A 72,089-nucleotide genomic window follows, 5' to 3' on the forward strand; every position below is an offset into this window, starting at 1 on the left:
GGCCGATCTCTCCGCGCGCGTCTTCGATAATAATCGAAGTCCTCGCCGTGGGCGTAACAATATATATATATATATATACAGGGTCTACCAAAAGTGTGGAAACCCCTAAATATCTCGGAAAATATACGTTTTACAGAAAAGTGTTTCCAACAAAAGTTGTAGGGTTTAAGAAGATCTATATACTGATTCTATCAGTTTGACCTTGGATGGCGTCGTCAAGGTCAGGTCAAGGTCACATTGACTTTTTTAAATGACACCCCCTACATTTGATTGCATATTCTTATAGCTTAATTCAAGAGCTTTCCAAAACACTATAATAATGTTCATTTTTATTAAGTACTTTGCGAGTTATGAGGGTTGAATGATAGAGTAGCGCCGGTATTAACATTATCCAAGGTGTACTACATGGAGGTTACTCGCTCGGATTTGCATCTGTTGTGTGTGTGATCCAGCTAACTAAGGCAAGATCGGTCGTGGATCCAGTCAGCAAAAGCAAAGACCCAACCAAATTACAATCGAGCATTTAAAGACCTGGAAAGCAATCGACATAGTAAACAGTAAATAAATTTGTGGATGCTCATTTATCATAATAATTGTTCGAAATGTGTGCGTGTGCGTGCGTGCGGTGCGTGTATACAGAGATCAGGTTAGGTTGCACCAAACGATTGCAAATGTGTTTCAATGTGTTAAAGTAAATGCTGAAAGTGGCTGCCATTTACTTCCTGACAATATGCTAATCTTTGGTAGAATGTAGAAATGACTTTACGATTCGTTTCAAAAGGTATCAAAGCCATTTCATCCCTTATTCGCTGTATCAATTCGTGAATGGTTTTAGGTTTTGTTCTGTAAACCTTACTCTTCAGATATCCCCATAGATAATAATCAAGAGGAGTTAGATCTGGTGACCGAGGTGGCCAATCCTCTCCTCCCTCATTTCCGTTCCTTCTTCCTATCCACCGTAGCGGAAAAGTCTCATTTAAAATACGACGTGGTCCTGCACCAAAATGAGCAGGAGCTCCATCATGCTGAAACCATATTTCTTGGAAATTATTTGGAAAAGTATTCTGTATGGCTGGAATTATTTGATCAACAAGTAATCTCTCATACCTTTGAGCGTTCAAATATTCTTCAAAAAAAAACGGCCCTATTAAATAGCCATCTATTATTCCGCACCATACATTTATTTTTTGTGGATGTTGTGTGTGAGTTTCCCGCACCCAATTCGGATTCTCATCTGACCAGAAACGAAAATTTTGATTATTAACTTCTCCCGTTAAGGTAAAAGTTGCCTCGTCTGTGAAAACAATTTGATAAGGGAAGATGGGCCGGACATCTATTAGTGCCATCATTCTTTCACAGAAATGTATACGACGCTCCTCATCTCCGTTTTGCAATTCTTGAACGTATTGCAATTTATATGGATGGAACTTGTTCTTCTTTAAAATTCTCCAAACCGACATGGGAGCAATATCGTGAGTTTGGGCGACTCTCTGAACACTAGAATTGGGATCTTCAATAAATGTCTGCAGAACATCAAGTTGTTTTTCTTCGTTAGTTGCAGACAATGGTCTTCCTGACTTAGAGCGATTTCTTACGCTACCAGTTTGTCTAAAACGTTCTATTGTTTTTAACACAGTGGACTTATTAATTCGACGGTTCGGATACGTGTCATTAAATAATCGAACGACATCAGAGAACGATCTTTCGTTATCACCCCATCCACGCATCATGAGGATAGTGATTCTTTCACGTTCCGACAAGTCGCCAGCCATTTTTAAAACGTTTAATTTTAATTAATCGTACGTTGTATTTGGACGATAACAATTAATTTCTGCTTGCTCAAAGCTGAAGTTAGAAGGTGCTCGTTCTTTGATAGCTTTATACATTCTTAGTTGAATTTTAAATGCGAGTTAGACTGCATGTAGTGCGTCACATAGCGGTAAATGAAGGAACTAACGAGACGTTTCATACACGTTTTATGGAGCAATTTTTTGGCAATTTGACTTCAGCGAAATATGAGGATATGTTGAGGAATCGATCTTGCCTTAGTTAGCTGGATCACACACACAACAGATGCAAATCCGAGCGAGTAACCTCCATGTAGTACACCTTGGATAATGTACTTGGATAATACCGGCGCTACTCTATCATTCAACCCTCATAACTCGCAAAGTACTTAATAAAAATGAACATTATTATAGTGTTTTGGAAAGCTCTTGAATTAAGCTATAAGAATATGCAATGAAATGTAGGGGGTGTCATTTAAAAAAGTCAATGTGACCTTGACCTGACCTTGACGACGCCATCCAAGGTCAAACTGATAGAATCAGTATATAGATCTTCTTAAACCCTACAACTTTTGTTGGAAACACTTTTCTGTAAAACGTATATTTTCCGAGATATTTAGGGGTTTCCACACTTTTGGTAGACCCTGTATAAGTACTTCACCGACTTAATACTTGAAACAATTTCAACATTAATGTGACAATTAAAAATCGTTAATAATATTGGACAATAAGGAACAACAAATCGATTATCTACTACAAATCCTTCAGATTTCTCATACGAAATGTTAGTATCTCTTCGACGATATTGTGGATAACCATTTTCATCCATAGTTGTTTCCTCATGAAAGGATTTTGGAAAATGCTTTGAACATTTTCCGTTTACCACACACCAATCACCACATGGTCCATGAATCATATTTTTCATGACAATTTCATGCAAATTTCTATCAATAGCAGGATTCGGAATTTCAGCGGAAATATATTTATCAATAGTTTCCGAATTAGTAATTTTACAATATTGTTTTAAAGTTATTAACATATGCACATGTGGCAAACCACGTTTCTGAAATTCGATTACATAAACAAATGCTTTTACCTCACCGAAAAATTCTTGTCGAATAATCAAATCTATCAAATAATTTTTTTTTACATCAAAAACTCTGGCGCAAATGTCAGGTCTATCAGCAGGTTGTTGATTTGGAAGCAAATTTTCTTTAATTTCAAACCAATTTGGATTACAGGTCATTGTAATGAAAACATCTGGTTTACCATATTTGCGAACAATAGCCATCGCAGCCATCTTGATAATTTTGCATCATATTTCGAGGTGAACCAATAAATGTCGATGGAAGTATCATTACTCGTCCAACACGCATTAGCATCAGTCGCTTTTTTTTTCTAAATAATCGATCAGTCTCTGATACTTTTCCATTCTCAACTGTTTTTGATTTTCTTTACACCAATTAATTCTATCTTTTTCTATTTTTACATAGTTGTCAACAAGCCATTGTTGAAATAATCGTTTATACATTAAAAAAATATTGATATTGTCACGTATAGCCATTCGATATTGAATGTACATAGATCTATTATAGTTACACGTTTTCCATTAATTTGTTTAATATTATCGTGCCAACCTTGCGTGCCATGTGGATAATACATAGGATAACTCCAAGGTTCAACGTTTGGATTCATTGTACTAACATATTTTAAAGTTTTATCACATTTGTTTCTAATTATAACATAACAATCAGGAATATCTCCATCTGCGGTAGTTGAAAAAATTGCAGCAACTTCGTTAATTCTTTGAACATTATATCTTCCGCGATCAATACCTATTTTCTTATTTAAGAAATTTTTAAATTAGGTACATTTAAACCTAAATTTTCTTGATTACGAACTTCTTCGTGCATCATTTCATATGACTGAGCAAATATATTATTGCTGCGAATAATATTATCTAACGTATGCAATAACTCTTCATCGAGATTTGTATTTGCATTTAAACGGTATTATATAGCTTCGTTAGCGTCAAGTATAAAAAGCTGTCCATAACTTGATTGTTCTTTTGTAGCAGGATATAATGCAGTTAATTTGGTAATAAATTTGACCTTGAATTTTGAAACAATAAGGTCCTCGTCTTTGTGCTTTGAAATTAACCAAGTTAGCATTAAAAGATGCAAAAGAAAATGCACTATTGTAACCTCGTACATTTGTTAAAAACTCTTTGGATTTTTTATGATTTCCAGAAAATAATTGTTGTAATTTATCAGGAAGTGGTGGTAGAGGCTCTAACATAACTTTGCCATGACTACAACAATCGTTAAATGAATTACCTTTATTGTGAACTTTTTCAGCCTGAAAATGCTTTGCTTTACAATATTGGCATTCTACATTCATTTTTCCTATATAATGTTGATTTAAATTATGGCAGTCTATGTTTTGAAATCCTTTATATTTAGTTCTATAATTTTGCTTACTTCTTTTGTTTAAATTTGTATTATTGTGTGTTTGTAATAATTGCTCATCATTATTTCCGCATAAATTTTCATTAGATGGTCCAGCTATACTATTCGCTACATTTTCTTTTTACATATTTCTTTTCCATAAATTTGTAATATTATGTGTTTGCAATATTTGCCCATTATTAATTCTGGACAAATTATTATTAGATGGCCCACACACAAAAGTATTATTTGCAATATTTTTTTTCTTTCTTTCATAGTATTTTTGTTGATTTAAAGCCTTTCGTTCTCTTTTCAATCGCTGAAATTCTTCCTCTTCCTCTGGAGTACGAATAACTTTTCGATTACCCATAATTGATTAACTTAATTTTTCTGTTAAAAATTAAATTTTACTTTTATTCAGTGTAAAATGTATACAAGATGGAGAAAAAGAGACCAAATAAATTGAAATATTAAAATGTACCAAATATAAATATTAAAATCAAAGTTTTTGTTTATAACATAAATGTTATTAATTCGTTGTTAATAAATTAAACAACAAAATACGCCACGCGTCGTAGGTACCGCCGGGCCACGTGTCGTAGGTACCGTCGAGAATGGACTTGGCACGTCGCGAACCGCGCGGAGGCCGTAGGTGCCGCCCGACCGCTCTCTTGTAGGTACCGCCGGGCCACGTGTCGTAGGTACCGTCCAGAACGGACTTGGCACGTCGCGAGCCGCGCGGAGGCCGTAGGTGCCGCTCGACCGCTCTCTTGTAGGTACCGCCCAGCCACGTGTCATAGGTACCGCCGAGAACGAACTTAGTGCGTCCAGAACAGCGCGAAGGCCGTAGGTGCCGCTCGACCGCTCTCTTGTAGATACCGCCCGGCCACGCCTCGTAGGTATCGCTGAGAACGGACTTGGCGTATCGCGAGACGCGCGGAGGCCGTAGGTGCCGCCCGATCGCTCTCTCGTAGGTACCGCCCAGCCTCGCGTCGTAGGTACCGCCGAGAACGGACTTAGTTCGTCGCGAGCCGCGCGAAGGCCGTAGGTGCCGCCCGACCGCTCACTCGTAGGTACCGCCCAGCCACGCATCGTAGGTACCGCCGAGAACGGACTTAGTGCGTCGCGAGCCGCGCGAAGGCCGTAGGTGCAGCCCGACCGCTCTCTCGTAGGTACCGCCTTGCCACGCGTCGTAGGTACCGCGCGGCTACGCGTCGTAGGTACTGCCGAGAACGGACGTGGCGCGCCGCGAGCCGTGCGGAGGCCGTAGGTGCCGCCCAACCGTTCTCCCGTAGATACCGCTCAGCCTCGCGTCGTAGGTACCGCCGAGAACGGACTTAGTGCGTCGCTATCCGCGCGAAGGCCGTAGGTGCCGGCCGACCGCTCTCTCGTAGGTACCGCCCGGACACGCGTCGTAGGTAACGCCGAGAACGGACTTTGTGCGTCGCGAGCCCCGCGGAGGCCGTAGGTGCAGCCCGACCGCTCTCTCGTAGGTACCGCCTTGCCACGCGTCGTAGGTACCGCCGGGCCACGCGTCATAGATACCGCCGAGAACGGACTTGGCGCGTCGCGAGCCGCGCAGGGGCCGTAGGTGACGCCCGACCGCTCTCTCGTAGGTACCGCCCGGTCACGCGTCGTAGGTACCGCCGAGAACGGACTTGGTGAGACGCGAGCAGCGCGGATGCCGTAGGTGTCGGCCGACCGCTCTCATGTTGGTAACGCCCTGCCACACTTCGTAGGTAACGCCGAGAACGGACTTTGTGAGTTGCGAGCCCCACGGAAACCGTAGGTACCGCCCGACCGCTCTCTCGTAGGTACAGCCCGACCATGAGTCGTAGGTACCGTCTGGCCACGCGTCGCAGATACCGCCGAGAACGGACTTAGTGCGTCGGGAGCAGCGCGGAAGCCGTATGTGCCGTCCGACCGCTCTCTCGTAGGTACCGCCTGCCACGCATCGTAGGTACCGTCGAGAACGGACATGGTGCGTAGCTAACCGCGCGGAGGCCGTAGGTGCCGTCCGACCGCTCTCTCGTATGTACCGCCCGGCCACGCGTCGTGGGTACCGCCGAGAACGGACTTAGTGCGTCACGAGCCGCGCGAAGGCCGAAGGTGCCGCCCGACCGCTCTCTCGTAGATACCGTTCAGCCACGTGTCGTAGATACTGCCCGGCCACGCGTCGTAGGTACCGCCGAGAACAGACCTAGTGCGTCGGGAGACGCACGGCGGCCGTAGGTGCCGCCCGACCGCTCTCTCGTAGGTACCGTTCAGCCACGCGTCGTAGTACTGCCCGGCCACGCGTCGTAGGTACCGCCGAGAACAGCCTTAGTTTGTTGCGAGCCGCGCGAAGGCCGTAGGAGCCGCCCGACCACTCTCTTGTAGGCTCTTAATCCAAATAACGCACGCCTATGCGACGTACTAACGTGAATTAAACGCTTATTTTCAAGATAGCATGCGATGATGCGAACGACTGAACTAACTAGAAATGAATGCTTTTAATCCGAATAAAGCACGCCTATACGACGTACAAACTAGAATTAAACGCTTTTTTTCAAAATACCATACGATGATGCGAACTACTGAACTAACTAGAAATGAATGCTTTTAATCCGAATAACGAACGCCTATACGACGTAATAACGTCAAATAAACGCTTTTTTTCAAGATAGCATGCCGGTGATGCGAACTACTGAAATACATAGAAATGAATGCTTTTAATCCGAATAACGAACGCCTATACGACGTACTAACGTGAATTAAACGCTTTTTTCCAAGATAGCATGCGATGATGCAAATTACTGAACTAACTAGAAATGAATGCTTTTAATCCGATTAACGTACGCCTATACGACGTACTAACGCGAATTAACGCTTTTTTTCAAATAGCATGCGATGATGCGAACTACTGAACTAACTAGAAATGAATGCTTTTAATCCGAATAACGAACGCCTATACGACGTACTAAAGTGAATTAAATGCTTTTTTTCAAGATGGCATGTGATGATGCGAACTACTGAACTAACTAGAAATGAATGCTTTTAATCCGTTTAACGCACGCCTATATGACGTACTAACGTGAATTAAACGCTTTTTTTCAAGATAGATGCGATGATGCGAACTACTGAACTAACTAGAAATGAATGCTTTTAATCCGAATAACGCACGCCTATATGACGTACTAACGTGAATTAAACGCTTTTTTCCAAGATAGCATGCGATGATGCGAATTACTGAACTAACTAGAAATGAATGCTTTTAATCCGAATAACGCACGCCTATACAACTTACAATCTAGAATAAACGCTTTTTTTCAAGATAGCATGCGATGATGCAAACTACTGAACTAACTAGAAATGAATGCTTTTAATCCGAATAACGCACGCCTATACGACGTAATAACGTCAAATAAACGCTTTTTTTCAAGATAGCATGCGGTGATGCGAACTACTGAAATACATAGAAATGATGCTTTTAATCCGAATAACGAACGCCTATACGACGTACTAACGTGAATTAAACGCTTTTTCCAAGATAGCATGCGATGATGCAAATTACTGAACTAACTAGAAATGAATGCTTTTAATCCGATTAACGTACGCCTATACGACGTACTAACGCGAATTAAACGCTTTTTTTCAAAATAGCATGCGATGATGCGAACTACTGAACTAACTAGAAATGAATGCTTTTAATCCGAATAACGAACGCCTATACGACGTACTAAAGTGAATTAAATGCTTTTTTTCAGATGGCATGTGATGATGCGAACTACTGAACTAACTAGAAATGAATGCTTTTAATCCGTTTAACGCACGCCTATATGACGTACTAACGTGAATTAAACGCTTTTTTTCAAGATAGCATGCGATGATGCGAACTACTGAACTAACTAGAAATGATGCTTTTAATCCGAATAACGCACGCCTATATGACGTACTAACGTGAATTAAACGCTTTTTTCCAAGATAGCATGCGATGATGCGATTACTGAACTAACTAGAAATGAATGCTTTTAATCCGAATAACGCACGCCTATACAACTTACAATCTAGAATTAAACGCTTTTTTTCAAGATAGCATGCGATGATGCAAACTACTGAATAACTAGAAATGAATGCTTTTAATCCGAATAACGCACGCCTATACAACTTACAATCTAGAATTAAACGCTTTTTTTCAAGATAGCATGCGATGATGCGAACGACTGAACTAACTAGAATGAATGCTTTTAATCCGAATAAAGCACGCCTATACGACGTACAACTAGATTAAACGCTTTTTTTCAAAATACCATACGATGATGCGAACTACTGAACTAACTAGAAATGAATGCTTTTAATCCGATTAACGTACGCCTATACGACGTACTAACGCGAATTAAACGCTTTTTTTCAAAATAGCATGCGATGATGCGAACTACTGAACTAACTAGAAATGAATGCTTTTAAATCCGAATAAGAACGCCTATACGACGTACTAAGTGAATTAAACGCTTTTTTCCAAGATAGCATGCGATGATGCAAATTACTGAACTAATTAGAAATGAATGCTTTTAATCCGATTAACGTACGCCTATACGACGTACTAACGCGAATTAAACGCTTTTTTTCAAAATAGCATGCGATGATGCGAACTAATGAACTAACTAGAAATGAATGCTTTTAATCCGAATAACGAACGCCTATACGACGTACTAAGAGTGAATTAAATGCTTTTTTTCAAGATAGCATGCGATGATGCGAACTACTGAACTAACTAGAAATGAATGCTTTTAATCCGAATAACGCACGCCTATCGACGTACTAAGTGAATTAAACGTTTTTTCAATATAGCATGCGATGATGCGAATTACTGAACTAACTAGAAATGAATGCTTTTAATCCGAATAACGCACGCCTATACAACTTACAATAGAATTAAACGCTTTTTTCAAATAATAGCATGCGATGATGCGAACTACTGAACTAACTAGAAATGAATGCTTTTATCGAATAACGCACGCCTATAACGTACAAATCTAGAATTTAAACGCTTTTTTTCAAGATAGCATGCGATGATGCGAACTACTGAACTAAGTGGAAAGAATGCTTTTAATGATTAACGCACGCCTATGCGACTATAACGTGAATTAAACGCTTTTTTTCAAGATAGCATGAGATGATGCGAACTACGAACTAACTAGTATGAATGCTTTTAATCCGAATAACGCACGCCTATACGACGTACTAATGCAGAATTAAACGCTTTTTTATCAAGATAGCATGCGATGATGCGAACTATGAACTAAGTAGAAAAAATGTTTTAATCGAAATAACGCACGCCTATTCGACGTCTAACGTGAATTAAACGCTAGTAGTGAAACTATGTCAGTTCTAACTCTGGTCCTCTCAGGAGGGGTGTGGCGCGAGGGAAATCGCGGTGCGGGGAGAGTGACGGTCACGCGCGGGTAGGAGGAACCGCGGCGCGCGGAGGGTGACGTCACCGCGGAGAAGGGGGATCCACGGCGCGATCGATGTATGAGGGGGTTCCGCGCGGTGAAGGGGGATCCGCGGCGCGAGCGGATTGGCGAGGGGTCCGCGCAGTGAAGGGGGATAGCGGGAAGAAGACGGTGGTGGTCAAGGACAGCGGCTACGTATGAGAAAAGGACAGTGCAAGTGTGTGTGAAGAGGACAGTGCTACGAGTGCGACAAGGATGGCGTTACGTGGGAGAGGACGACCCGCAAAGGTAAGTGAACAACGAGTATATTCTAAGCGAAAGAAGAGAACGATAGCGCAAGAACAATGCGAGGTGAGAGAGAACGCATATGAAAGAGAGAACGATAGGCCAAGACGACGTGTACAAGAGAGAGAACGATATATGCGAGACTTACAATTAGTGGCGCGCGCGAAAAGAAGAATGATAAACCGCGAAGACTTACAACTAGCGCGTGCGAGAGAGAGAAGATACCGCGAAGACACACGTGCGAGAAGAGACGATAATATCCGTGAGACTTACAACTAGCGCAAGAGAGACGCAAGGATGGGGACGCGAGGAGAGGCACGTAAATAATTAGATTTTTTTCTCAATTAAAATTAATAAAATTATTTTAAATGTGTAGTTTTTTTGTCTCTAGAGAGATTGCTTATTCTAATCGCGAGAGAAAAGAGATAGATTACAACTAGCGCGAAGACTTACCAACTAGCGCGTGCCAAAAGAGAAACGATATCGCGATAACTAGCGCAAAAGGAGAGACGCAAGGGATGGGGACCTGCATGGAGAGGCGCGTAAATAATTATCATATTTTTTTTTTAGAATATAAAATATATAAAGTTTATTAAAAATGTGTATGTGTTAATACAATTGTGGTGTGGTGGTGTGTGTGTGTGTATGTCTTAAATTAAAATTAATAAATAATAAATATAATATAAATTAATAATAAATATAAATAAAATAATAAATAATATAAAAAATAATTTTGGGGTGCGGGGGGGGGGTGGAGAGGCCAGGGGGCCGGGTGAGGGGCCGCTCCTGTAACAGAAAAAAAAATAAAGTATATATATATAATTAAATTTATAAAAAATACTTACATCTGTGCTCCCCATTCTGTACACCATTGGATGCCCGAATCTCCCCGGGCATCCAAATCTCCTCCTTCATATAGGGCTCTTCCCCGAAGAGGCCGCTTAGTTTGAATACGTCCTCCTCATCTGGGGACTCTCCGGGGCGTCACCCCACATAAGAGAGGCTCGTTTCTTCCTCCACCGCCGCTCCGCCCGCACCCATTGCCGGTGCTCTATATTTACAAAGCCGGGTATCCGGACTTCAGATAGGGACTAGAATAAAAAATATAAGTATTATGTCAATAGATGTACAATTTTTTATAAATTATTCACAAAATCAATACTCACATTCCAATGAAACGCCAGCTTAACAGCAGGACGCACAGCATGTCTGAAAACGCCCTGCTTCCACCCCGGGCAATTTTCCATGATATACTCCATGATGGTTTTTTTTTTTAAAATGAAATGCCATTCTTGTACTCGCGCATCTCTGAAACTTTCTGAGGAGGCACGAAGTCCCGGCACGAAGGTTTTATAATAGAGATGTCGCATTATCACCTATGCCAAAAACGCGTCATAAAACAAAAGTACACCCGGTCCCATGCAACTCAGCGCGGTAGATATATTAAATTATATCGCGACCTTTGCGAGCAGACAAACTTCTCGGTAACGAAACTTTAGAATGGGACGTATCCATTTATCGCTTTTGCCAAAAACTGTCGTAAGACAAAACTATTCATCTTCCCATGCAAGTTAGCACGATATAATGTAATGCATCAACCGATCAAACGAAAACGAACGGTAATGAACGACCGTCAAACAGTAATGGACGCTTCTTGAACGGAAACGAACGGTAATGAACGCTCTTTGAACGGAAATGAACGATCGTCGAACGCTCGTCGAACAGTAATCGAACGCTCTTTGAACGAAAAACGAACGGTAATCGAACGNTAAATTGTTATAACTTGTTGCTCCTTTAACATTCAATAAAAGATACGTAAATGGAATAACTCGAATTTCAAGTTGGACTAACTGAGTACATGCGTCCATGCAAATTAAATTTACACGACGTTTTTCCCAACGACTAATTTTTTTTCTATCACAGAATTACTTTTTTGAATACGTAATATAAAGGTATATTCTGGTAACATATATTGGCGTGCATCAATATCTCTTTATTTAATTCAAAATAGTCCCTAACATGTTATACGCTTCTAAAACAGATTGTAATTCTTGTTCATTTAAATGGTAGAGATAATTACATTTTGTTATTTGGTAAATGTTACAGGTAAACAAATAATAGCATGGACTTTTCTTCTTGAATGTTTATTACAATGCGCCAATAAGCTTCAACTGGTCCTACATAACGTGCTTCGATAAAATCCTTGATTTCGTCATGTACGATTTTTATATTTATTCACATCTTCTTCTATGATTACAGATGCTGCATCGTGACCTTTATAAATATATTTATATAAGTACTTCACCGACTTAATACTTGAAACCAATTTCAACATTAATGTGACAATTAAAAATCGTTAATAATATTGGACAATAAGGAACAACAAATCGATTATCTATTACAAATTCTTCAGATTTCTCATACGAAATGTTAGTATCTCTTCGACGCTATTGTGGATAAACCATTTTCATCCATAGTTGTTTTCCTCATGAAAGGATTTTGGAAAATGCTTTGAACATTTTCCGTTTACCACACACCAATCACCACATGGTCCATGAATCATATTTTTCATGACAATTTCATGCAAATTTTTATCAATAGCAGGATTCGGAATTTCAGCGGAAATATACTTATCAACAGTTCCGAATTAATAATTTTACAATATTGTTTTAAAGTTATTAACATATGCACATGTGGCAAACCACGTTTCTGAAATTCGATTACATAAACAAATGCTTTTACCTCACCAAAAAATTCTTGTCGAATAATCAAATCTATCAAATAATTTTTTTTACATCAAAAACTCTGGCGCAAATATCAGGTCTATCAGCAGGTTGTTGATTGGAAAGCTTTCTTTAATTTCAAGCCAATTTGGATTACAGGTCATTGTAATGAAAACATCTGGTTTACCATATTTGCGAACAATAGCCATCGCATCTTGATAATTTTTGCATCATATTTCGAGGTGAACCAATAAATGTCGATGGAAGTATCATTACTCGTCCAACACGAGCATTAGCATCAGTCGCTTTTTTTTTCTAAATAATCGATCAGTCCCTGATACTTTTCCATTCTCAACTGTTTTTGATTTTCTTTACACCAATTAATTCTATCTTTTCTATTTTTACATAGTTGTCAACAAGCCATTGTTGAAATAATCGTTTACCCATTAAAAAAATATTGATATTGTCACGTATAGCCATTCGATATTGAATGTACATAGATCTAGTTACACGTTTTCCATTAATTTGTTTAATATTATCGTGCCAACCTTGCGTGCCATGTGGATAATACATGGGATAAATCCAAGGTTCAACGTTTGGATTCATTGTACTAATATATTTTAAAGTTTTATCACATTTGTTTCTAATTGTAACATAACAATCAGGAATATCTCCATCTGCGGTAGTTGAAAAAATGCAGCAACTTCGTTAATTCTTTGAACATTATATCTTCCGCGATCAATACCTATTTTCTTATTTAAGAATGCCATTGTTAAATTAGGTACATTTAAACCTAAATTTTCTTGATTACGAACTTCTTCGTGCATCATTTCATATGACTGAGCAAATATATTATTGCTGCGAATAATATTATCTAACGTATGCAATAACTCTTCATCGAGATTTGTATTTGCATTTAAACGGTATTCTGTAGCTTCGTTAGCGTCAAGTATAAAAAGCTGTCCATAACTTGATTGTTCTTTTGTAGCAGGATATAATGCAGTGTTAATTTGGTAATAAATTTGACCTTGAATTTTGAAACAATAAGGTCCTCGTCTTTGTGCTTCGAAATTAACCAAGTTAGCATTAAAAGATGCAAAAGAAAATGCACTATTGTAACCTCGTAGATTTGTTAAAAACTCTTTGGATTTTTGATGATTTCCAGAAAATAATTGTTGTAATTTATCAGGAAGTGGTGGTAGAGGCTCTAACATAACTTTGCCATGACTACAACAATCGTTGAATGAATTACCTTTATTGTGAACTTTTTCAGCCTGAAAATGCTTTGCTTTACAATATTGGCATTCTACATTCATTTTTCCTATATAATGTTGATTTAAATTATGGCAGTCTATGTTTTGAAATCCTTTATATTTAGCTCTATAATTTTGCTTACTTTTTTTGTTTAAATCTGTATTATTGTGTGTTTGTAATAATTGCTCATCATTATTTCTGCATAAATTTTCATTAGATGGTCCAGCTATACTATTCGCTACATTTCCTTTTTGCATATTTCTTTTGCATAAATCTGTAATATTATGTGTTTGCAATAATTGTCTATTATCAGTTTTGAACAAATTATCATTGGATGACCCAGCTATGTTATTTGCTATATTTTCTTTTTGCTTATATCTTTTGTGTAAATCTATTTTATTTTGTGTTTGCAATAATTGTTTATTATTAATTCTGGATAAATTTTCATTAGATGGTCCAACTATACTATTCACTACATTTTCGTTTTGCATATTTCTTTTCCATAAATTTGTAATATTATGTGTTTGCAATATTTGTCCATTATTAGTTCTGGACAAATTATTATTAGATAGCCCACACACAATAGTATTATTTGCAATATTTTTTTTCTTTCTTTCATAGTATTTTTGTTGATTTAAAGCCTTTCGTTCTCTTTTCAATCGCTGAAATTCTTCCTCTTCTTCTGGAGTACGAATAACTTTTCGTTTACCCATAATTGATTAACTTAATTTTTCTGTTAAAAATTAAATTTTACTTTTATTCAGTGTAAAATGTACACAAGATGGAGAAAAAGAGACTAAATAAAATTGAAATATTAAAATGTACCAAATATAAATATTAAAAACAAAGTTTTTTGTTTATAACATAAATGTTATTAATTTGTAGTTAATAAATTAAACAACAAAATACTATATAATGTTAAATTTTATAAATAGAAATAACAATAATAACTTTTACAAAATTGAATGTATGGTATATTACAAAAACTAATTACTTTAACACACTTTCTTAAATTATAACTGTGAATATGACTATCATATAAGATTTAAGTTTAATGATAAATAATTATAAAACGATAATAAATATATAACGTTCAAATACAATCTAATCTTATATAAAACATATAGTTTTATATTGATAATAATATATAAGTGAATTTATATAAATTGAATGTTAATTTATTAAAAGCGACAAATCTTAAAATAACAAAGTTGATTTAAAATGTCAAATTTTTAATTATATTAATGACAAATATTAAAATGTAACTTTTTAATTGTAATGTCAAATATAAATGTCAAATAATTTTATCTAATGTTCAACAACTATGTCAAATTATCAAATAATCTTCTTGAGTAACTGGTAAATCTGAAATCAAATATTTTATTATATTTTTTTAGTAAATAGTACACACACACACACATATGTAACATAGGTATATAATTAGTTTATTTTTTTATTATTATTAAGAATATAAAGTTTTTTTATTAAAAATGTGAAAATATGTATATTACATATATACCTTCTATGCAACACTTCTTTTTTTTTTTCCTTTTTTATTTTTTTGTCTCTATATTGATTCTTTCTTTATCTTTTTCTTCTTTCTCTTCTCTTCTCTTTTTACCTTTTTTATTTTTTTCTTTTTTTCCTTCTTTCTTCTTTATGTTTATCTTAATTTTCTCTCCTTTTTCTTCTTTTTTATTTTTCTTTAACTTTCCTTCTCCATTTATTCTTTAAATAAAAATTTATGAAATTAATACATATGTATAATAAAAATCATAATAATAAGAATATACGCGCGCGTGCACGCGCGCGCGCGCGCGCACACACACACACACACACACACACACACCTCTTTTGACTCTTCTTCTTCTTACTCCCTTTTAATTCTCCTTCTCTTTCTCTCTCTCTATCTCTGTTTGTCTCTCTTACTCTCACTACACAATTCTTTTTCTTGTCAATTCTTCTGCAATTATTATTTTATACTCTTAAATAGATTAATATTGTACATATATTACGCAAAAAATTAGGGAATCACTTTAAAACTTGTAAATTTGTTGATTTTTGAAAAGCTATCTCAATTTCAGGAGGTCGTAGGACGGTATTCCAAAGCGCATTTTAAAAAGTGAAGTATCAACTTTAAAGCGTGTGAGATCGCATTGCTCGTCTGATCGAATTGTATTACGTGGTCGCATTTTAAAGGGGAAGATGCCCACTTTAAAGCCAATGTAGTGGCATATTTTATCCCATTTCTGCTTTCTCCGTGCATGATTATAAAATCATGAAATTTTTGAAATTTTTTTTATGGTCTTACTTTGGACCTCAGACGTGATACAATTCGATGAGGCGCGACCTTACACACCTTAAAGTTGACACCTTAAAGTTGACACTAAAGAGAGACACCCTTTAAAATGCGCTTTGGAACACCATTGTACGACCTCCCGAAGCTGAAATATAAAATTTTTTAAATGTCGATAAAATTTATAAGTTTTAAAGTGATCTCCTAATTTTTTTGCTATATATACGAACATAACAATTATAAATAGCAGAATATTTAAAAATTATTTACATATTTACATATAATATTAAAATTTATTTACAATTTATGCATACTTCTTTTTATTCGCTTCTTATTCTTCTTCTGCTTTGTTCTCTATCGTTTTCTTTTTCTTCTTTCTTTCTTTTTTTTATATTTTATATCTATTATTTTCTATAAATTGTTAAAATAAATTCGTGTTACAATCTATTTAAATTTGTTTGACAGTTTAACAGTTTAACAACATGAATCTGCACAGACAATTAGCATTGCAAAAAGAGGTTTCAACTTTCAATACTTCGAGATATTCGAGTTTCAAGTATCGATATCAATTAAACATTTAACTTTTTTAGAGACTCAGTGTTCATGAATATTAGAACTTTCTTGATCCCAAAAATGTTTAACCAATCAACTTGCAATTTTTATGGAAAAGCAATAATCTTAAACCTGATTTATGCAGGTCGTAACTGGTAAATATCGTAAACTGTAAGAAATTGACTAATCAAAATTAAGGATGAGAAGAATAATCGACTATAATTGGTTAATTTCTTATAGTTTACGGCATAAATTACCAGTTACGGTCTGCATAAATCAAGCTTTATTAGTTACGCATTTCTTGAACCGAGAACTCGGACTAAGTTCTGTATCGTGGACATAGAACATTTTTAAGGCATTTGTATATAAAAATGTTTTAATCTTTAATCATAATCTTTGACTATACACGACCAATCATAGTGCATCGTAAGGCAAGCGAAATTATTACTACGTACTGTGATTGGTCAATTTCTTTGCGTTTCCTTTGGACGCGCTCAAAGCATTTTATCTTTGTTGCTCATTATATATTAAAGAAAGATATCATGATGCTGAGCGTCGCGAAAAGGAAGCTAGGATGTCACTATTCGTTATTTGTTGACATTCGTCAGTCCGTTGTCACAGTATAGTAGCCCAACTTTGGTAATTTCAGCATGGGTAAAAATGAATTGCACATGCGCGGATTTGGTAGGGAACCAATCACGGCAGTGACCTTCTGTTTCGCTTGCTCTCTCTTTATCTCTTTTTAACCTATTATACACCTTAACCTATTATACACACACTATACAGGACGAGACATCTGACATTGGGACATACACTATACTGGGTGATTTATTTGAAATATACAATTTCAGATCAGTCACTCAAAGATGCCGACAGAGAGTTGCATTACTGTACCGTGAGACCGTTACCGGCCTTGAACCGATGCGGACATGTTTTACGTGTGTGTCCTTCGAACAAGAATTTTTGAGTTTAACTTCTTACGAGGACTTTAGCCGTAGACAAAATTTAAATCAGTTGTTGGCCTGAATATATTGATCGTTGTTCAGATCAATTACGGCCATAAAAAATGAAAAAAAATATACTGTGCCATTGTCGACCTCTTATGAGGACGGACGTAATAGCAAATCAGGTTATTTTTAATTATTCCGTACACATACACACATGCACACCCACAATTTTTAATTTAAATACATTAATTTTACTTAAGAGACTTTTTATTTTAATAAAATATCTTTCTCACATATAGGAAAATAGCAGGTTACGTGATTTTAAATTTTCAATGAAATTATTTCGAAAAGAATGATCAGTGACAAGAAATAGGATTTCTTTAATTTTTTCTTGCAACGATGAAGCCACGGTATGCAAATAATTGCTTGGAATAAGTGATTTGGCCATTAATAAATAAGACAGAACAGGTAATAAAAAAAAAATATATATATATGTGTGTGTGTGGGGGTGTGTGTGTGTGTGTGTGTGTGTGTGTGTGTGTGTGTGTGTGTGTGTGTGTGTGTGTGTGTGTATATATATATATATATATATATATACAATTACTATAAATGTATTAAATATTAATAAATAATTTAATATTAATCTTTTATTGTTTATCATAACAAAAATATATATAATAGATAAAAATAAATATAATAAATAATAACAATAAATAATAAAGGTAAATAATAATATTGATGTCTATATCTAGATGTCCATATCAATTTTAGCTTCTTCAAAATCAGAATATTTCTAATAATTTTAATTCGAAGTTAATATAATTAAAATAAGCAGTTTTATATACATATATAGTGCAAATAATAAAAAGATACTAAAACTTATTAATTTAAGTTCTATTAACACAATATGTATCGCATACTAAATTATAAATTGTTACTTCGCACAAACACACATACACACACACATACACACAATTTTTAATTTATTGTTAGATGCAATAATTTTACTCAACAGGCTTTTTATTTTAATAAAATATATTTCTCACATAAGTATAGGAAATATATCTCTCACATAAATATAATAAAATATATCACATAAGTATAGGATTTTAAGTTCTACAAATTGGTCCAGTACAACAAGAAGAAATTTAAAAGATATGTGTAATTATTAATTTTAATGCATTGGTTACATTAAAGTGCATTTGTTTTTAATATTAAAAATATTATAAATATATTTTTAATATTATATTAAAAAAGTATCATTTTAACAATATATTTCAGACAAGAAATATAATAAAAAATAATAAAAAGATATTCCTATTATAATATACATACATATGTAGAAACTATAAAAAAGAATAGAAAATATAAGGAAAAATGTATATCAAGAATATTTTTTATAAATATTTAAAAATTAAATATATTTATATATTATGTATATTTAAGTTAATACTATTTTTCTCTTTTTTCTACATTATCGATAAAATACACTATATATATTATATAATATTGATAATTTTATAATTAATAAAAATAAATATATTTAATAAATAAAATAACTATAATTAATAAAAATAAATAATTTATAATAAAATAAAAAAATTATTCCTTAAGGATATTACTCAAGAATGTAAAATTTCAAAAGTTTAATTTTCAATTCATATGTTGAAGTATTTCTATAACTGAGTGTACATGTATCCTTAAAAATCCATTAATTTTTATTTGTTTTAACTTTCTTTTTTTTCAGTAATGCAAATGAAGATCAGAAAAGCAAATGTTTCTTATTTTGTTTTATATCAGAATCTTTTTGCTAAAAGCGAATGCTATAGTAACCTACAAATAATAGAAGTGCATCTGGTTGTACTTTTATAAAACAAAATATAAATACGAAATTACAATATTTACTATATTTTGGTGTTTTATTTGTCTAATACAACAAAATTGTAAAATAAAATTTCAAACATGGACAGTGATTCAGACATTTATTATGATTTGTGTGATATTCCTACGTTATATGTCTCACCGAGGGAACTTTTTGAAGTTATGCTACCTAATGATGGCACAATGTAAGTATTATCACAATAAATTGTTTTTTTTAATTTTTAACTTCATATTTATAAATTTGTTCTCATAAAGTTAATATTATTATTATATTTGTAAAATTATAATAATTATGAATGAAGAATTTATAATAAAATAAGTTATTGCGCAATGTCATATAATTAAGCTGATATATAAAAAACACATTAAAAGTTTTATTTAATTTTTTATTAATTTCTTATGTTTTAATACAAATATGTAATATTAATTATAATATATATATATTATAAATACAAATAATATTATAACAAATATAAAGTGTTAATTATTTTTATATATATTTTCAGATGTTTTATCGCTATGGTGGAAAGAGTCGATGGCAAAATTACTGTAAAAACTAAAAACGGTAATGTTGAACGTTGCCGAGTGCTTTTAACAAATAATATTGACTGGAAAGTTCAACTTACTATATGGGGCGATAATATAAATAGAGTAATACATAACTTCCAAACATCATTCGTAAGTTTTTGTCATAAAATTAAAATTATGTTTTATTATAAATATTTACTATAAATTAAAATACAAATTATGATAATAATGTTTTACTTTAATTTGTTATTGAATAAAAAGTAAAAGTATTAATTGTTATAGAATTTAATTTTATTTTTGTAAAATAATTTATAAAAATTTTTTAAAATTGTTAATTTTAATAATAAAAAAATATTTAATTACTTTAAAGGCCAAAACACATTTGCATTTTGGTTGAATACTTTATGTAGTTACTTTTGGAACAATCAATTTTCTTATGCATATGTGTTATATGTTATGCAAAAGTATGTACTCTAGTTCTAATTCATCTACACAATTTTTTTTATTTTATCCAAGTCTAATTTAGAATGACATTTTTTATAATTATTTAATAATCAGGCATATATATAAACCACAATGGAAATTAAAGTTAGAGAATTGCGAAAGAAAAGCTTCTTCTTTAATTTCCACTTTGTTTTATATTCATGATGTCTAGTTATTAAGTTATGAATAAAAAAATCTTACTTTTAACCTTGAATTAAACAGGCGATTTAATTATTTTAAGTAATATAAAACTATTTTTTCAATAAAATATTTAAAAAACAACATACAATATTTTACAAAAATGTTTTTATTATTATTATAGGTAATACATATATCCGGAGCTTTTTCTCAGCCTCGTCATTCTATAAGTTTGAGAAATGTGATAATGGATTTAACACTAAAAGATTATACAATCGTAAATGTTATAGGAAAAATTCGAAATTCGGAGGAAATGCAATCTTATACATTAATTGATATTCAAAATATTTTAAATTCTCCAACGAAGTATGGTAAGTATAATTTTTTTTAAAAAGATGTACTATGTAAATGTAAAGTTTAATTTGACACATTTCTATTAAAACAAATTTATTAATTAAATAGAATACGTATACAAATAAATGTCAAGAATAGAACTGAAGAAGTATTTTAATTTTTATCAAAATAATTAGATGTATATCCTTTTTCTTATTTAATTTTTATTCTAATTATAGTGACTTTGGAAGCTTTCTTAAAACACGATTTTATTGAAGATACATTTGGAGAAATTACTTATATTTCATCAGTAGGAATCGGAAAATTTAGGGGTTTGAAATGCGATGTAAAGATCGTAATGTTTTAAATAAATTTAGAGTAAAAACAAAGCTTCAAATATCTGGAATTTTGAAAATTGATAGAATGCCAAATTTTTTGCTTGTTGAGAATGTATCAGATATAAAAATCATACCAGGTACTATTACCGATGAAGAACTTTCGAAGGCAGTATTTCTTCCGAAAAGGAAAAGAAAATCCGAAAATGACATTATGGTATATTCTTTTATTCTATTTTCTTTCTTCTTCTTTTTTATCTTTGATTGTTTACTTATTCATTTTATTTCATTTTGAATATTTCCGCAAATTTAACAGTAAAATATTTATTAACTATTAGTTAAAATTATAATTTAATTTTAAAATTAACATTAATGTATCTATACATGCATTTAAGTTTTATTCTCAATTTTTTATTTAATAACTTTTCTTTTAACTTTTCCTTTTAAATCTTATTTTTCAACAAGTTACACATTAGTTTTGAATTATATATTATATAATAAAGTACACAAACAAGATAAAAGTACATATAAAATAAAGTACACAAACAAAAAAAATATAACATACTTCTATTTTAAAAAAAATTAAATTATTAATTTTAATATTTTATTTATAGGAGTAATCCAAACATGAAAAGTAATCTTACAGCAATTTTATAGGAGTAATCTATTTTACAAGGTAAACATATATTTTTATAATATATAATATAATTGATATATTATATAAATATATTATATTAATATATTATATAATTGAATATTTAGTTAAAATTATTTAATGAAATGTAGTATGTCTTTTTTATATGCAAATTGCACTTTTGTTTTAATGTAATTCCTAATTTTTGTGTTAATAATTCTAGCTATCGATTTTAATTATTTTTCAATGCAATGAAATGTTTTGTTGAAAATTAAATTCCTTATAACTTTTGATTGTTTCATTGATTCAACTTTTTATATAAATCTTTAAACATATGTAACAACAATTTGTTTTTGTTAAATTCCTATCTAAATATCTTAAACGTAGATACTAAACATCCTTATAAATTAAAATATTTTAATGTTTCTCTTTTAGAAACAAACTTTTTCAATCTAAATAAACGAAATTAAAATTTAATGATTCAAAAAATGTACATAATCTTTGCAATCTTGCTTTTTAATTAATATAAATATTATCACATTTTGCAGAATTAAAATTGAATTTCCAATCCTTTTTTTACGATACATTCTTCAGAATCCATTAATATATATTTGCTTTAACTTTTTTTTCCATAAAAAACAAAATTTCTTTTTTGTTTTATATCTTTTGTTTTCTAAACAAAAACATATAAATGTAGTAACCTACAAATAATACGAGATATTAGTTGTGCTCATAAAAAGTTTAAATTAATATACAAAAGTTAACATCAAAGTTTAATTATTGCATATTAATCATATTGTTGCAGTAATTGAGATAAAAAACAATTATTTGCATAATTAATAAAATAAAATACGAAAATAAAAATGACTTCAACACAGGAAAAAAAGACATTGCAAAAAACGAGAACATGATCTTAAAGGAAATTACCGATTCAAATTTATTTACACACAAGGAAATTTTAGAGGATATTGTTGAAAACGATACAACTTTGTAAGTAAACAACTTTTTATTTTATTAATAATCACATAATTATAAAGAATAAGTATATATTATATAAAATCGATTGAAACTATAAAGCACATACATACATTTGATACAAATTTTATAATTTATAATGATATAATTTATTTATAAAAAAATCGTTTTAGATATTGCTTAAGAAAATTACGCGTCAAAATCAGAGTTGAATAATTTCATATTTGCACGTACACGCGCACAAATATACACGATTTTTAATTTAGATACATTAATTTTACTCAAATAAGCTTTGTATTTTAAATATTATAAAATATGTTTTTCATTTTACAGTGAAATAACAGGTTATGTGAGTTCAATCTTTCAAATAAAATCATATGAGAAGAATGACAAGAAATGGGATCTTTTTAACTTTATTTTAAGTACCGGCGGAACCACTATACAAGTCACTGCTTGGAATAATTTGGCTTTTAAATATGCGAGCTTAATAACTAAAACAGAACGGGTAAGATATTTATTTATACACACACACACACACACACACACACACACACACACACACACACAAATATATATATATACATATATAATTACTATAAATCTCTACTTAATATTAATAATTTATTATTAATTCTTTATTATTTATTCAACAATAAAAATAAATATAACAAATAATAACGATAAATAAGATAGATATACATGTTAACAACAATGAGTTTATTGATTGTATGAACTTCTTCGTTAGAGTCAGAATTCTTTTAATAATTTTAATTTGAAATTACAATAATTAAAATTAATCTTAGCACTTCTTTTTAGATGTATTGTATATATTTAATTGATACCAAAATTTAGCAATTTATATTTCGTTAGCGCTTTATCGCACATACTAAATTGATATCGATAGTATGTTTTTAATTCTAGTCAAATTACTTTTACGATTTCAATGAAAAGTAAATAGATAAATAAAAATATAAAAAAAATAATTTTATATGTTATTATATAACACTTAGATAGAAAAGTCTTAGTTTGGTAATAAATGCCATAATATGATTTTGCAAAATGCACATTTTTTCTTAAAAAGAATTTTTTAATTATAAGTTAATAAATATTTTAGATAATTTTAAAGAAAATTATTTCGAAATAATTTTACAATAATATACAATGTACAGAAAGTCTGAGACCATCCGTACACCTCTTTTATCTCAGAAACAAAGCATTTTAGAGAAAAATGTTTCAGACAAAAGTTGTATGATTTCGAGGGGAACATAAGATGGTTTAACCTTGGATAATCTTTTGAAGGCCATGTATATTACAAGATATTTTGTATTTTATGTTAAAAATAATGCAATTTTGAAGCCTTATAATCGAAAATCATTAAATGAAAAAAATATTTTATCATAGTATTTTGAAAAGCTCTCTCGAAATAAGCTGCAAGAATATGCAATCAAAAATAGAGTGTTCCATTTAAAAAAATGACCATATAAAATCATGACCATATATGACTTACAAACAACTATGCAAGATCAAATCAATGACACCTTATATATCCCTAGAAATCATCCAATTTTTATCTGAAACATTTTTCTATAAAATGCTCTATTTCCGAGATAAAATCTTCCAATTTCTTTTTCGAAATTTTCATTTAAGAATACTCTAATAATAATTGTATAATTTTATGCTGTAACAATTTTCACAACTGCAAACTTAGTTTCTAAAATGTATTCACCAAAAATAATGTGCTAAGATAATTCTTGCTAATACTGTAATTATATTATTTTAGGTGTTAATTTTAAGTAGATTACTACATATTACAATAATTAAATTTAAAATGGTTTCAAATTTTAAAATTCTAATATGATATATTATATCTTATATTTTAAAATTACTAAAATTTTTTTACATGTTTTTTTATCTGGATGAAAAAAAAAATAAAAAAGATATAAATAAACAATAAAGAAAAAATATGTGAGAAGTACAAAGTTTTTGACAAAAGCCATATTTATGCAAAAATTTATGAAAATTTAACAATAATATCAATAATATCATTTTAGTAAATAATCAAGAGTATATAGTATTAACTTTAATAACATTATCACATATCAATTTTTCCAAGATTATTATAATAATTTAAAAAATTTACTGAATTACAGGTTTATACTTTCCAAAATGTAGTACCTAAAATTCCTGTAAAAAAAGAGTTTTTACATAATGCATCTTTTCCGTTTGAATTGCTAATTCGAACTTGTACCATTGTCATACCATTGGGAATTTATAAAATTCCACGCCAAATTGAAGAAATTTCATTAATACAAATGCGTCATGCTAGAGCAAAGAATGGTGTAATAATAGGTAATAATAATAATAATAATAGGTAATAATAATAATAATAATAATAATAATAATAATAATAATAATAATAATAATAATAATAACAATAATAATAATAACATAATAGATAATTTGCTATTAAAGAAATTACAAATTATCCAAATTAATTATTAAAATATTTTACTGTATTTGCAGAAATGATACATTATATTAAAATGGTTTTTAAAAAACCATTAAATAATAATTTTTATATTGGAGCAATCACAGATGGTTATTACACACTATGTGTTTTAATAACAAACGACGGAGAATTTAAAGATGAATTTACTTATGGTTCAAAAATCAAAATAACAGGAAGAATGCGAATATCTGAAGACAAACCCCCATATCTTTCAATTTCTTCAATAAACAATGTTAAATTATTTAACGAAGAAAAGATGCCATTTTTAAAAACTTTAGACGGATATCATCCAATTCCTTAAAAAACATTCGGTAAGTTAATTTTCTTAAGAAAGTTGTTTATTAATGTAAACTTTTTTAAGAAAGTTGTTTATTAATGTAAATGAAATAAAATAGGTTAATTTACTAATCTTAATTTTATATATTAAAAATAAAATATTAAACTTTTTGTTAAAACATAAAATTTAAATTAATTGCAGGTTTTTTTGAACAAATTAAAATATATACTCTATATGATAATTTTAATAAAATATTAAATTTTTTTAATATAAAACTCAAATTATTACAGGTTTGTTTGTTTTTATAAATTAAAATAGATACTCTATATATTTATCAAAAATACAAAACAATGCTGACACTCTTGAACAGAAGTGCCGCATGCCTTAATAATGTGTTCAGCATGCTTGATGGCGTATAATATGACGTATAATATGGCGTATAATATTACAATATAGAATACTCCTGTAAGATTACAATATAATTATTACTGTGTTTTATCTATGTTAGAAAAATCTATGTTATAATATAGAATACTGCTGTAAGATTACAATATAATTATTACTGCGTTTTATCTATTTTATCTATGTTAGAAAAATTTATGTTCTTACTGTTTATATTATGCAATAAATGTCATCATGTTCGTATAAATACAGTTAAATTTATACTGCGTTTTATCTATGTTAAAAGAATCTATATTATAATATAATTATTATTGCGTTTTATCTATGTTAGAAAAATCTATATTATAATATAGAATACTGCTGTAAGATTACAATATAATTATCTATGTTAAAAAATTTATACTTTTTGCAATAAAATGTTTGTATAAATGCAGTTAAATTTATAGAATTTGCAATTATAATCTGTTTTTTACTCTAAAATATTATATTTTACACGCAATAAAGTTTATATAAGCACAAGTTGTATTTATTTATAAAATTTACACACCCACATACATAGATGCATACAAACATACATACAAACCGCATATATTTTTTCTCTGTTCCTTTATCTTTTCATATTATTTTCTATTCTCTAGTATTATTTCTCCCTCAATAATTTTTATTCAAATTACTTTTTTCTTTAAAATAATTTATAGCACAACATAATTACTAAAAAAATTCATTTGCTACTTTTTTGAACTGTCAAATGAGTGCCACCTGATTCGCAATCCGTACCAGATTTACATCGTCACATCGCGAAATCGAGACGGCCAATCACAAACGGAATAAAGCGACAACAATGCAAACGCCAATTCACGATCCCACAGCAATTTTTAAAGAGGACTAGATCGTCGCGCGCGCTTCGCGCGCGCCAATGCGGTTTTCTTATTTTATTATTTTACGGCATATAATTTATATATTATTGCAAAACTGAAACTTATCTATTTTAACATATTATTATATTTTATTGTATTGTTATATACAGGGTGTACCACCTGGAAGTGGCCATCCCCTTTTATCTTTTAAACTAAAAGAGATAGACCATAACAAATATATATGAAATTAAATGGCTTTAACTGAACTTTATTGTGAGCATAGTGGTTGAGTACAAAATTTATCTGTATTAAAGAACGGAGAGATATGTATAATTTTTTATAATAATGTAGATATTTTGATATAATAAAAGTTGTAGCGCTGTTTGAAACGAATATAACGATATATGATTTAATGTAAATATTTTACATATTATACGAGATTTTCCGGCTTGAAATATCGCAGGCGACGTCCACCATTTCATTTTCGGCCCTGCGATATAGCTAACTTCTGACTGAGTATCATGATGAAATGACAACATGACATATGTCAACCTCTAATGCACGAGTCAGAAGTTGACTATATCGCAGGGCCGAAAATGAAATTGTGGCCCGCGATATTTCAAGTCTTTTTTAGTTTAAAAGATAAAAGAGGGTGACTACTTTTAGGTGGTACACCCTGTATATCAAGAACAAGCAAATATTCTTATTAATATTATGATTCACATCTGTTTCATCATAAATGATAATTTTATTCTTCTATTATCATTATTTGTTATTATCTTAAATATAATTTTTATAAATTACAATTGTAAATTTGAGAACTAAAGTATTTTTATGTATTATTTATGTCATGAGCATAAATAAATATTCTTATCAATATTATGATTTACACCTTACTATTATTTTACATGTTAAATTCTTTAGCTAAAATTTAATATTTTTTTAATAAAAAATTAATTTTTTTACATTCTTATTTTAATCGTAACATGCATATATATATATATATATATATATATATATATGCATGTTACGATATATATATGTATATATATATGCACATATAAAGTTTATATCACTACATTATTACTAAATTTCTATTAATTTTACAAATATTATGATATGATGCTATAAATATTTAATTAAATAATTTTTTAATATAATTTTAAATTATTTTATGTTCAATTTTAAAGTACTTTGGTTATTTTCTTTCAGACATATTTTTATGTTAAATATTGAATTGTCATTTATTGTTTTAATAATATTTCTTGTCATTATGTATACAAAATAAATTATTTTCTATTATTTTACTCGACAAATTATTTTGTTATAGATAATGCATCCTCAGGGTTTATGCTTAAAGGAATATGGAATAATCCATTTCCAAAAAGCATTTTTCATCACAGGATGCACTATTAAATAAATGAATATATAAAAAATGTTGTATTATAAAATATTGATACAAAATTATATCTGTTTGTATTTATTATAAATATGTATATAATATAAAATTTATTATTTTGAAATTTATTTAAAATAATTATAATTACACTGTAGAATCTATACGTCCAACATTCTTACTGAAACATTTCTGTATATACATAATTTTTACCCAATCTACTTTGTCTTTCTTGTCCTAAATAAATTTGTAATGATTCCCAAGATCTAACTCGTGAAAATGCAACATAAAGTTGTCCATGACTGAACACATCTTTTCTTAAATCGATTGCAATTTTATCAAATGTTTGTCCTTGTGATTTATTTATTGTCATAGCAAAAGCAATTTTAATTGGAAATTGTCTTCTTTTAAATACAAATGGGTAAACATCTTCACAATATAAAGTTATACGATTTAAAAAGATTATTTCTCCTCTTTTATCACCAGTCAGAATTTCACACTTTAATAAATTATTTCCTAATTCTAAAATTAATAATCTTGTTCCATTACACAAACCTTCACTGATATTCAGATTTCTAATCAGCATGATAATCGTATATTTTCTTAATCGGAGTTCATAAGGTGGAAAATTTGTTGGATTTAAAGTATTTAAATATTCTGTTAAAATAGCTTCATTAATATCATTATTATTATCAGTAGTTTCAGTAGTATCTATACTTGTGTATACTCTTTCTGTTGATTCATCAAGTAAATTCACAACTTGTTTATTTAGTTCATCCACATCAACATTTCTTGCAGAAAGTATAGCACGTTTTGCTGCAAGTCTATACTGATTGTGTTTGATTATTTCTTCATATGTATCTTTTATTATATTTACATTTAAATTTGCTGTACATCTTAGTGGAATTTCAACATTATTAAACTGATCGTTTAGAGTACCATTACCCAAATCTAATAAAAATTGAGCAAATTCCTGTTTATGTGGTAAAATACGCATATTTTCCGTTAATGAAAAAATTTCGAAATGTTGCCATAATGAACTGAATTTAATTGATAAATTTACAATTTCAGAACGTGTAGCTCTTTGTTTTACTGGCAATAATTGTCTGAAATCTCCACCAAGATTAACCATTTTTCCTCCAAATGGTATATCATTATGCATTAAATCCTGTAAGAGATGATTCATTACTTCAAGGGCATATCGTGGTGCCATTGGTGCTTCATCCCAAATAAAAACATCTATTTTTTTTAAATAATCAGCTTCTTTGGATTGAAGTTTTATATTCGATGTTGAATCATCAAGAAGAGGCACAGGCAAACCTAAAGTTTTATGAGCTGTTCTTCCATTTGGAAGTAATGTTGCAGCGATACCAGTGAAAGCCATTGCATTAACAACTTTGCCTTGAGATTTGAGTAAATAGTATAATGTTGTGTAAACAAAAGTTTTACCTGAACCTCCTGGACCGTCAATGTATAAGCATTTTTTCTGTTGATTGACAGTTTTCTCCAAAAGAGTTGAAACATAATCAACAACATTTTTTTGGATCATAATTTAACTGACTGTACTGTTGCTGACCGCATAAAGCTTCTTTTTGCAATTATTCCGCATCTTCTTCTTCATATTTTATATTTAGTTGTTCCATTTCTGGAAATTGCGAAAGTTCCCAACCTTCTTTGCGAAGTAATTGATCGATTTGAGCATAAGCTTTTTTTATTCCAGTGGCTCGTTCAAATCGTCGTATGTAATCTTCGGAGATTGCAATTTGAAATTCATTCCATAATTCTTTTGGATGCAATGGTTGGCAATGCATTAGTATTCGAACAAAAAGTGACCTAAGCTATCTTGGCATCATCCATATAGAAGCTTCGCTTATTGCACGTTTCCATTCATCATCATCTTCAATTAAACCCAAAGCCAAACATGCAGAAGTAAATGTTTGATGCAATACACCATTGACTGTTTTTAAATCGTTATAACTTGCTGCTCCTTTAACATTCAATAAAAGGATACGTAAATGGAATAACTCGATTTCAGTTGGACTAACTGAGTATATGCGTCCGATGCAATTAAATTTACACTGACGTTTTTCCCAACGACTAATTTGTTTTCTATCAAGAATTACTTTTTTGAATACGTAATATAAAGGTATATCTGTATACATATATTGGTGTGCATCAATATCTCGTTTATTTAATTCAAAATAGTCCATTAACATTGTTATACGTTCTAAAACAGATTAAGTCTTGTTCATTTAAATGATTAGAGATAATTACATTTTCTCGTCTACGTCTCTTCAGGGGGGTAAAGAGGGTTGTATAGAATTTCTCAAAAATGAGAATCTATATCTTGGTTAAATGCACCAAGTAAAATATATGCATATGCCGTGTTTTTCGTTTAAAATTTCGCGTACAATTAAAAAAAATTTTTCAGGCATTTACATCCTCTGTGGCTCGTAGACGCTAGTTTTCTTATCATGTTATTGAATATATAACGAGCCTAATTCCTTTCGATTTAATTACATTTTATTCATTTGGTAAATGTACAGGTAAACGAATAATAGCATGACTTTTCTCTTGCAACGTTTTATTTACAATGCGCCAATAAGCTTCAACTGGTCCTACATAACGTGCTTCGATAAAATCCTTGATTTCGTCATATACGATTTTTATATTATTCACATCTTCTTCTATGATTACAGATGCTGCATCGTGACCTTTATAAATATATTTATATAAGTACTTCACCGACTTAATACTTGAAACAATTTCAACATTAATGTGACAATTAAAAATCGTTAATAATATTGGACAATAAGGAACAACAAATCGATTATCTACTACAAATCCTTCAGATTTCTCATACGAAATGTTAGTATCTCTTCGACGATATTGTGGATAACCATTTTCATCCATAGTTGTTTCCTCATGAAAGGATTTTGGAAAATGCTTTGAACATTTTCCGTTTACCACACACCAATCACCACATAGTCCATGAATCATATTTTTCATGACAATTTCATGCAAATTTTTATCAATAGCAGGATTCGGAATTTCAGCGGAAATATACTTATCAACAGTTTCCGAATTAGTAATTTTACAATATTGTTTTAAAGTTATTAACATATGCACATGTAGCAAACCACGTTTCTGAAATTCGATTACATAAACAAATGCTTTTACCTCACCAAAAAATTCTTGTCGAATAATCAAATCTATCAAATAATTTTTTTTTACATCAAAAACTCTGGCGCAAATATCAGGTCTATCAGCAGGTTGTTGATTTGGAAGCAAATTTTCTTTAATTTCAAGCCAATTTGGATTACAGGTCATTGTAATGAAAACATCTGGTTTACCTGGTTAAATTTGCGAACAATAGCCATCGCATCTTGATAATTTTGCATCATATTTCGAGGTGAACCAATAAATGTCGATGGAAGTATCATTACTTGTCCAACACGAGCATTAGCATCAGTCACTTTTTTTTCTAAATAATCGATCAGTTCCTGATACTTTTTCATTCTCAACTGTTTTTGATTTTCTTTACACCAATTAATACTATCTTTTTCTATTTTTACATAGTTGTCAACAAGCCATTGTTGAAATAATCGTTTACCCATTAAAAAAATATTGATATTGTCACGTATAGTCATTCGATATTGAATGTACATAGATCTAGTTACACGTTTTCCATTAATTTGTTTAATATTATCGTGCCAACCTTGCGTGCCATGTGGATAATACATGGGATAAATCCAAGGTTCAACGTTTGGATTCATTGTACTAACATATTTTAAAGTTTTATCACATTTGTTTCTAATTGTAACATAACAATCAGGAATATCTCCATCTGCGGTAGTTGAAAAAATTGCAGCAACTTCGTTAATTCTTTGAACATTATATCTTCCGCGATCAATACCTATTTTCTTATTTAAGAATGCCATTTTTAAATTAGGTACATTTAAACCTAAATTTTCTTGATTACGAACTTCTTCGTGCATCATTTCATATGACTGAGCAAATATATTATTGCTGCGAATAATATTATCTAACGTATGCAATAACTCTTCATCGAGATTTGTATTTGCATTTAAACGGTATTCTGTAGCTTCGTTAGCGTCAAGTATAAAAAGCTGTCCATAACTTGATTGTTCTTTTGTAGCAGGATATAATGCAGTGTTAATTTGGTAATAAATTTGACCTTGAACTTTGAAACAATAAGGTCCTCGTTTTTGTGCTTTGAAATTAACCAAGTTAGCATTAAAAGATGCAAAAGAAAATGCACTATTGTAACCTCGTAGATTTGTTAAAAACTCTTTGGATTTTTGATGATTTCCAGAAAGTAATTGTTGTAAATAAATTGGTATATAATTCGGCTCTATGTATTTTAAACAACATAATAATTTAGTATCGAGCACTAAGAGCCCATAAACGCGGATGGCAATGCGTAAATTTTTACGAACATTAATTGTTCGCGAAAAAATTTTTAAGACATATGCACATATGCCAGGTTATAGATTCTCTTGGTTTGAGACTTCTATAACAACCCCTTTTACCCCCCTGGAGAGATGTAGACAGGAAAAATATCGGGGCGAAGTCGCTGAATCGGGAATCGAACCCGAGTCTTTCGCTTGCCGGGCGACTGCTCTTGCCACTGAGCTATTCAGCCCCACACCGATACTTCTCCTGTACGTTTTTATTAATCGGTGGAAATAATGAGAACACGATAATTAGCTCAACGTGTAGTTCTAAATAAATTGGTATATAATTCGGCTCTATGTATTTTAAACAACATAATAATTTAGTATCGAGCACTAAGAGCCCATAAACGCGGATGGCAATGCGTAAATTTTTACGAACATTAATTGTTCGCGAAAAAATTTTTAAGACATATGCACATATGCCAGGTTATAGATTCTCTTGGTTTGAGACTTCTATAACAACCCCTTTTACCCCCCTGGAGAGATGTAGACAGGAAAAATATCGGGGCGAAGTCGCTGAATCGGGAATCGAACCCGAGTCTTTCGCTTGCCGGGCGACTGCTCTTGCCACTGAGCTATTCAGCCCCACACCGATACTTCTCCTGTACGTTTTTATTAATCGGTGGAAATAATGAGAACACGATAATTAGCTCAACGTGTAGTTCTAAATAAATTGGTATATAATTCGGCTCTATGTATTTAAAAAATTTTTTCGCGAACAATTAATGTTCGTAAAAATTTACGCATTGCCATCCGCGTTTATGGGCTCTTAGTGCTCGATACTAAATTATTATGTTGTTTAAAATACATAGAGCCGAATTATATACCAATTTATTTAGAACTACACGTTGAGCTAATTATCGTGTTCTCATTATTTCCACCGATTAATAAAAACGTACAGGAGAAGTATCGGTGTGGGGCTGAATAGCTCAGTGGCAAGAGCAGTCGTCCGGCAAGCGAAAGACTCGGGTTCGATTCCCGATTCAGCGACTTCGCCCCGATATTTTTCCTGTCTACATCTCTCCAGGGGGGTAAAAGGGGTTGTTATAGAAGTCTCAAACCAAGAGAATCTATAACCTGGCATATGTGCATATGTCTTAAAAATTTTTTCGCGAACAATTAATGTTCGTAAAAATTTACGCATTGCCATCCGCGTTTATGGGCTCTTAGTGCTCGATACTAAATTATTATGTTGTAATTGTTGTAATTTATCAGGAAGTGGTGGTAGAGGCTCTAATATAACTTTGCCATAACTACAACAATCGTGGAATGAATTACCTTTATTGTGAACTTTTTCAGCCTGAAAATGCTTTGCTTTACAATATTGGCATTCTACATTCATTTTTCCTATATAATGTTGATTTAAATTATGGCAGTCTATGTTTTGAAATCCTTTATATTTAGCTCTATAATTTTGCTTACTTCTTTTGTTTAAATCTGTATTATTGTGTGTTTGTAATAATTGCTCATCATTATTTCTGCATAAATTTTCATTAGATGGTCCAGCTATACTATTCGCTACATTTTCTTTTTGCATATTTCTTTTGCATAAATCTGTAATATTATGTGTTTGCAATAATTGTCTATTATCAGTTTTGAACAAATTATCATTGGATGACCCAGCTATGTTATTTGCTATATTTTCTTCTTGCTTATATCTTTTGTGTAAATCTATTTTATTTTGTGTTTGCAATAATTGTTTATTATTAATACTGGATAAATTTTCATTAGATGGTCCAACTATACTATTCACTACATTTTCGTTTTGCATATTTCTTTTCCATAAATTTGTAATATTATGTATTTGCAATAATTGTCCATTATTAGTTCTGGACAAATTATTATTAGATGACCCACACACAATAGTATTATTTGCAATATTTTTTTTCTTTCTTTCATAGTATTTTTGTTGATTTAAAGCCTTTCGTTCTCTTTTTAATCGCTGAAATTCTTCCTCTTCCTCTGGAGTACGAATAACTTTTCGTTTACCCATAATTGATTAACTTAATTTTTCTGTTAAAAATTAAATTTTACTTTTATTCAGTGTAAAATATACACAAGATGGAGAAAAAGAGACTAAATAAAATTGAAATATTAAAATGTACCAAATATAAATATTAAAAACAAAATTTTTGTTTATAACATAAATGTTATTAATTTGTAGTTAATAAATTAAACAACAAAATACTATATAATGTTAAATTTTATTTAAATAAAAATAACAATAATAACTTTTACAAAATTGAATGTTATGGTATATTACAAAAACTAATTACTTAACACACTTTCTTAAATTATAATTCTGAATATGACTATCATATAAGATTTAAGTTTAATGATATATAATTATAAAACGATAATAAATATATAACGTTCAAATACAATCTAATCTTATATAAAACATATAGTTTTATATTGATAATAATATATAATTGAATTAATATAAATTGAATGTTAATTTATTAAAAGCGACAAATCTTAAAATAACAAAGTTGATTTAAAATGTCAAATTTTTAATTATATTAATGACAAATATTAAAATGTTAACTTTTTAATTCTAATGTCAAATATAAATGTCAAATAATTTTATCTAATGTTCAAAAATTATGTCAAATTATCAAATAATCTTCTTGAGTAACTGGTAAATCTGAAATCAAATATTTTATTATATTTTTTTAATAAATAGTACACACACACACACACACACACACACACACATATGTAACATAGGTATGTAATTAGTTTAATTTTTTATTATTATTAAGAATATTGTACACGCTACGCATGTTTCTTTTATATCAGTGTTTCTTTTTGCGTTTTTTTTGCGTTCTTGAGCATGCGCGAGCTGCGAGTACTCCTTGGCGACACTGAGCTTGCGCTCCTGCACATCACGTATCCTTCACATGTCCTTCTCGTGTACGTCGCGTGCCCGTCATGCGCTTCGCACGCCTCGTTTGCCTCACGCCTTGAGCGCCTCAGGCGTTCGTTTAGTAGTACTAGTGTGTGTGTTCCTTTGTACAAGTCAGTCATGTTTTGTATGCTGTGCAGAGTTATGAATAAATATCGAGTACTGTAACATTCGGGTGTACTATTCTTCAGAATATATTCCCAGGAAAAGAAAATAGGCGTACACATACGCTACGGCACAAGCCCCCTCAAACATTTGGTCCTTCGAGCCGGATACATAAAATTCCGAAAGTCACGGATTACCACCGTCCGTGGTGATCGTTTCGCTATCTAAGAGACGAATGCTGTATATGCGTGGACATAATATTTTACTTCAGGTACGATCTCCACATTCGTTTTTCTATCTAAGAGACGAATGCTGTGTATGCGTGGACATAATATTTACCTCAGGTAGGATCTCCACATTCATTTTCTTCTTTTATCCATTCTCACTAGTTAAGCAGCCATATTGCATTTTTTGTGAATATCGAACTATCGTTACGCGAATTTAATAAGCATGGATTTAATGTCATTATCGGAAGCTAAAGTCAAGCGAACTACCATTAAGGCAACTTTAACGCGACATAAAAATGCTATAGATAGTTTTGACGTAGATCAAAATTCACGACACGATATTAATGAGCGTAAAAGAAGATTGACAGAATTATGGGATAATTTTGAAATCGTGCAATCGCGAATAGAAATGCTCGAATATGCAGATTCTTCAAACAAAAATAAGGAAGAGCTGCTCGTTCAACAAGAACAGCAAAGAACACATTTCGAACACATATTTTAATATGATTTCGCGTTGTGATTCACTCATCGAACATTTCGATAAAAATAATCCCCAACCGTCCACATCACATGTGGATGGTTCGCAAGGTGATACTCACGCCTCTACACATAGGGAATCGCGTATTAAATTGCCAAAAATCGAGCTTCCAGTGTTCACAGGTTCCTATGATGATTGGTATTCATATCAGGATGTATTTGAAAAACTAATACATGCCAATGAAGGTCTCTCGGAGATTGAAAAATTCCATTATCTACGCTCCTCACTCAAGGATAAAGCAGCTGAAATTATAAAATCCATTGAGACCACCACTGACAACTACAATGACGCATGGGCGTCGGTTAAGGAACGGTTTGATAATAAGCGTTGGATAATCCATAAGCATGTACAAGCTATATTCGACGCTCCGATACTCATCAAAGAAAATCACAGTCGTTTACGCGAGTTACTAGATGCTATCTTAAAGCACTTACGTGCGCTTAAAGCCTTGAAAAGACCCACAGAATCGTGGGATGATTTAATCATTCATATTGTCGTCTCAAAACTTGATCCAGCAACGAGTAAGGCTTGGGAAACTAGTTTGCCCGACAAAGACGTTCCAAATTTGAAGTCACTAATTGATTTTCTTTCCAAGCGTTGTCAAGCGCTTGAAACAATTTTTAGCAAACTGTCAACTAATCAATCCACTAATAATTCAAAATCCATTAAGTCCAAAGGGCCTTCCGTCTCAAATCTTGCTACATCTAATGTATCTTGTCCACAATGCAAAGAAGGTCATTATTTATATTATTGTGAAACGTTTCTTAAGCTACCAATAGAAAAAAGAATTTCAGTCGTAAGGAAGGCTCATTTATGCATTAATTGTTTAAGAACTAACTCACATCTTGCTAAGGATTGCAATTCAGGTGCTTGTCGTAAATGCAGTAAAAAACACAACACATTGTTACATTTACCGAATGCTGTGAGTGATAACAAGGTTTCTATTGATGATGTGGCGTCCAACGAATCGACTTCTCAAAGCAAGGCGTCTACTCAGCCAATTGTCACACAATGCGTAGCAGCACATCACTCGTTGGGCATCATACTATCTACAGCTATCGTACATGTATTCGATTATAAAAATGATAGACATTCTTGTCGCGTGTTATTAGATAGCGGATCTCAGATGAATTTTATAACACAAGAATTTGCTGATAAGTTGCGTATTAAGGAACAATGCGTCGAGATTGCTATTACCGGAGTAGTGAAGGGAACTATTCAAGCTAAAAAAATGATCAATGTACACATACAGTCACGCTTTAATAACTTTAACGAAAAGGTAGTGTTCAAAACGCCCTCGCTAAAAGGAGCGAGGGTCCGAGCGATCATTCGGCGCCCCTGGCAGCCGTTAGCGCGACATCGCTTTGTCAGCGCAATTTAAAAACAGCGCTTGCCCTTCTCGAAAGATCCAAGGAAAATAAATAAATTCTTAACCGTTCGTTTTGAACATTTATATTAGTTCACGAAAAATCGGGATCTTTCGAGAAGGGCTCCGCTATAAATTGACGCGCTCGCGGAACACGGCGCTTCTTGGCTTAAAGGTACTCGACGCACTCACTTATTTTTCGATCACGAGAAAAAACGTTCTTCCGTTGCTCGCGGATTGAATCAGTCGTCTCCGTTGCTCGCGGATTCTGAAATCGCTTTCGCGTAATTAATTTAAGACTGTGTATTATAATTAGTGTTATAATTGTTATAATAAACTGACTATTATTGTTAAAAGACTTAGATTTATCGTCGAATTAATTTCTCTTCGTTTTCTCTCCTCGCGGATTTTTATCCTTCGGTTTCGCGCTTGCCTCCCGCGTCAATCTCGCATAAACTCTATCATTTGCTGGTCCTTCGAGCCGGATATTTAGTGACCGGTTTTTCTACAACGCGGAGTGAGTGCGAAGTGTTGTGGTTCTCTGTGCTCCGAACACCAGTCACCTGAAATTCAGTCATCATGAGTCGCAAGGCCGAGTTGACAATCACCGCTGCAACGGATCTCTACGGCAAAATTGCCCGTACTCACGAGAACCTGATGAAGCTGGGCGCTGCCAAGATCACGGTGGGCGCAGTGGAGGCGCGATTGCAGTCCTTGGAAAGGTACTGGACGAAGTTCGACGCGCACAACGATGAGCTCTTGAATTATCTCGACCAAGTGGCCGATTCAGAGTACATAAGACTCGACATACCTGCTCTGGCTGAAGAGGCCTACCTCGCCAATAAGGGTCTGCTGTTGGACCTCCTGCGTAACCTCAAGACGGAAGAGAAGGAAGCTGGCACGAGAGGGTCAGAGCCGTCCTCACAAGCACCCCGCACGACTCTTCCGAGGATCCAGCTGCCTCATTTCTCCGGGAAGTACGAGGATTGGCCAGCCTTCCGTGATCTCTTCCAATCGCTAATCGGAAGGGACACTCTCACGTCCTCAGTCGAGAAGCTCCACTACCTGAAGACATGCCTGAAAGGAGAAGCAGAATTATTGATTCGAAGCCTGCCCACGACAACCGAGAATTTCGAACGCGCATGGGATGTTCTCGTTGCTTACTATGAGAACAAGCGGCTCCTGGTGCGCAGTTACATCTCCCAGTTTACGTCACTCCAGAAGCTGAAGAGCGAGTCCGTGGTGGAACTGCGCAAACTTTGCCACAGCGTGAAGAGCACGGTAGGATCACTGGAGAGCATTGGGCGCCCGATCACGAAGGGTGAAGATCTTTTCGTGCACCTCGTCGTTGACCTGCTTGATCCTCGATCTCGCCGCGAGTGGGAGAATTTCATTAGTGATTCCAACGATCCACCCTCGTACGACAAACTCCAGCTCTTCTTGGATCGTCGGCTGCACACTTTAGAATCGTTGCAGCCTGTCAAGGTCGAAGCCATTTCTTCTAAACCGCATCCAAGTCCGACACAGAAGACTCGCACTCTTCACACGCGTAAGCAGGACAGTAAGCGAGGTCGCTGCTCCCTATGCGGTCAGGATCACTATATTATGTTCTGTGACCTTTACCAGAGCAAGACGGCGGAGGAAAGGAAGCGTCACGTCGAGGCGAACGACTTGTGCCTGAACTGCCTAGGAAGGCACAAGGTAAGCGAGTGTTCTTCTCAAAAGACTTGTTCGTCGTGTCGCGCGCGTCACCACACGACCCTCCACGAGGCATGTCCGTCCGGCGAGAGCGCTAAGACGTCACACTTAGCGCAACACAAAGTCGAGGCGACGACGACAGTTCTCCTCGCTACCGCGCGCGTTCGCGTCCTGGACCGGTTCGGCCGCGCTCACACTGCACGCGCACTAGTTGACCAGGGCTCGGAGTCCTCGCTAGTTTCCGAAGCTTTGGCCCAACGTCTTCGCCTAGGTCGGTCTCCTACCTCCGTCGCCGTGTATGGAATCGGCGGCAAGCAGACGGGCCTCGCCCGCGGTCAAGTCACTCTTCAGATCCGCTCCCTGCGCGACGGGCCTTTAATAAGCGTGGCCGCCTTGGTTTTCCCCCGGCTCACACTTTATGAAGGCGGAATCAAGGCCAATCGTCGGGCGTGGACGCACGTCCATGGGCTGGAGCTCGCCGATCCGGACTTCTTGGCGACGGATCCCATAGACATCCTTCTAGGAGCAGACGTCTACGCCATGATCCTCCAGGCTGGACTTCGACGAGGGAAATCACGGGAACCTGTGGCACAAAAGACGGCGCTGGGCTGGATATTGTCTGGGGCCGTCGGTACGACGTCCACATCGCGCCATGCGTCAGCACATCACTGCCTGGTCGAGGAAGACCTAGGCGCTCTCGTACAAAGGTTCTGGCAGCAAGAAGAGCTACCCGACGCCGCGGTAGCTCTCTCACCCGCGGATCAACAGTGCGAGAACTTCTTCCGCCAGACACATTCGCGGTCCGCGGACGGTCGGTACGTCGTACGTCTGCCGGTCGTTGCCCCGCTGCCAGACTTCTCGGTGACGCGCTCCACGGCTTTACGAGTTCTCTTCAGCATGGAGAGACGTTTCGCTCGGGATCCTCCTTTTCGAGCCCTCTATGCCGACTTCATGCGGCAGTATGAGGACCTGCGTCATATGTCTCGCGTGACTCCGGACGCTACGTCGCGCAGACCGGTGCATTACTTGCCGCATCACGGCGTGCTGCGGAAGAACAGTGTCACCACGAAGCTGCGCGTAGTTTTTAACGGCTCCACGCCAACTACTTCGAAAAGAACCCTCAACGATCACTTGATGGTGGGTCCGAACTTGTTGCCTCCGCTCGCCGACGTGCTACTCCGTTGGCGACGGCACCGCTTCGGTCTAGCCACCGACGTCGAAAAGATGTTCCGACAGATCTTGGTACACCCGGATGACAGGGATCTGCAAAGGATCCTGTGGCGGGATTCCCCGCAAGACAGCCCTGCCGAGTACCAGCTGAGCACAGTGACCTACGGCCTAGCGTGTGCTCCGTTTCTAGCGATGCGCGCTCTCAGGCAATTAGCTGAGGACGAGGGTAAGCAGTACCCTCTAGGAGCGGCCGTTCTCCTGCGAGATGTCTACATGGACGACATCTTAACCGGAGCAGCGACGATGGCGGAGACCCAGGAGATGTGCAAACAGCTGTCCAGTATCTGCATGGCGGGCGGCTTCCCTCTCCGGAAGTGGTCAGCCAGCGACTCAGCGGTGATCTGGGATATCCCGCCGGAGCACCAGTTGCAGCGCGAGACCCGTGACTGGCGACCACACGAGGCTCACTCCACCTTAGGACTGCAGTGGCACCCCGCCACGGACGATTTCTCTTTCGCCACCCGGCACATCGCACTGCCATCCGTCACCAAGAGGTCTGTACTGTCTCTGGTGGCGCAGCTATTCGACCCTCTCGGCTGGCTAGCACCGGTCGTGGTCCGCGCCAAGATTGCCTTCCAATCGACTTGGCTTCAAGGACTTGAGTGGGACGCTCCGCTCGACGACGCCTCCGCGTCAGCCTGGGTCACCTTTCACGCCCAGATACCAGTACTCGAGCAAATCCGAGTACCTCGCTGGATTAATCTGGGTCCTTCTTGCACCCGCGTCGAGGTCCATGGCTTCTCCGACGCCTCAGAACGAGCATATTCCGCCGTCGTGTACCTAAAAACATGGTCAAACGACTCGTGGATTGTCCGCCTAATCACCGCGAAAACAAAGGTCACACCGCTCAAACAGGTGTCCTTACCTCGTTTGGAGTTAAGCGCCGCCGTCCTTCTCTGCCGACTAGCCAAACACGCCTTGACAATCCTCGACCTGACTGCGCCGCTTCACCTATGGACGGACTCCACCGTCGCGCTGGGCTGGATCCGCGGCCACCCATCCAGGTGGCAAACCTACGTCGCGAACCGCGTCTCAGAGATTCAGAGGACCACTCCGCAGGCTGCGTGGCATCACGTTCCAGGCCAGGACAACCCAGCGGACTGCGCTTCCCGAGGTCTCTCTCCCAAGGAACTGCAGAGCCATCCTCTGTGGTGGCAAGGTCCGCCTTGGCTACGCTTAGACGCCACCGCATGGCCGACCGCCGTCGGCCACATCCCCGAAGAGCACCTGCCGGAGAAGCGCACACGAGTCCATGTCAAAGCCACAGCAGCGCCGATGAGCGAGGCCGCCGAGCTGGTGCGGTTCTCCTCCCTGAAGAGGCTCCTACGCGTGACAGCCTGGTGTCGGCGGTGGCTGAGAGTAAGAGAGGATCGGTCCACTGGCACTCAACAGCGCTTCCCCAGTACTTTGTCCGCAGAGGAGATAGAGAGAGCTCGAGTTTGTTGGATCCGGCGAGTACAATCTGAAAAATTCAGGGCCGAGTTAAAATTAATAAGTCAGGGCCTTGCCTTAAGTAAATCAAACTCACTTGCTCGCTTTAGTCCCTTTTTAGGTACCGAGGGTCTCCTGCGAGTCGGGGGTCGACTCAAGCACTCCATCCTAGCCTATGACGAGCGTCACCCCGTCCTCCTGCCGAAGGGCTCGCACCTCACTCGGCTAATTGTGGACGACTGCCATAAACGAGCGTTGCACGGCGGAACACAGCTCACTCTCTCATTAATCCGCCAACATTATTGGATTCCACGGGGTCGAGCACTGGTCAAGGAGGCTATCCTGCGATGTCTCCCTTGCGTGCGATGGCGGGCGCCGACACCACAACAGCTGATGAGCGATCTTCCACGGGAGCGCGTGGTACCAGCGAGGCCCTTCCTTCACACTGGGGTCGATTATGCCGGGCCGATTCAACTTCGCACAACCAAGGGGCGCGGACACCGCTCCTACAAGGCCTTCGTAGCGGTCTTCGTCTGCCTTGCTTCCAGAGCCGTACACCTCGAAGTAGTCTCCGACTACACGGCCGAGGCCTTCCTTGCGGCCCTCAGGCGGTTCGTCTCCCGCCGAGGCATCTGTCGCAGCCTTCGAAGCGACTGCGGGACAACCTTCGTGGGAGCCGATTCCCAGCTGACAGCCCTCTTCACCGCGGGCACGCCAGAAAACCACCGGATCATCGACAGCCTCGCCTCCGAGAGGATCGAGTGGAGGTTCAATCCTCCCTCAGCGCCGCACTTCGGAGGCATTTGGGAAGCCGCAGTCAAGTCGCTCAAACACCATCTCCGACGAGTGATTGGCGACGCCAAGCTGACGTTCGAGGAGATGAGTACCTTCCTCACTCAGGTAGAAGCGTGCCTTAATTCGCGGCCGCTGCAGGCACTCTCGGACGACCCTGAGGACTTGGCTGCGCTGACGCCTGGACACTTTCTGGTGGGAGCCGCCCTGACTGCAGTGCCCGAGCCGTCCTTGCTGGATGAACCAACGTCCCGCTTATCTCGCTGGCAGCTCCTGCAAAAAATGAGAGACCATTTTTGGGAACGATGGTCGAAGGAGTACCTCCACTCCATTACTCACCGTCCTAAGTGGTTGCGCGAAGAGACGGGCTTCAAGGTCGGCCGACTTTGCCTCATCCGGAACGAACTCACACCACCCACGAAATGGCCACTCGCGCGTATCGCGAAAATCCACCCCGGAGAGGATGGTCAAGTTCGCGTAGTGACATTGCGCACCGCAGCCTCCGAGTTGGTACGACCCGTCGTGAAGCTCGTCGTGCTCCCCATCAACGGTCATGGAGATCACGAGCCTCCATCGCAGTAGTTCGGAGCTCCCGACGAGCTGCATATCCTCCGCTAGCCATTCTTTTCGCCAAACGCTCTTGGCGAGGCGGGCGGAAATGTTCAAAACGCCCTCGCTAAAAGGAGCGAGGGTCCGAGCGATCATTCGGCGCCCCTGGCAGCCGTTAGCGCGACATCGCTTTGTCAGCGCAATTTAAAAACAGCGCTTGCCCTTCTCGAAAGATCCAAGGAAAATAAATAAATTCTTAACCGTTCGTTTTGAACATTTATATTAGTTCACGAAAAATCGGGATCTTTCGAGAAGGGCTCCGCTATAAATTGACGCGCTCGCGGAACACGGCGCTTCTTGGCTTAAAGGTACTCGACGCACTCACTTATTTTTCGATCACGAGAAAAAACGTTCTTCCGTTGCTCGCGGATTGAATCAGTCGTCTCCGTTGCTCGCGGATTCTGAAATCGCTTTCGCGTAATTAATTTAAGACTGTGTATTATAATTAGTGTTATAATTGTTATAATAAACTGACTATTATTGTTAAAAGACTTAGATTTATCGTCGAATTAATTTCTCTTCGTTTTCTCTCCTCGCGGATTTTTATCCTTCGGTTTCGCGCTTGCCTCCCGCGTCAATCTCGCATAAACTCTATCAGGTAGAATGTATAATTTTGCCACAGATTACTCAGCAATTGCCTCAAGCACTTGTACCCAAACAAGACATAGCGATACTTAAACACATAAAGTTAGCCGATCCTAATTTTAACATACCGTCTAATATCGATATGTTGATTGGTGTGGAGTTATTTTGGAAACTTATTTGCGCAGGTCAGATTAAATCTTCCAGAACTCAGCCAATTCTACAAAAAACTCTTTTAGGATGGATTATATCTGGTCCGACTCCGAGCAATATTTCAAGCTCGAGCTCTTCAGCTTCTAATTGTTTAGCTGTAACAACAGATCTAAATCGTGCGCTCAGCCGCTTTTGGGAAATTGATCATTTAGGGTCATCTACGTCCGTTACGCCAGAAGAACAAGCCTGCGAACGTCTATTTCAGGATACCGTAAGGCGTAATAACGAAGGGCGATTCATAGTTCAGCTACCAATCAAAGTAGATAAATTAGTGAATCTTGAAGATTCCCAAGAAATAGCCACAAAACGTTTTAAGGCTCTTGAGAACCGTCTTAAAAAATCACCGAAATTACATGTGGAATATAAGCTATTCATCCAAGAGTATCTACAGCTTGGCCACATGCGTGAAGTTACTTCTCATTTGAAATCAACCCACAAGAATTATTATTTACCACATCACGCGGTATACAAAGAGACGAGCACCACGACTAAATTGAGAGTTGTTTTGATGGTTCCTGCAAATCTTCAAGCGGAATTTCATTAAATGATACAATGATGGTTGGTCCTACGATTCAGGACGATCTATTCTCAATATTAACAAGATTTCGCACTTTCAAGTGCGCCTTAACTGCCGACGTCACCAAAATGTACAGACAAGTTTTGGTAGATCCCAATCAAACCTCTCTTCAACGCATTTTGTGGCGTGACTCTATGAACGAACCAATTCGAACTTTTGAGCTTCTCACTCTTACATATGGCACCGCTGCCGCATCATTTTTAGCCATTCGATGTCTTAGGAAACTCGCCGAAGACAATGCCATCGCATACCCAAAAGGATCCAAAGTCGCTTTAAGGGATTTTTACGTGGACGATTTGGTAACTGGTGCAAACACATTACAAGAAGCGTTAGTTATTAAGTCAGAGACGTCTAAATTACTAATAGAAGGAGGATTTAAATTGCGAAAGTGGGCCTCTAATGAACCCTCCCTTCGAGACAATCAATTTCTAGATTCTCAAAAGGAATTTGTTTTATCGTGCGATAAAAAAGACGAGACGCGGACATTAGGTCTCGTTTGGAACTGTAAGGCAGACCATTTCAAATTCTCAAATATCGCATCTTTGCCGCCATTGTCGACACCATCTAAAAGAGCTATATTGTCAAGAATTGCATTAATCTTTGACCCTCTAGGGCTACTTGGACCTACTACAGTCATCGCTAAAATCATTATGCAAGATCTTTGGCGCCTCAAGATTGACTGGGATGAATCTTTGCCCTTAGATGTGAATACTAAATGGAAACGTTATGAAGCTGAGTTACCAATGTTAAGAAATATATTTATACCACGAAGAGTCATTGCATTGGATGACTATGTCAAGCTAGAAATACATGGTTTCGCGGATGCTAGCGAGATTGCTTATGGAGCATGTGTGTATGTGCGTGTCACTGATGCCAATGAAAAACACTCTACTAGATTACTTTGTTCGAAAGGTCGAGTAGCGCCCTTGAAGGCTTTATCTATTCCACGGCTTGAATTATGCGCAGCGCTATTATTGGCACAACTCATCGACAAGGTACTGAAATGCCTGACTGTCAAAATAGATTCGGTTTACTTATGGACCGACTCTACTATAGTATTAGCTTGGCTACAATCATGTAGTCGAACTTGGACTACTTTTGTTGCTAATCGCGTTGGTGAGATCCAGCAATTAACTACTCCACATCACTGGCATCATGTCAGCAGTCAAGACAATCCAGCAGATCTTTATTCAAGGGGTGTGACTCCAACATCGCTACTTCAATCGCAACTTTGGTGGTCAGGGCCTACATGGCTAAATCTCGACAAAGGGAGCTGGCCTCAATTTCCTTTTGTCATAAACAAACAGGAGATTCCTGAATATAAGGCTACTGCCATCACCATGATCGCAACGAAACAACCTTTCGACATATTTGAACGATACTCAAAATTCTTGAAGCTGACTCGCGTGGTAGCGTACATCTTTCGATTTTTTAACAACTTAATGAAGAAGATCAAACCTTCGAGAAGTTATCCACTACAACCTGGTGCGGATAACAGTGTTTCGCCCGATGAGATAAATCATGCTACTCAAGTTTTGGTGAAATTGGTCCAGAGATTACACTTTCCCAAGGAATTGGAACTACTCATAAAACAACAAGATCTGAGCAAGAGTAGTCCCATTATACGTCTAAATCCATTTGTAGACGAATCTGGAGTTTTACGAGTCGGAGGTCGGCTCAAGCTATCTTACCTTCCATACACTGCCAAATATCCAGCATTACTGCCAGGACATCATTCATTTTCACGTCTCATTATAATTCACGAGCATGAAAGACATTTTCATGCAGGCCCGCAAGCCACTTTGTCTGCTGTTCGTCAAAGCTACTGACTTGTCTCTGCCAGAGATGTAGTACGACAAATTACACGCAAGTGTATCACTTGTTTTCGAAGTTCTCCAAAAACGTCTTCAACGCTCATGGGAAATCTTCCCAGGGACAGAATCACAGTTCCTAAACGAGTTTTCGAAAAATGTGGAGTAGATTACGCTGGTCCTTTTTATTATAAAGACGGATCAAGAAAGACAGCTAAACTATTGAAATGTTACATGGCAATTTTCGTTTGTTTTGCAACAACGGCTGTTCACATTGAATTAGCGGTTGACTTATCCACTGAAGCTTTTCTCAATGTTTTAAAGCGTTTTATTTCCAGAAGAGGATACCCTTCGGACATTTACTCTGATAATGGCCTAAATTTCATAGGTGCCAAACGAGAGTTAAGTGAATTGGCGGCATTGTTTAACGAGCAAAGGGATCAACAACAAATTAGCGATTATATGGCTATCAAAGGGATCAATTGGCATTGCATACCGCCTAGAGCACCTCATCATGGTGGGCTTTGGGAAGCTGCTGTTAAGGGAGCCAAGCGTCATCTCATTCGAGTAACCAAGGAAGCCCATTTAAGATATGAAGAATTAGAAACTCTGCTCATCCAAGTTGAAGCAATTTTAAATTCTCGACCACTTACACCTATGTCCTCTGATCCATCAGATCTCACATTATTAACTCCAGGACATTTTTTGATAGGAAGTCCGTTAACTTCATATCCTGAACCATCGATAGAAAAACTGCCAATAAATCGCTTGTCACGCTGGCAACATGTCGAACAAATACGGCAACATTTTTGGCAAAGATGGACTCGTGATTATCTACATCACTGTCAACAACGAAATAAATGGATAATTAAAGGGAAACCAATGCACGTCGGACAGATGGTCCTCCTAAAAGAGGATAATAACTCGCCGTTAACCTGGTCTCTTGTTAAAATAATAGAGGTACATCCCGGTGATGACAATCTTATTCGAACCGTCACCGTACGCACAGCTAAAGGCATCTATAAGCGCCCTATAACACGTTTGTGTTCTCTTTCATTTGAGATTTAATTCTAATTTTAATTTTTTATATTTTATTCCGCGTGCGTATTTAGCTTGAAGTTATTATAATTAGTTTCAAGCTTACAATTTTAGTTATAAGTTATTCTCTCATGCCAATTACATTATCTGCAAATTTTGTATTGCGTTATATATATAAAACAAACCTTTCTATATGTCGTTACATTGAAAGCGAAGGCTTTCAAAGGCGGCGGTTTGTACACGCTACGCATGTTTCTTTTATATCAGTGTTTCTTTTTGCGTTTTTTTTGCGTTCTTGAGCATGCGCGAGCTGCGAGTACTCCTTGGCGACACTGAGCTTGCGCTCCTGCACATCACGTATCCTTCACATGTCCTTCTCGTGTACGTCGCGTGCCCGTCATGCGCTTCGCGCGCCTCGTTTGCCTCACGCCTTGAGCGCCTCAGGCGTTCGTTTAGTAGTACTAGTGTGTGTGTTCCTTTGTACAAGTCAGTCATGTTTTGTATGCTGTGCAGAGTTATGAATAAATATCGAGTACTGTAACATTCGGGTGTACTATTCTTCAGAATATATTCCCAGGAAAAGAAAATAGGCGTACACATACGCTACGGCACAAGCCCCCTCAAACAAATATAAAGTTTTTTTATTAAAAATGTGAAAATATGTATATTACATATATACCTTCTATGCAACACTTCTTCCTTTTTTTCCTTTTTTATTTTTTTGTCTCTATGTTGATTCTTTCTTTATCTTTTTCTTTTTTCTCCTCTCTTCTCTTTTTACCTTTTTTATTTTTTTCTTTTTTTTCCTTCTTTCTTCTTTATATTTATCTTAATTTATATGTATATTTATCTATATTTATCTTAATTTTCTCTCCTCTTTTTCTTCTTTTTTATTTTTCTTTAACTTTCCTTCTCCATTTATTCTTTAAATAAAAATTTATGAAATTAATACATATAATAAAAATCATAATAATAAGAATATACGCGCGCGTGCTTCTTCTCTTTCTCTTTCTCTATCTCTGTTTGTCTCTCTTTCTCTCACTACACAATTCTTTTTCTTGTCAATTTTTCTGCAATTATTATTTTATACTCTTAAATAGATTAATATTGTATATATACTACGCAAAAAATTAGGGAATCACTTTAAAGCTTGTAAATTTTGTTGATTTTTGGAAAGCTATATCTCAACTTCAGGAGGTCGTAGGACGGTATTCCAAAGCGCATTTTAAAAAGTGAAGTATCAACTTTAAAGCGTGTGAGGTCGCATTGCTCGTCTGATCGAATTGTATTACGTGGTCGCATTTTAAAGGGGAAGATGCTCACTTTAAAGCCAATGTAATGGCATATTTTATCCCATTTCTGCTTTCTCCGTGTATGATTATAAAATCATGAAATTTTTGGAATTTTTTTTATGGTCTTACTTTGGACCTCAGACGTGATACAATTCGATGAGGCGCGCAATGCGACCTTACACACCTTAAAGTTGACACTAAAGAGACCCTTTAAAATGCGCTTTGAAACACCGTTGTACGACCTCCCGAAGCTGAAATATAATTTTTTAAATGTCGATAAAATTTATAAGTTTTAAAGTGATCTCCTAATTTTTTTGCTATATATACGAACATAACAATTATAAATAGCAGAATATTTAAAAATTATTTACATATTTACATATAATATTAAAATTTATTTACACATTTATGCATACTTCTTTTTATTCGCTTCTTCTTCTTTATCTGCTTTGTTCTCTATCGTTTTCTTTTTTTTCTTTCTTCCTTTTTTTTATATTTTACATCTATTATTTTCTATAAATTGTTAAAATAAATTTGTGTTCAAATCTATTTAAATTTGTTTGACAGTTTAACAGTTTAACAACATGAATCTGCATAGACAATTAGCATCGCAAAAAGAGGTTTCAACTTTCAATACTTCGAGATATTCGAGTTTCAAGTATCGATATCAATTAAACATTTAACTTTTTTAGAGACTCAGTGTTCATGAATATTAGAACTTTCTTGATCCCAAAAATGTTTAATCAATCAACTTGCAATTTTTATGGAAAAGCAGTAATCTTAAGCCTGATTTATGCAGATCGTAACTGGTAAGTATCGTAAACTGTAAGAAATTGACTAATCAAAATTAAGGATGAGAAGAATAATCGACTATAATTGGTTAATTTCTTATAGTTTACGGCATAAATTACCAGTTACGGTCTGCATAAATCAAGCTTTATTAGTTACGCATTTCTTAAACCGAGAACTCGGACTAAGTTCTGTATCGTGGACATAGAACATTTTTAAGGCATTTGTATATAAAAATGTTTTAATCTTTAATCATAATCTTTGACTATACACGATCAATCATAGTGCATCGTAAGGCAAGCGAAATTATTACTACGTACTGTGATTGGTCAATTTCTTTGCGTTTCCTTTGGACGCGCTGAAAGCATTTTATCTTTGTTGCTCATTATATATTAAAGAAAGATATCATGATGCTGAGCGTCGCGAAAAGGAAGCTAGGATGTCACCATTCGTTATTTGTTGACATTCGTCAGTCCGTTGTCACAGTATATATAGTAGCGCAACTTTGGTAATTTCAGCATGGGTAAAAATGAACTGCACATGCGCGGATTTGGTAGGGAACCAATCACGGCAGTGACCTTCTGTTTCGCTTGCTCTCTCTTTATCTCTTTTTCTAACCTATTATACATACACTATACAGGACGAGACATCTGACATTGGGACATACACTATACTGGGTGATTTATTTGAAATATACAATTTCAGATCAGTCACTCAAAGATGCCGACAGAGAATCGGCACTACTGTATATACTGTACCGTGAGACCGTTACCGGCCTTGAACCGGTGCGGACATGTTTTACGTGTGTGTCCTTCGAACAAGAATTTTTGAGTTTAACTTCTTATGAGGACTTTAGCCGTAGACAAAATTTAAATCAGTTGTTGGCCTTGAGTATATTGATCGTTGTTCAGATCAATTACGGCCATAAAAAATGAAAAAAAAAATATACTGTGCCATTGTCGACCTCTTATGAGAACGGACGTAATAGCAAATCAGGTTATTTTTAATTATTCCGTACACATACACACATGCACACATGCACACCCACAATTTTTAATTTAAATACATTAATTTTACTTAACAGGCTTTTTATTTTAATAAAATATCTTTCTCACATACTCGTATATATAGGAAAATAGCAGGTTACGTGATTTTAAATTTTCAATAAAATTATTTCGAAAAGAATGATCACTGACAAGAAATAGGTTATCTTTAATTTTTTCTTGCAACGATGAAGCCACGGTATGCAAATAATTGCTTGGAATAAGTGATTTGGCCATTAATAAATAAGACAGAACAGGTAATAAAATATATATATATATATATATATATACAATTACTATAAATGTATTAAATATTAATAAATAATTTAATATTAATCTTTTATTGTTTATTATAACAAAAATATATATAATAGATAAAAATAAATATAATAAATAATAACAATAAATAAGGGGCGCGGCCATGTTGGGTTGGAGGAGAGACAGGCCGGAAAAGAGTAGTGGAGTGAAAGTGGAGAGAGTGGAGGATGGAGGAGTAACTGAAGCGTGAGAGTTGGAGGAGGGAGAGAGGAGAGATCAAGAGAGCATGGAGGCAGTGACGGGAAAAGGGTGGAGGAGAAGAACGAAGGAGTTGGAAAATGTGAGAAGAAAGTGCTGAGTAAGGAAGAGTGTGGAGAGGGGGAAAGACAGGAGGATGAGGGGCGAGTGCGGTAGGTGGGAGGAAATGGTACGGTAGGACCATAGACTTATACAAATAGACTGCGCATGCAATGCAAAGCGCTGGGGGCAACATAGGAGTGGTGGGGATAGCGCTTGTGGGCTTCCGTCTCTTTCTAACCGCATGCTGTCTCTCTCCATCGTGGAAAGTGGTGGGGCGGACAAACCCTCCACCGCGCCCCGGGCCTAGGCTCTACTCACGCTATGAAAGTAATGTCCTCCCTCCTCCCAGAGCCAATTTTCTAAAAACCCTTTCCATTCTTATCTTGCGATTTTAATTGAATAAAATTAGATCTGATATACAGATAATCTAGAATGATATTCTGTATGTAAATCAACCCAACCTAAACTCTTGAACATAAGTCCCCCCTCCCGAATACACCTTAAATATAAGTTTCATATATCTATTAATGATGAACATCGTAGCCTAGTCGACTAAGGTGTTCACTCGCATCCATGTAATCCGGGTTCGAATCCCAGGTACATTTTTTTTGTAATAATTGTAATAATTATTATTAGTTTTATTATTATTTTTATTTTGATTGTTATTATTCTGTAAAAATAAAATGATTTGAATTACGTTGTAAACAGCATTTTCGTTGTGAAGTCGAATCAGATTTGCGTAATTTTTATTAATTAAATAATTAAGTTTCTACTAATATAATCAAAATAGTTTTTAGTAATTCTATCAAAATACTTTATACACTCACGGTACAGTAACTGTATATTTTATATAAATATATTTTTTAACTTTAATAATAAGATTTTTAATCAAAAAATGTGAACAAACATTTTGCTACGTACCAAAAAATTGCATACAATTTATATAAAGCACATTGAATAGAATTTTGGTAATATTTAATATTATTTAAATGCGATAGTATGAGCATAATAAAATACATAAAAAAATTTTGGACTTGATAAATATTTATAGACATTAAAAGACATTTATTGTAATTGCAAATAAAATTCAATAACAATTTGTTAGCTTACAAAAATTATGCACATTAATTTCTACAAAAAACATTTTCCAGGATGAAATACAGTAAAATTAAAGAAAACAAATTATTTTAAGAGGGAAAAATAATAAAACGAGAGTGAATAGAATTGAACTTTTTATTGTATAGAATGTGAATTATGCATCATTTTGGTAAATCTTAGCTCTGTATACAACAGAGTTACGAAATTCTAAAAAGCATCAAAAAAAGAATTGAACATAAACAAATATTACTAATGAAACAAATTTTATTGATTTTTGTATATGACTAGCCTGTGATGAAAAGTCCTTACGCGTTTAACTTTCTGTTGAGCAGAGCTAGCTTCGTGATGTAACTTAACAGTAAAATATTTTTTTAAAATATTATCAACCAATTGTGCTTTGTGACTAAATAAAATATCCTTTTCAACATAGATATGTAAATTTGAAAAAATATTCATAGGTAACACTAATCACCTGGCACGCAACACCATAATATCAACAATGTTTCTATAACTAAAAAGGTTTGGCGTCATTCTTACGATTTTTTCAGCAACTTTGCAAATACTTACTACATCTTGACTAGGAAATACTAAGCCACTCTTTGGTGTATCTTCTCTTTGCCTATTTTTTATATTTATTAAATCACAGGAAGTTTCTTGTGTCTCTAAGCAATCAAGACACATCTGACAATGCAATGTTTTTTTAATACTATACACGATATAACCAGCAATGTAAGTGACGACATCGTAATGGTAATCAGTCCAAGACCAACCATTACTACCTACATAATCATGATCAATATCAACCATAATATTTTCCGATTCACGAGCATTCAAACTTTTAAAATTTTTCGTTCTAATTATTGCTGTGCCGTCCTGTGCGCTACAATTGCCTTCAGAAACCTCTATAGTATTTACATGACTGACTAGTTTTTTATAAGATGCTTGAAATTGATAACAAGTCGGGTTGTTATTAAACCCTCCCATTTTTCTAATACATGAAAAAAATGTCTCCAGATGGTCCTGTGACAATTTGTATGTTAACAAATAATCCATAAGCTTATATTGAAATAAATATCTTGAAAGATTTAATACGTTTTTTAGCCCAGTAATTATTCCCCAAAATCCAATTCGACGACTACTTGCCAGTACGTCTTTGATTTTGCCATTTTCATTTACTTTTAAATATTTGATGTAATCAACTAAGTAATCAATGTGTTTTTCTAATTGTTCAAGATTTAATTTGGATATGCCATTTTTCAACTCAGTTTTTCCAAACCTACATCTTGAGTTGAGAATATCAAAAGCATCATTAAAATTTTTGCAAAATAAAGCGGTTACACTTGCTTCACTAAAATCGAGTGATTTCATTTCTAAGTATCTTAAAGCGTCAGATACTCGCGTACTTAAAGTTTGCACTGCTAATTTGACCTTCATTTTTTCGCCGTAAAAGTCAATGTGCCTTCGCCTAATTTTTGTACCTGGATGCGTACCTTCTTGCTCTTGAAAATTCACTAATTTTACAATAAAACGCCAAGTAATTGTTTTCTTGTCACTATCAATGAAGTCGTATTTAGCTAATGTATTTCGAACTAATTTTATCATATGGCATGCATCGGGTATGACAATAACTGGTTCATTTGTCGTTGGGGTAATTATTCGGAAAATGGTACACCTCATCGATTTTATTGCTCTTTGGATATGTTGTGGAGAAAATTATTCTGAGTAAATCTCTGCAAAAATCAAGTGGGGGACGACATTGGTTTAGGAGATATAACAAGTTAAAGTTTCAAAATTTTAATGCTTGTTGCCGCAATATCTCACCATTATACGACTCTATTTAAAAATGTAAACATGTTTAGTTTTGTGTGATATCGGTGTTATACATTTGCAAAATTCACTTCTATCATCCTCTGCTTTCGGTACTAAGCGAGGTCCACCTTTACCATCCCCTGCTTTCGGTACGAAGCGAGGTCTATAATTGTACTTTTCACGCGAAGCAAGGTTCACCCCTACAAGTACACGCCCAGACTGCACACCCCCCCCCACCCCCCCCGTTGCAAACTCCATGCAAAGGAAGATTTCACATGGGTTCGCAACGGGGGGGTGGGAGGTGGGGGTGGGGTGGGGGGGTGTGCAGTCTGGGCGTGTACTTTGTAACGCAAACATGTGCTTTTGAGAACGTAAACATGTTTACATTTTTGAATAGAGTCGTATAATGGTGAGATATTGCGGCAAGAAGCATTAAAATTTTGAAACTTCAACTTGTTATATCTCCTAAACCAATGTCGTCCCCCACTTGATTTTTGCGGAGGTTTACTCAGAATAACTTCCTCTACAACATATCCAAAGAGCGATGAAATCGGTGAGGTGTACCATTTTCCGAATATTTACCGTCGTTGGGTGTTCAAATGAACATTTTTGATCGATGTCCGTAGTATTAGCGCCAAGTTCAGAAACCATACTCAAATTACTTGATGCACCATCGAAAGTGACAGAACGAACGTCACTTATTCCATTTTCATGGAGTGTTAACAGGATTTCCTGTAGCATATTTGATCTTGCCTGGCCACAAAGACTTTTTATAAAATAATACGCTACTGGAGTTTTAAAGTGTCCATTTAGACACACGAGCATAGCCACCAAAACATAAGAAGCTTCTTCAGAATTGTTTTTTCCCAGACCTCCAATGTCAACTAATCCATACCATACATTATGTTTCAATTCAATGAGCTTTTTTACTGACATTTCATCCAATTGGAGTCCAAATTGCAACTCTTTCCCATTTAAACTGCTTCGATCATGTTTTTCAAGCTTATTAGTACATTTTTACTAATGCCAGGACCAAGATGAATATTCCCAAACCATCTTCTAACCGTTTGAGGACAAGGCAAAGCTTCTAAAAATTGATCCCTTACGAATTTGTATGCTGCACTTGAATAAAATAATAAGGAACAAGCAAAGTCTTTTAGTGCTGGTGAGTAGGAGTTATATTTTTTGGTAGAAAGAATGTTTTTCATTATTTCAGGAAGAGCGGGTGAGGAATGTAACTGAAAACAAAAAAAGAAAAACGAAGATTATGTAATAACAAAACAATTGATAAATTTTTATTTTTATTTTGTAAAAATCCTAAATAAAGGAAAAAAAATTACAATCTTACTTTTACAGCATCAAGTCCTTCTTTAGAAATAAGTCCAACTTCTTTTAAGTGATCCAAAAGATCTTCGAAAGTGCTGACTTTTTTCTTGAAACGACTAATGTTTTTATCTTTTAATTTCAGTTTATTTTTTGTTTCTTTGTAATATTTTTCAACGACTAGAAAAGCTTGATCTGAAGTAAAATCATCCCTAGTCACATCTCCAATATATCTAATGTGTCTAGGACGCTTTGGGATATGCTTAAACTCTGAATTACTGTTTCTTCTGCAAATAATACGTAAAACTTTAAATAACAATTTTTCTTTAGACATTGCATTACTACAAATAATATTGGTGTACATATAAATATAAAAAAAATTAATAAAGTTTTACCTTTTTAATGATACAGGATTAGCATTTGGAGAGAGAGCAGCTGTTGAGCTGTCAATGGGATTCTTTGATCTTGATTCTAAAGTTATTACTTCATTATCTGTTTGCGAGTCTTCATTATGCGACTCTTTATCACAGATGTTTTGGCTGCAATGATATAAATATATTACAAAATAGTATGATCTTCAAACATTCAAAAGATTTTTCAAAAAAAAGTACGTACCAACTTTGGAAACATTCTTGGTTATTTTGAAGATCAGTTGAAGAAGTAGCAAGTAATAAATTTTCACATAATATATTACTACTACTATCTAATGTATCTGGTGTAGTTGGTTCAATATTTTCTGCCTCACTGCTATACATGGAATTAATATTAGTCAGACATGGATAACTGCTTTGAGTACAAAAGATTATTCAATACATTTTTACCTTGTATTCAACATTAATGATGGAACAGCATCTGAGGTCAAACTCTTACAGATTTTGCCATTTTGAATTTTGTACTTGAAATCTGTAGACTTGAAATGCCTGCTGCAAACTCGGCTGCTCTTACTTACAGTTTTATTAATAGCTGAAAGCCATTCGACCTTGGAGCTTTCATTAGATGGCAAACTAAAATTACAAAAGCAAGACATGTTAATACATAACCTCAAATTAGAATAAATTAGTTTACCTACAAAAGCATTTAAATGTATACTTGCCTATGAAACGAAAGATGTTCAATTTCACCAAAACTTATTTTACAAATACAACAGCACAAAACCATTTTGTTTTTATTTTGTTGTTTACTATATGTACATCATGTAACTTTACTAAAAAGGGACTGGAGGAGATTGATGTATTCCCTTCTGCTTCAGCCCCACCACTTTCCACGATGGAGAGAGACAGCATGCGGTTAGAAAGAGACGGAAGCCCACAAGCGCTATCCCCACCACTCCTATGTTGCCCCCAGCGTTTTGCATTGCATACGCAGTCTATTTGTATAAGTCTATGGGTAGGACAGAGTTAAGGAAGTGGAGATTAGAGAGGGCGCTGGGGTAGAAGAGTGGCGGACGAGGTGGAGAGAAGGAAAGAAAGTAGATGGCGCGCAAAGGCGGTAGTATCGAAGGAAGGATCGACAAATCGACAGATCGATAAGAAGATGGTGACTGTTGGTGATAGCACGTGTGGCGAGAAGGAAGGATTGGTGAAAATGGCTGGAAGGTGTGATGGTGTGGTGGAGGAGCTGAGGGAGATAAGGAGGGTGATGGAGGAGATGGTGGGGCTAATGAAGGTAGTGGTGAGTGGGTTAGAGAGGATGGAGAAGTGCGGACAGAAAGAGAAGAATGAGGGAGTTAGGAAGGAGGAGTGCGGAGAAGATGGAGGAGAGGCGGAGAGGAATGGAGAGGAAGGTGGAGCGGGAGGGAGACAAGAGGAATGAGGAGGTGAGGACGGAGGCGCAGATTTTTCAGAAGGAGGAAGAGACAGGAACGCGGAAAGAAGAGAGAGGAGCGAAGGATGACAGGGAGGACAGAGAGGAAGAGAACAGGAGGCATAGGTCGGACGGGAAGGAAGAGGTGGAGGTAGATCGGAAGCAGGAAAGGAGGAGGCTGGAGCGGAAGGGAGGAAAGAAAGATGAAGTGGAGGAAAGAGTGCAGGCAGAAGAGGACGGGGGAAGGAGGAATGACAAGAGGGGAGGGAAGATTGAGAGTACGGAAGAGAGGAGAGTGAAGTGGCAAGTAGGAAAGTCGGCGAGGAAGTGGGAGGGAGAGAGTTCAGAAGAGGAAAGTTGTAGGAAAGAATGGTGGGAGCTGGTGGCCGAGAAAGAGGAGAAAAAGAAGGAGAGGAGTGAAGATGGGAAGAAGGAGAGAGAGAAGAAGAGAGAAGAGAGGAAGGAAGAAGAGGACAGGGTAAAAATGGAAGAAGCATGGAGAAGATTTGAAGAAAGGAGAGACAGGAGGAGGAGGAGTAGGGAAAGGAGAGAGGCAGAGAGGAAGGAGAAGGAAAGAGAGGAGGAGAGGAGAAGGAGGAGAGAGAAGAGAATGAATTTAGTGTGGAGAGGGATAGATGGAGGTAGTGCGGAAGAGAGGAGGAGGATAATGGAGAGAATAATGGAGGTGGAACTAGGAAGGAAGGTGGAGGTAGGAGAGGTAGTAGAAAGGAAAGGGACGGCGGGCACGGTATTAATAGTAAGGATGGCAAAGAAGAGGGATAGGGAAGGGATTTTAGAGAGAGGTGGGAGGATAAACAGGGACTGGGGGATAGGGGTAGACGAAGATTTGACAATGGAGGAGAGGAAGGTTAGGTGGAGGCTAGTGGAAAGGACGAGGATAGAGAAGGCAAAGGGGAACGAGGTAGTGGTAGGGAACAGGAAGATGTGGGTGAACGGGGAGGTTTGGCGGTGGGACGCAGAGGAGGACAGGTGGACGGAGGGGTCAGAGGGTTCGGAGGAGGAAAACGCGGAGGAGAGGTATGAGTGAGAAGGAGGAGTAGGAGGAATTGGAGGATAGGAGATGAAAGGGGGAGGATCAGGGAGGAAATGGAAAAGGGGGAGTAGAAAGGGGAAGAGATTGAGGTGAAAGGGGAAAGGAGGATGGGGAGAGATGGTAAGGTCTGTGATAGGGGGACAGGGGGAGGGAAGAATGAGTGGGGGAATATGTAGAGAGGAGGAGGGAAAGGTCAGGGTTTGTGATTAGATTCGTTTCAGATAAGAAGTTGGAGGTAATGCTGAAGGAGAGACAAAGGAGGAGAAGGCTAGTGAGGATTAGGGGAGAGGCAGAGGAGCAAGAGAGAAAGGAAAGAGCCCCGTACGGTGGAGAGGAGGAAGAATGAGGTCGTGGCGGGGCAAAGCGGAAGAAGGGAAGGAGAGGACATGAGGCGAAATGGCAAGGAGAAAAGTGGAGGATTAGAGGAGGAGAGGTGTTAACAGGGGGTGAGGCAGAGTGAAATGGTGAGGGGTGGCCGAGGGGAGGGAGGGGTGTTAGAATGTAATGGCTGCCCAATGGCCAGGTCGGAGGGGATAGGGGGAGCAGGTATTGTACAGGGTTCGGGAATGCTCCCTTGAAAAGCGCCATTGTATGCCTGAAAAGGGAAACAATAAACTTCTTCTTCTAATAACAATAAATAATAAAGGTAAATAATAATATTGATCCCCAATAGCCAAGTCTGCTAAAGCAGATCTTGTCAGGGAATCTGTTAGAAATTGTTGTCGACAGAAAGATTACAGAATCGATGCAGGTTCTGATATATCATGTGATGTCGCCAGAATGTCAACAGAAATATAACAAAGCTTGTTAACATAATCAGTTACCAGATTGGCAGCAAAAATCGAACAGATTCTGCCGGCATAACTTAGTGGCAGATTGGTGGCAGAAATTGAACAGGATCTGTGCGATGCAATTTGACAACAGATTGTCGGCAAAAATCGAACAGGATCTGCGCATACAATCTCTGATAGCAGATTGATGGCAGAAATGGAACAGGATTTGCATGATTCGATAGTTCTTTCACTTACCGCTACGTGAGCTGTACTTTCTCGTAATTGAATTTCTGTCAGAAATATATATAAAGTCACGAATATGAATAAAAGACTAAAAATATAGTAATTATCATTTTAATTTTTCACTTTAATTTCTGATATCTGATACAAGCAAATGAGAGTCAGAATTCAGAATATTAAACTGATTGGAATCAATATAATATATGGAAAATTATTCATGCACTGGCTATTTGAGGCATAAAGCAAGAATTTAATTCTAAATAAATTACATCTCAAGTTTTACAAGTTACATTTACTTTATTATTAATTTAATTAAATAGAATTGAAATTAGTCCTTCGCTATATGAAATATAACTATGATATAACATATTACATATATGTCATTTTCTATAAGAAAATTCTAATTAACTTGCCGATAATATTGTTATTTAGCACCTGTAATAATCAATTTTGTTGCATTTATATAATATTAATAAAAGTGCAAATCTTGTGAAATTTCTACTGTCCATTTGCCATCAGGTTGCATCCGCAGATTCTGTTCGGTTTCTGCGGACAATCTAACATCAAATTGCACGCGCAGATCCTGTTCGATTTCTGCTAACAGTCTGACATCAAGTCATGTTAGCATTGATAGCAGATCCTGCTCAGTTTCTGCCGACAATCTGATATCCGATTCTGTGAGCAGGTTCTGCTAGCAGATTAGAAGCAAAATGAGGACGCAGTAGATGTCATTCTGCTGACATGGTTTGATCAAATCTGTTGCCAGTCTGTCGACATACTGCTTACATTTTGCTTATTGGGGATGTCTATATCTAGATGTCCATATCAATTTTAGCTTCTTCAGAATCAGAATATTTCTAATAATTTTAATTCAGAGTTAATATAATTAAAATAAGCAGTTTTATATACATATATAATGCAAATAATAAAAAGATACTAAAACTTATTAATTTAAGTTCTATTAACACAATATGTATCGCATACTAAATTATAAATTGTTACTTCGCACAAACACACATACACACACATACACACAATTTTTAATTTATTGTTAGATGGGATAATTTTACTCAACAGGCTTTTTATTTTAATAAAATATATTTCTCACATAAGTATAGGAAATATATCTCTCACATAAGTATAATAAAATATATCACATAAGTATAGGTAAATAATTGCGTGACTCTAACTTTTCACATAAAATTATTTCAAGAAAAAAAATGACAAAAAATGAGATTTTTAAAATTTTTTCTTATATGTAACAATGAAGCTATACTGTACAAATAATTGCTTGGAAAACTGATTTGGCCCATAAATGCAAATATGCAAATTTAATAAATAAGACAGAACAGATAAAAGAACTTATACATATACATATACAATTCTACAAATCTATTGAATATTATTAAATAACGTAATTTAACGTTAATCTTTTATTAACACAAATAAATATAATAAGTAATAACATTGATGTACATATCTAGCATAATATTAATTTTAGCTTCTGCTTTAGAATCAGAATGTTTTTGAATTATTTTAATTCAAAGTTAATATAATTAAAATAAGCAACAGCTTTATATATATATATATATATATATATATATATATATATAAAGTTAATACTAAAAAGATATCAAAATTTATTAATTCAGGTTCTATTAGAACTTCATAATTTCATATGTATCACATATGTATTCATATGTATACTAAATTGTGAATTATTGTCATTTCGCACACACATACACATACTCACATACACTCACACATGCATAATTTTTAATTTAAATGCGTTAATTTTACTCAAACAACAGGTTTTTATTTTAATAAAATAAAAATATATTTTTCACATTATAGGAAAATGACAAGTTACATTACTTTAATTTTTCAAATAAAATTATTTGAAAAGAATAACAAGAAATTGGATTTAAAAAATTTTTTACAATTTAATAGTGAAGCCACTGTACAAATAATTGGTTGGAATAAGTAATTTAGCTCTCAAATATGCAATATATGTATATGCAATAATAAATAAGACAAAACTGGTAAGAAACATATCTATATGTATATATACAATACAATGATACTATGTATCGAGCATAATATCAATTTTATCAGCTTCTTATTTAGAATCAAAATGTTTTCTAATAATTTTAATTTAAAATTAATATAATTAAAATAAGAAGCAGTACCTTTTTATATATAATGTACAGTATATATTGATTCCTCTCGAGGATACAAAGTTATATATAATGTATACAAAATTTATCAATTCAAATTCTATTAGCACTTCATATGTCATTGCATATGCTGAATTGATGTTATTATATAATATTTTAAATTTTAGTAGCCAAATTATACTTTAATGATTTTACTGAAAAACAAGTAAATATAAAAAAAATATATAGAATTTAAAAAAATTTTGCATATTGTTGACTGATGTATGCTGATTTAAAAAGAATGGATGAAGTACACAACTTTTGACACAAGTTAATTTATGCAATTTTCAAACAATGTTTGAATAATAATAATATATATTAAATAAAAACTTATTATTTGTAGATTTTCTTCATTGAAACTGTATTTTACACATAATATTATTATAATAGTGTATTTTACACATAATATTAATGAATTATCAGAATAGTATTATTGTCAGTTTTGTATATTTTTCTCATTTCTTATTAATTATATAGAATTCAATTAAAGTTTTATATAAAATTTAATACAAAATTACATATGAAATTTAATTAAAGAAGTTATAGTTCAAATTATAATGAAAAATGTTGCTTTTTATTCATAGTTTTGACAGTACTTTGTTATTGTTTTTACTACAATTTAAAAAATGTCTATGTTGATTACGATTAATTAATTATTCTACATTAATTTGAATCGATTTTAAGTTCTACAAATTGGTCTAGTACAACAAGAAGAAATTTAAAAGATATGTGTAATTATTAATTTTAATGCATTGTTTACATTAAAGTGCATTTGTTTTTAATATTAAAAATATTAAAAACATATTTTTAATATTAAAAATATTAAAAACATATTTTTAATATTATATTAAAAAAGTATCATTTTAGCAATATATTTCAGACAAGAAATATAATAAAAAATAATAAAAAGATATTCCTATTATAATATACATACATATGTAGAAACTATAAAAAAGTATAGAAAATATAAGGAAAAATGTATATCAAGAATATTTTTTATAAATATTTAAAAATTAAATATATTTATATATTATGTATATTTAAGTTAATACTATTTTTCTCTTTTTTCTACATTATCGATAAAATACACTATATATATTATATAATATTGATAATTTTATAATAAAAAAATTATTTCTTAAGAATATTACTCAAGAATGTAAAATTTCAAAAGTTTAATTTTCAATTCATATGTTGAAGTATTTCTATAACTGAGTGTACATGTATCCTTAAAAATCCATTAATTTTTATTTGTTTTAACTTTCTTTTTTTTCAGGAAAAGCAAATGTTTCTTATTTTGTTTTATATCAGAATCTTTTTTTATAAAAGGGAACGCTATAGTAACCTACCCACACAGAAAATAATATCTATTATATATCTAATGGATATCCACAATGGACATTATGGATATCCACGAATATATAGAAAACATCTATTAGACGTACTTTAAATATCCAAATGTCCGCCATTCGAGATCTCATAAATATCCATAGGATATCCTCATAAATATCCACTAGATAGTCATACAAGATCCAGTAAATATTTCTGTAGATATTTATTGTATGTATGATGGATATTTATTAGATTTTTGCATGGATATTCATTCCATGTTCCATATATATATTCATGGAATATGTAGATTAATATCCATTATATATCTATATCAATGTCTTTTATATGTATATTAAATATTTATTAGAGCTCTCACATCTATAAGATATCTACATAAATATTCAGTAGATATTCATATAAGATCCGCTGGATATTTCTGTAGATATCCATTGCATGTATACTGAACATTTATTAGATTTTTATGTAAATATCCATCCAATGTTCTATAAATATTCATAGAATATGTCCCTCAATATCCATTGGACATTTACATTAATATTCAGACAATATTTATATAGATATCTGTATGTATAATTGATATTTATTAGATTTTTGCATGGATATTCATACAATTTTATATACATTCCTTAAGATATATATATAAAATTGTATGAATATCCATGCAAAAATCTAATAAATATCAATTATACATACAGTATATTATACATACAGATATCTATATAAATATAGTCTGAATATTAATAATAATATATATAAAAGGATCGACATTGGTAATAAGGTTTATTAAAATTAAATAGTTTTAAATATCTTTTGAAAAAACAGTATTTTTTATTTCTTTCAATGGTATATTTTCAAAACATATTCTTACTTTCCTATTTCATTAATAAGTAGGATTAATACAAAAAATAAAAATTAATTAAACAAAAAATTTAGAATTACTACAAAAAAATCAGAAATTAAAGTTAACAGAAGGATTAAACTTAATATAGAATCAGTTATTTAGTTATTTGGAACACAATACGCGAACACATATCCTAAAATTGCAGAAATTATATAAACTTAGAAGCATTTAAAAACATGTTAAAAACAGATTATTAATTACCTATTATATTAATAATATAATTATATAATAATATATTATATTAATAATTAAAAGCAGAATCTTATACAAAGCCCAAAGGCTGGATACAATTGAATATTTCGATCTTAATCAGAAAAAATATCAAATAAAAATTGTATAGGGTTTAACAATATCTATTTGCAGATCTTATTATTTTGAGTGGAGTTGCCAACATCAGGACAAAATCATTAATTAAAAATTTTTTAAATACCCCCAACATATTTTTTAAAAATATGGTTCCATTTAAAAAATTCAAGATATCTTATATTGATCTTGATATCACCCAAGATCAAAATAATAAGATTTGTAAATAGATATTTTTACAATACAACCTTACAATTTTTGAAACTTTTTTTCTTAAATGTATTGTTTACGAGACATTCAACTGTGTAACTAGACTTTTGTATCCCACCTTGTATATTATATGCTTCATACCTATCTTAGACTTATACTGACTGCAACACAACACATTTATTTATAAATTTATATGAACTTTTAAATAAAAATTTTATCAAACTGCTCATTTTTTTACAAAATATTAAATACAGACAATTAACATTGTAGAGCAGAGATGACAGACATGTAACCGAGCCAATATAATATTGTGATTCGTAAATGATATAGAAATCTATTGAACAAAAAATATAGAAGTTATAGCATAATTAATCACATAAAATACAACTTGGAATAATTTGTTTTTGAAACGGAAATATTCAGATATTTCAATACTTATAAAACTACATATATATATCGTGTAATTATCTCACTATAAAACTATATATAATCATATATAAACTATATATAATTATATTATATATAGTTTATATATGATTATATATAGTTAATACCTATACGGTTATAATAATATAAGTTAAATTATATATAGTTATAATTATATATAGTTAATACCTATACGGTTATAATAATATAACTATATATAATTATAATTATAATTATCTCACTATAAGTCATAGTTTTATAGTAGACAGTGAAATGAAAATTGTCGAGACAAAGGAAATAGATAATGACAATATTATATTAGTAAACCACTTCCATTACAAATTACAATTTAATTACAATACAAATTAGTTTGATTTATTTAGGTTAAGTCTAAGTATTGTATAATCTAAATATTATATTTAATATAACATCATGTCGTATTTAACATAAATCATTATTAGTGGAAACTTATTTAAAATTAATATATTTTGTGTACATTTTTAATTACAAATCTTGTTCAATACGTTTGTGAAAAAGAATTTTTTGTCGATTTTCAAATATAATTTTTAAATATAATTATTCTTTAACATAACATCTAAAGTTGTAAGATATGAAATACTTTTACAGAAAACAAATGAATTATTTTTATAAATAAAAGAATCATTTGTATATCACTTTATCACAATATATCACATATATTTGTACAATTGTACAATATATATATATATATATATATATATATATATATATATATGTATATGTATATGTATATATATATATATATGTATATGTATATATATATATATATATTGTGATTTATATAATATATATATATATATATATATAATGTGAGAGATTTCTAATGAAAGAAGTTCATTTATATTTATTGTTATTATCTATTTCCTTTGTTTCAATAATTTTCACTTTACTGGCCACTATAAAACTGAATATAATCACATTAATCTCTTAGGACCGTTAAACCAACGAATGATATAATTTTTTATCATTGTATATTTGTACATACAGCTTTTCCTCAGGCGCTCCTTAATGCATACCATAATAAAGTTTTCTTTTGGTAAATAAACTTCCATTATTTCGGGTGCCGATGGCAAATACGTAGAAATCTCATGTCTCCCCATTGGGATAGCTCATATGACAGCTATTGCACCATATATACACATGCGCCACATATGTAAAACCAGAGAATAGATAGAAGAATGAAGGATAAAGTTGGCTTTGATGCTATCTGGTTATTGCTGAAACAATAAAACAAATCACATTTTTTTTAGTTTGAAATTTAGTGTCTCGAAAGAGTGTGCAATCTTTAAAATACTCTATATATAGAATTATAAAGACATAAGATAGTAAGAGATAATTATTAACAAATATATTTAACATAAGTCCTAACCTGTGTCGCATTACTTTGTCGTCGTTTTTCATTTTCGAATCTATGTTTTGCGTGGCGAAACCAATCCTTACATTTTAATTCAAAATCTTTTTCCGTAACATAAGGAAACGTCTTCCTAACAACTTCTGCAACAAACAATTTTTATTAATGTCTTATTTTCTAATACTTTCACACTATGTTTATTAAGTGCGTTAAATATTAATAAAAATTAGTTCATTAATATTTAATACTATATAAATTATAACATTTGCAAAAAAAACTTTAATTTTTATAATCGCTAAAATGTTAAATAAATAAACTTATTTATATATATGTCTAAACTTATCTACATATTTATGTGAAAATTTCAATATGCATTACTATTTCGATATCCAAAATATTTTATAAAAATTATTTTTACTTACTGAACATTAATTTCATTATTTCCAAATTATTAAGTTTTAGTTTACCCTTTCTTCCTATCCAACTATACAAACTAGCAACTTCATTTGTAAAAGTATATATAAACATTCTTTTAGACATTTCTTCGTAGGTACTTCCACCAATAGCTGCCAACTTGTTGAACTGAAAATTTTAAAATATAAAAATACACACACACACACACACACATATATATGTATGGCCCGTATTCATAATCCGATCTTATATTTAAGATCGGCTTAAGTCTGGTCATCTGGTTGATTAAGGTCCTATTCAACCAATCAAATGGCTGCGTAGCACCTCAAGCTCGAACTTAAGACGATTTTAAATATAAGACTATGAATACGAACTATACCTATACTTATATGTTATTTTAGGTAACTCACCATACGCTCTTTAAAATTTTCTTCACTTGAACAAAGCATATGTTGTAAAGAGTTTAGTTCTTCTATAGTTTTTAGGGGGAAACATAATTTGCTTAACTCATCATCATCCAGTGACAAAGAGCTGTGACATTCTCGTGTCAGGTTGGAACCATGTGAAATTTTAGTCGATAAAAGTTGATATTGCTCCGTAAGATGATTTATATCAAATTTTATGTCAGATACTGCTCTCTCAATACGTTGAAGATAATCTAAGAATAAAACATATATAAATAACAGCAAAAATAAATATATATAAATAAGACTACATTGAGATAAAATTGTGTTCTTACTTTTTATTACAGTATATTCTTCTGTATCACCTTTTTGTGTATGACTGTATGTATCTGAAAGAATATATAAATTTGTATTAACAAAGTATATATACAATTTTTATAAAATCTTACAGATTTAAAATAAAACATATAAATAATTACTAATTTACATCTAAAAACGTATGATATAAAGCATGCTACTTACTTTTAATTGTAATATATTCTTCATTTCCTTTTTGTGTTTGATTTTGTGTATCTCCTTTGTATGTATCTAAGTAAAAAATATATAAAATTATATTAAACGTATATGTATATTATGAAGACTAGAACCAGGAAACCGAACTTCGCTTGGTTAGAGCCACCAACCTGTGCCGAAAAAATTGCACGCTATCAATTCCAAATTTGCTCACTTGTGGTGCTGACCTACTTTTACGTACGGCGAGTCTCAAGTTTGGGAAAAAATGAACCTAATTTAATATTTTTTTGAACCTTAATATTTAATATTAAAAAGACATGCGTCTATAGTTCTGCAAAATGATAGTCAACAGTTAACAACTTCGTAAAGCGTAAATAAAAATATAATAATTAATGTCTAATTTCGAAATATGGTACACGTAAACGACATCAGCGCCGCACTTGATACTAATAAATGTACAAATTTCAACCTCTTTTAAATAAAAAAATTGGTAGAAATTGGTCTCCTGGTTCTAATCTTCATAGTATATATACATGTATTATTTATACCATCATAATAAAATTATTTAAAATATTAATCAGCTAAGAATTGTTAATTTTGTCTAAAAATATACGATACAGAATTATGTTCTTACTTCTAATACATTCTTCAACTTCTTTTTGTGTATGTTTGCGTGAATCTTCTTTGTGCATATTTAAAAAAATTTTTGTATTGTTATTATTTAAAAAGAGATGACACGAATATTGTAATATTATTTACGATTTATTAAATTTTAAAATATTTTTTAAATATGTCACTGCTCGATTATAAAGATTTAATGTTTTTTTTAAGACTTTTTAATGAATATTTAAACATCTCAAGAACCATAATAAAAACAATTTTAATATTGCTTACTTGTATCAACTATAGGCACTTTTGGATATACTGGTAAGGTCAACGAATCGCTATCACTTTCATCATCGCTTTCATCAGTCTCATATTGTTTTCTGGCTTTAAATTTTCTTTGTGCTTTATCATCGATATCGGAATTAATATCAGAATTCATTTCGGCCTTTTTTAGTTTATTGCGTGCTTCACCATAGGATTCTATAAAAATATGACATTTAATAATTTTTATATACAATGTTTTTTCTAATATTTTCTAAAGACGATAGATAGCAAATTAAAAGAAATCTTGTGATGTTTACTTACCATATACACCAAATACTCGTTTAATTGGATACATCAACCAATCATCTTGAGGAGTTTGTTGTTTTTTTATTGCTTTAATGATATACTGATCTGTCTTATAATTGGGATACCAACATTTGTTGGTGTTTTTTTGTATCCACTTCTCAGGTATTACTTGGATTCCATCTTCAAATTCTACTAAATGAAATGGATTGTTCAGAGCCATGTTCAAAAAAATTAAATCTGAAAAAATACATGCAACGTACATGTAGAATGCATCAACGAAACATGTAAAAAATACACATATAAAGATATACATACATTATGCAACAATGGTAGAAGTATGAATGTATCATAAAAATTGAATTTTACATATTTTGTTTTAACAAAAGTTAAAGGCCAGGCCAATAAATTTTCACATTTTGCTGTCGACTTATATATTCCTAAGAAGGAGGAATTACATGGGTCAGTATAGAGATCACTCAAATTTATGAATTTTCGACCAATAATAAAAAGATCATTAGCAGCATTAGTGACAATATTCTCTATGATAACAATCGAACCATCGTTTAAACTACAGCAGTTATTTGGATTATAAATAGATAGAGTAAAATCTTCTCTTGAAAATATTGAATATTGACAACCATTTATTCCAGGTAAGATTGGGCCCATATTATGTGTTCTATGTGCACCTATTTTTCTGTGTTTCTTTTCAAACTGTACACAATATTCCAATTCTGTTAAACGATTGTGAATTTGTTGTAAGGGACGTTCAGCTTTTCTAAGATACTGTTTCATTTTTTTTAAATAATTTTCATATCGAAAAGCGCTGAATGTATCCAGAGGTCCAAATTTTCTAACATCATCTGCTAAATGAATCAGTCCATGTATATTAAAAGATATATGCTGTGGCCCATATAAAATTTTGAATGACTGCACAAAATGTTGTAGTAAAGAATCTGCATAAGTAATATGTAAGAGATCTGGAGAACACAATAACCGAATGGCTACGTGTAATGTTAAAAAATTCTTGTAGATATTTTTCTTGATATAATTCTTCAAAATAATGGGACCAATATATAGGAGAAAAAGTCTGAACTCTGTAGCTTTCCATAAGCTTAAGAAATGTAATTCTCGTGGTTTACGAACAAATTCTATAGGTATCGATGATCGCATTTCAATTAAGAATCTGGAAATACTGCTTAATGATCGTGTCGGCAATCGAACATTTAATGGTCCGGATAACCAAAAATTCAAAATTTTCTTGACCACGCCAATGCAAACTAGGTGCATATAATCCAACGGGATGTTAGTTATCATTCCAAAATTCGGTATATCTGATAAAATACTCAATCCAGTGTGATGTTCTATTTGTCTTTGTACAAGAAAACTTTCATTTGTCCGTCTAGGACAATTTATATCTGGGAAGCACATTCTCCCATTAATATATTCACCTTCAATTGTACATTTTGGACAACTAAAGTAACCGGTATGTCCTTTTGTGGCAGTTACAAAAGATTTTGCGGGTGCATCAGCAATTAAGGAATCTATGGATACACGTATATGTTTTCCTTTATATTCAAGTCCTTCAGTTAGAAGAATTTTTGTCTCAGTCACAAAATCACGCAAAAATTCATTACAATCATACGGTTTCTTAGGACCAAAATAACAACCTATGATAAAAATATCACAAAAGTTGGGTCTCACCGAGCCTAAAATAGGCCACAATTGACTATTAGAAGATTTTGAAATTGGCAGTCCATCTATGCTGATTTGCACTGAAATTAAATCAATGTCATCTTGACTTTTTTGTAGGAACGTCATTAGTGCTGATCTTAAGCCATTATGAAAATATTCGCCTGGTGCAATTCTTCGTACATTAGTATATGTTGGTGTTTTCATCAATGTTTTAGAGCTTTTTGGCAAATAACTAAAGCCATGGTTTTTTAAAATTAACAATAATACAGTAACTGCTACATGTGATATCTGAAATTGTACTGCCCAATTTGTTAAATCGTCCTTAATTGATGCAGCAGTAGACAAATTTATAGTGTCAGCATTTTTCTCGTTATTAAAAATGGGTCTGATTGGACAGAAATCCTTCAAATTTGAATTACTATTGTAATCAAGATTATATGCAACATTTTCATTGAAAACATTACAATATTGTGGCAGTTCATTCCTTAATGCAACATTTGCCTGATCAAGCTCGCGGTTAGCATCGCTAATTACATGTACAATATCGCTTGAATTTTGTTCCTCGTGTATCTCAACAAAATCTGTTGATGACTTATTTATATTGTCGACAATTGCAATATTATGTGTATTGCGTTTTAATCGTCGATAATGTCTTTTTGACATCTCTGATAACAATTTTCGTTTTGGCATGATTGTTTTGATATATCCTACAAAATATTTAAATGTAAGATATCGAAAACTAAATATTTCGCAATATTTTGTATTTTATATCAAAATATGTTAAGATTAAGACATAAAATATTTCGTAAACTATTCAATTTTTGGCTATTTTATCCTTACAATTTTTTATAATAACTAATCATTGCCCTACTTTGTATATTACATCAAGAAAAATTTCTAATATGTATATTTGTTATACAAAATTATTTAATACGAATCGCTTCTGTCACCATATTAGATATACGATAATATATAAAGGGATAAGAACACAGGCATTTTATGTGAAAATGATATTAAGTGTGCGATATCATTGTACACTTAATTTTAAATAGTAATTCAAATTTAAAATAATGAAGCATTGTAAAAAGCAGAATAAAATTAAAAAAAGCTTTTCAAAACACAAGAATTAAACTAATACTAAACAACTCTTAACAAATTTTACCACCAAATCAAAAATTAGAGTTCCATAAGAAAATAATCATAAAATAAGTTTTATTTAAGTCCAATGTCAA

General features: G+C 33.8%; 5 protein-coding genes across 5 annotated transcripts; 4 read left to right on the forward strand and 1 right to left on the reverse strand.

Annotated features, from left to right (window-relative positions):
- The first annotated feature begins 38,675 nt into the window (after positions 1-38,675).
- LOC112637813 lies at positions 38,676-43,829 on the forward strand. The gene has a single exon (XM_025408381.1). It carries the CDS (start codon positions 38,676-38,678, stop codon positions 43,827-43,829), a length of 5,154 nt encoding a protein of 1,717 aa, XP_025264166.1.
- A 754-nt stretch (positions 43,830-44,583) lies between these two features.
- LOC112637814 lies at positions 44,584-45,195 on the forward strand. Its single transcript, XM_025408382.1, has one exon. It carries the CDS (start codon positions 44,584-44,586, stop codon positions 45,193-45,195), a length of 612 nt encoding a protein of 203 aa, XP_025264167.1.
- Positions 45,196-45,206: 11 nt separating this feature from the next.
- LOC105248290 lies at positions 45,207-47,057 on the forward strand. Its single transcript, XM_011253021.2, has one exon. It carries the CDS (start codon positions 45,207-45,209, stop codon positions 47,055-47,057), a length of 1,851 nt encoding a protein of 616 aa, XP_011251323.2.
- Positions 47,058-55,170: 8,113 nt separating this feature from the next.
- On the reverse strand, positions 55,171-57,147 carry LOC105251182 (DNA transposase THAP9). Its single transcript, XM_025408383.1, has 7 exons — positions 57,083-57,147; positions 56,811-56,993; positions 56,605-56,736; positions 56,385-56,528; positions 56,015-56,108; positions 55,720-55,904; positions 55,171-55,645 (listed from the first exon to the last, which is right to left on the reverse strand). The coding sequence occupies exons 1-7, from the start codon at positions 57,145-57,147 to the stop codon at positions 55,171-55,173; spliced, it is 1,278 nt and encodes a 425-aa protein (XP_025264168.1).
- Positions 57,148-57,739: 592 nt separating this feature from the next.
- On the forward strand, positions 57,740-59,825 carry LOC112637815 (vicilin-like seed storage protein At2g18540). Its single transcript, XM_025408384.1, has 2 exons — positions 57,740-58,270; positions 59,667-59,825. Exons 1-2 carry the CDS (start codon positions 57,740-57,742, stop codon positions 59,823-59,825), a joined length of 690 nt encoding a protein of 229 aa, XP_025264169.1.
- Positions 59,826-72,089: the final 12,264 nt, after the last annotated feature.

Source organism: Camponotus floridanus, unplaced genomic scaffold (assembly GCF_003227725.1).
Source record: "Camponotus floridanus strain SB8 unplaced genomic scaffold, Cflo_v7.5 scaffold205, whole genome shotgun sequence".
NCBI lineage: Eukaryota > Metazoa > Arthropoda > Insecta > Hymenoptera > Formicidae > Camponotus > Camponotus floridanus.

Excerpts from the sequence above, each read along its gene's own strand:
- LOC112637815 (XM_025408384.1), top strand. The coding sequence starts at position 57,740 with ATGGAGGAGAGGCGGAGAGGAATGGAGAGGAAGGTGGAGCGGGAGGGA. Across the intron at positions 58,271-59,666 it reads GGAAGGAAGAAGAGGACAGG|TTACCAGATTGGCAGCAAAA; the intron begins GTAAAAATGGAA and ends TAACATAATCAG.
- LOC112637813 (XM_025408381.1), top strand. The coding sequence starts at position 38,676 with ATGAGTCGCAAGGCCGAGTTGACAATCACCGCTGCAACGGATCTCTAC.
- LOC112637814 (XM_025408382.1), top strand. The coding sequence starts at position 44,584 with ATGTTGATTGGTGTGGAGTTATTTTGGAAACTTATTTGCGCAGGTCAG.
- LOC105248290 (XM_011253021.2), top strand. The coding sequence starts at position 45,207 with ATGGTTGGTCCTACGATTCAGGACGATCTATTCTCAATATTAACAAGA.
- LOC105251182 (XM_025408383.1), bottom strand. The coding sequence starts at position 57,147 with ATGGTTTTGTGCTGTTGTATTTGTAAAATAAGTTTTGGTGAAATTGAA. Across the intron at positions 56,994-57,082 it reads GAACATCTTTCGTTTCATAG|TTTGCCATCTAATGAAAGCT; the intron begins GCAAGTATACAT and ends TTGTAATTTTAG. Across the intron at positions 56,529-56,604 it reads CAAGAATGTTTCCAAAGTTG|CCAAAACATCTGTGATAAAG; the intron begins GTACGTACTTTT and ends ATATCATTGCAG.